Here is a 72,089-nt window from a genome sequence, read left to right on the forward strand (position 1 = left end):
CTGAATGGTTACGCCCGCAATTCGTCGTTTGTGATGTATACTGAAGCATCGCTTTTACGTATGACGCATTGCTTCCTAGTTACTGTTCATGTAGAACCGTTGTTATCGCCATGTAAAAAAAAAACCAATCTTATGAACAATCTCCAAGTTTTCTTGCTTATTCTTTGGTCCTTTTTCCTTTATCTAGCGGTTTCAGAATTGCAATCTGTTGAACATGCGTGCAACCGCCAAAGTCATGGAGCTTTCTTGTTATGCAGTGTTCGCCAAAAAAGTGATTTCCTGCTGACGATGCTTATAGATATGATCCCCCCTTAGCTTTGTGCCTGATTATCGCGAGTGTCATGCCCTTGCTGTTCTTGTGTTCCTTATATATGTACGTACGTTTCTTGAATAAACACAGTTGGAAGTTAGCGCCAGTCCCGTCCTCTCTGTCTGTCCGTGTGTTGCTTTGCGCTACAATTTTTTCCTACAGAAGTCATGAACCAACTAGCCCAACAAAACGTATTGCTAAGTGAGTATGCGTCGCCGCTCATACTGGTAGAGGCTCAAGGGAAAAACCCAAGACCTTGCATTGACTATCGCCGTCTAAACGCCATTACGCGCGATCAGAATTACCCAATCCCTAATCTAGAGGAACGAGTGGAAACAATTAGCAGTGCGGAATATGTTTCTACACTGGACTTGACTAGGGGCTACTGGCAGGTGCCGTTGACCGAGCGAGCTAGTCGATATGCCGCGTTTACCTCACCCCTGGGTACGTTTCGACCTCTTGTCCTTACATTCGGCTTGAAAAACGCACCGTTCTGTTTCTCCCGACTTATGGACCGAGTCTTGGAAGGCACGCAGGCTTACGCTCTTCCCTATTTAGACGACATAGCTGTATTTTCTCACAGCTGGGAGGAACACCTGAGTCACCTCAGGGACGTTCTCGGACGATTGCGAGCTGCCGGTTTAACTCTCAAGGGCGAAAAATGCCAGCTAGGTAAAGCTGAGGTCAGTTACTTGGGACATGTTGTTGGCCGCGGATACAGGCGTCCCCCTGAGATAAAAGTAGCAGAGATTTCAGAATATCCAAGGCCCCTAACTAAGACTGACGTTCGTTCGTTCTTAGGGTTAACTGGCTATTACCAGCACTACATCCGCAACTTTTCCGAGATCGCTAGCCCTCTCACCGACAGTCTGCGAAAGAATGAACCGGTGAGGGTAGCGTGGAATGAGGAAAAAGAAAAGTCGTTCGTCACGCTCAAACAAGCGCTGATCGACAAACCGCTCTTAAGAGCTCCAGTCTACGAACGCCCGTTCATTCTGCAGTGTGACGCAAGTGACCGGGGGATGGGTGCAGTGCTCAGCCAGAAGAGCGATAATGATGAAGAGAATCCGGTATTATTCGTGAGCCGAAAGCTAACGGAGCGTGAGCGGGCGTACAGCACATCGGAGAAGGAATGCGCCTGTTTAGTATGGGCTGTGCAAAAACTGCAGTGCTATTTGGCAGGGTCGCGGTTCCTCATAGAAACTGACCATTGCCCATTGACCTGGCTGCGTAACGTCTGCAAAGAACGGCAGGTTGCTTCGCTGGAGCCTTGCACTGCAGGAACACGCCTTTGATGTAAGGTACAAAAAAGGGCGCGATAATGGCAACGCTGATGGGCTCAGCCGTGGCTCTCCAGTGTAATGCCAAATCAGTTTTACGCCCCTTGCACCCTGTGTCCTTCTTTTATATATCTTGCATCTATTACTCTTTTCATAAATCCCTCCTTTTCATTTTCGTGTCGTCCGTAGCAGCTGAGTGCTTTAAAGGCTGTGACTTTCTCTGAGAAATTATACCAAACGTTAGGCAGTTGATTTTCTTCGCACATAGTAGGTCTGTGTTTCTTGGCTTTATCATCTGATTCATGATTTTCACGAAAAAAGGTACGATGGTAAATTTTGAGGGAATTTTTATCGGAGAATATAACCTGGCATTTCTCGAGGTCAGTTGAGTGCTCTCCGTTTGTTGTTCCTCGGGTTATGCTTGGCTCATTTCCGGCGCTTGCAATCTTTGTCCAGGTCCAAAGATGGGGTTCCGCCTACGTCAACGAATTCAAAGGAGGAAGCCTACGGTCTCTGCGGAGTGCTTTGGTGCTGCATTCCCTTCGAGACCTCCTGTGGCGGTGGACGGGCTGTTGTGATTGACCTCCCTGACATGGCGCCGCTTAGACGTGAGACGGTTGCTGGACAGCGCTCCCAGAGGTGAATCAAAAGCGACAACAAAGCAAGCCGTACTTGGAATTTCGCGGCGCAGCCGCCTCTCCTCGTGGAACCCTTGGAACTTGCCCGACCGACTGGCGACCTATGAAAGGCTGTTTACAGTCAAAACGGCTTAAAAAGGGTGGTTATCTCGGTACGTCTCTGTTCGTCGGAGTGCCGCGGACAATGAGCCAAGCGACTGAGAACAGTCTGGGGATGCATTTCCCACGTTCTCCGTGGTGCCTAATACCGCTGTTTCCACAAGTCGTGGTCTGCCTGGCGCCGTTGACTCCTCATTGCAACGGATTACGGAATTGATTTCTACGTAGAACCCAACATCTTCGCGCTGCGCTGTGTCATGCGCCTGGTGCAGTGTTTGTGCAGTGTTTTCGCCCTCGCCATGGTACGAACTGGGCGTGCCTCTTCCGCTTTCCCTGGGTTGGGAAGAAGGCGGTGTTTCACCCTTCCATATCGAGGGCGGAGGTGAAGAGCACATTTGGTTGGACAATCCTGGTTTCCATTGTTTCCCCAGCAAGGGATCCTGGGAAGACGTGGACTTTAAAACACGAGCGCAGAGATGCTCGAGGATGCTACCAGAAACATTGAAGTAGCACGCTACCTTGAACCTGTATATAATGTAAATAAACACTCCTGTCAACCGCACCGGCTCCTCTCCTCGACATCTCCCCGGGACTTTGGCTGGCTCCGGTCTTATGGGCAGACCCCCGACTACATCACCACCATCAATGAGGCTGTCAACGACGTCGTGGCAGGCGTGTGTGACTTTATGTCATATTCCCAGATAAAAGAGAGCTGATGACTTGCGGCGAACAGTTCTCCGACTTTGATGGTCTTGCGAGGTTATAAAATGCAAGGGAATTTACAGTAATCCAAAACTGAGCAGCAGTGGGATGATCATTTGTGCCAGAAGACTGCCGAACAATTCCAAATATGTTTTCCAGCTTGTCCTGGCTTAAATTTGAGGTCATCAAATATCTAAAACGAGCAGACCTGAGGAATTCGAGCAGCTGCACTGTGCTCTCAATTGTGACACGGAGCCCTTCTGCTGTGCTCGCTGAAAGGAAACCACCAATTGTGTTGGTGGCATGTGTCTCCCATTCTTTTAAATAACCCAGACGTACTTTCAGAAACGCACAGTTAGGCAAATTTGGGTAGAGGGCTTTTTTTTTTGGCGTTCGGGAGGTCATTATTCCAATTAACCTGTTCATATTTTTAATAAAGCTTTGAGTTGGCTCCACGGGGCCCCACGCTTTCTCGACCTTGTCGGAATACAAAAACAACCCCCTAATGACCCCCTAATAACCCCCCAGTGACATTGTACAGCGACGAATCCTCGTCGCTTGTTGGAAGGACACTTTAGGCTCTTTTTCGGCGGTCTAAAGCGTATAAAAAATAGTATTTCTATTTTTATACTTTCATGAGGACATGTGTGCTCGCTACCCGCTTGCGAAAGGGAGACCTATACCAAAGAACAACCTAAACGGCAGGGCTGGGCAGAGATACTCAGAAAAGTATTCGGAATACAGATATCGAAATACATGAAATGGAAGCCTAAAATACAGATACTGAGATACATTTGCTTTTAACGTAACGGGATATTTCGGAGATACTTTTGCAACAAGACGAAAAAAGTATTCCGGAATACAGTTACAGCGATACAGATACTGGAATACATTTTTTTATTTGAAGGATGCTCATACTACGCAAAGACACTTATTAGTGCAGCATAATGTTGTAATTAAAGTTACAGTGCATCGAAACGTTCAGTTCATTTATTTATTTATTACAGTACCCTCAGCGCCATTAAGACATTGCAGGGGAGGGGGTGGACAAAGTACATAATTAGCAATAATGACATAATTACAAGTATCAATTGCAATAAAAATACACTATTTCACAGCAACAGTAACGAGGATTGGACACCGAAATCGACATACTTGGCGAACAAACTAAGCTATGCTAGAAATAGCACACTTTAAGCGAATCACTCGAATCACTAATGAACACCAGCGAATTGAGAAAAAGCATGCATTTACTTCGCACATAAGATCTGTCGTGTTCCAGGGCTTCCGGGTATGAAGACGCCGACAGTACTCAAACATGCTTTATTCGCATGCCAGCAACATAGCGATAACCAAGAGTGCCGAAGGAAAAGTGCCCCCGCCCCACCGCGCGCCAAGCGCTTTTATTCACATCGTGGGCGAGGGTGTTGTGATATGGGCCGCGTGACAGAGTATCGCACAAGCACACGTGTACAGATATGCGACATCCCCCCACACTTATTTGGATCCCCAAGCATTGTCCAAAAAGTTCACGGCACAAAGCGATCAGGTGGGCGACGCTGTCTCTGCGGGTAGCGACGTTCGCTAGGAGCGTTTGAAGTGTCCGTCGGTTCACTTTGTGCGGTGGGCGAGCTGTCGACGTCATGTGATGAGTCGCAGGCCGGGACCTGTGCGGGAACTTCTTGTTGCCTTTCACTGAAGGGTAGTTCGAACTCCGTGGCGATGCCGGTGTTATCGTTGCGGATGTGATTCTGGTGACGCACCCACTGGAACACACCACGCGGAGTCACTACACTTAACCGATATGACACTGGTCCCGTACGGGCAAGAACTGTTGCACACGGCCACTTTGGTCCCGATCGGAAATTGCGCACACGAACGGCATCACCAACAGCAATGACGTTGTCACGACACGGGTGACGCCTTGTCTGGTCGAACTGGCGCTGGCGCACTCTGTTCTCGACCGCTGGTCGTATGAGGTCTAGTCTGGTCCGCAGGCGTCTCCCCAGGAGCAAAGTGGAAGGGGCCTCCCCTGTCGTAGCATGAGGCGTATTACGATACGTCAGAAGGAAGTCGGCTAACTCCTCACTGGCGCTCCTCGGACTGGTCTTGCGGAGCGCTGACTTCAAAGTCTGAACAAAACGTTCAGCCAGTCCGTTGCTACTTGGGTGATACGGTGCGGTTCTTACGTGCCGAATGCCCCTGTGCTTGAGGTAGGCTTGGAACTCTGCAGAAATGAACTGGCTTCCGTTGTCGGACACGAGTGTTTCTGGAAATCCAAATCTGCAGAAAAGTTCATGAATGCAAGCAATGGTTGCCTCTGATGTAGTGGTTGTCATGGGACATACTTCTGGCCACTTGGAATGGGCGTCGACTACTACTAAGTAGGATATACCTTTTACTGGACCTGCAAAGTCCATGTGTATAGGCGTTGCCAAGGACGCGTCGGCCAGGACCATGGATGGAGCGGCGCTTTCACTGGCAAACTGCGTGTCTCTGCGCATGCGTGACAAGAGCCGACACATCTCTCTATGTCCTGATCGATATTTGGCCACCACACATAGCTTCTTGCAAGCTCTTTGGTGCGCACCACTCCCGGATGCCCCTCATGTAATTCATCTAAGACAAATTTACGGAATTTTTCTGGTACCACCACACGCATTCCCAGCATGACACAACCTTGATATAAAGAAAGCTCTAGTTTCCTGCAGAAAAAAGGTTTCAGGTTCGCAGATACGTTAGCAGGCCAGCCTGACAAGATGTACTGCACTACTTGACGGAACACTGGATCCCGTGCAGTTTCCTCTGCGATCTGTTTACTGCAGACGGGCATGCTGTCTAAACGCAAAACCAGAAAATTTTCTGTTGCCCCGTCTGTTCCCGGTTGCTGGATTGGAAGGCGCGATAAGCAATCAGCGTCCACGTTCTGCGCTGAAGGGCGATACTGCAAAGAAAAAGAATATGCAGAAAGCGTGACTGCCCAGCGTTGCAGTCTGGCAGCTGCGATGGCAGGAATGCCTGTTTTGGGGCCAAAGATCGTCTCAAGTGGCTTGTGATCCGTGAGCAACACAAACTTCCGTCCGTAAACGTAGTAATGGAACTTCTTGACTCCAAAAACAAGCGCTAATGCTTCTTTCTCCAATTGACTGTAACCTTGTTCAGCTTTTGTTAACGTTCGTGAAGCATAGGCTATTGGATGAACTTGGCCTTGAAAAACGTGTGACAAAACTGCGCCTATTCCGTAGGAAGAAGCATCGCATGACAACTGCAATGGCAAACTGGGATCATAGTGAATCAGAATAGGCTTTGACGACAGCAGTTTTTCTACTTGCGCAAACGCACTTTGACAAGCGGCGTTCCATTGCCAAGGTTCGTCCTTACTCAAGAGCTTGTTCAAAGGAAAGAGTATGGATGAGAGATTCGGAACAAACTTTCCATAGTAATTTATGAGTCCTAACACTGACTGCAGCTGCTGTTTGTCTGTTGGAGCTGGTGCATTTGCAATTGCGACCAACTTTTCATCCGTCGGGCGAACACCGTCTTTTGTGATGACGTGACCCAAGTACTGCAGTTCATTGCGAAAAAAATCGCATTTCGAAGGTTTGACGCGAAATCCGCGTTCTGATAGCCGCTTCAGCACAGCTTCCAGGTTGAGCAAGTGTTCTGCTTCTGTGTGGCCCGTGATCAGTATGTCATCGAGATAACAAGTTACGCCGTTTAGTCCTTTCAGCGCATTATCCATAATACGCTGAAATATTGCGGGAGCCGATGAAATGCCAAACGGTAGGCGGTTGACCAGAAACATACCCTTGTGCGTATTCAGCGTAAGGTATTCTTTGGATTCGTCGTCCATTTCGACCTGCTGATACGCTCTACTTAGGTCAATCTGAAAAATGTTGTCCGCCTGCCAGCGCGGCAAATAGCTCGTCCGCTTTCGGTAGCGGATACCTTTCGATGTCCAGTATCGGGTTTAGCGTGACTTTGTAATCACCGCACAGTCTGACTGAACCATCGCGTTTAACAACTGGCACGACCGGCGTTGCGTACGGGCTTGTGGTCACGGGTGTAATAATCCCTAGCTCTTGCAGCTTCGACAATTCCTGCTCGACAGCAGTTTTTAGAGCGAAAGGCACGCTTCTTGCTTTGAAAAATCTTGGCTTCGCGTCACCCCTTAAGAAAAGAGTAGCCTTTTCTCCCTTTACTGTGCCGAGTTCGTCCTTGAACAGGTCCTGATAGCGGTTTAGCAAGGACTCTAGTTTAGGCGATCTCTCAGAGCCATTTGTGTTTCCCACCTGCATGTGGTGAAGACCTTGTATTTGCGTCCAGTCCAGCTTGAGGTGTTGTAGCCAACTGCGCCCCAGCAGCGGCTGGCCGTCCTGGCGGAGCACGTACAAAGGCAACTGTTGGCGCTGCGCGTTGTACTGGACTGCAACAAATGCTACTCCGCAGGGCTTCACCGGTTCATTTGTATAGGTTCTCAAGGTGAGACTTGTCCTGCGCAAATGAGCTCTGGGAAAAAGAGAACGGAACTGTGAGACAGACATAACGGATACAGCAGCCCCTGTATCGAGTTCCATATTCACTGGTACGCCGTCAATAGCGACCTCGACCATGATTGGTTTTTGTCTTGCGTCTGCAGCAGGTTTTACACTCTTCAAATTGGTGCGTGGCAGTGAATATGGAACTCGATACAGGGGCTGCTGTATCCGTTTTGCTGAGAAGGTTACTGCGTGAGCATCTCAAATAGGCTGTCTTCTAACAGCGTCGGTTCAGCCTCAGCGCAAGACTCACGAAAGAAAAAAAAAAGTTTGTCTACCGCTGAAGGCGAGCAGAAATTCGTGTTATAGTGAATAAGTATCGCCTTCATAGCCGGATTGCCCTGCAGCGTGGCGATATCTCTTCTCGGCTCATCTAGATACCGAAACGCTTCCGCCCTCACTTGGGTTGTTCTGACTGTTCATAATCCGGTCTGTCCCCATCTTCGGAGTCCTAAAGGCGCGTTTACACTAGAACGACACGACACCGATTTCGGTCTGCCGACTGTCGCCGGGAGTGTCTTTGTCGTGCCGTCGTCCTATTTACACTGAAACGACGCCAACAATCGGCCGATCGTCTATGAAAGACGCCGTCCGCGTCTTATCGTGCTCCCAGCCTCTCGTCGGCCGATTCTCTTGTCACAGAGAAGGCGCGCACAGCGACACCGACTAAACTTGCGCGCTAAAGTTGAAAACGGGGGAACACCTGCAGCTCATTTCGGCCGTCCTCCCTCTTCTACCATTGTCCCTCTCGGGGTAGCGGAGCGGCCCCCGCCACCCCTTCCGGCGTCGGGGACGGGGGTGCGGACAGACAAAGGGAAGCAAAGAAAAGACATCGGAGGGGTGCGCGAGAGGCCCATTGTCAAATGCCCGAGTATGTCGAGGGGGATCTCCCCCAAGATCTACCCCTTCGACGTTCGAAGCAACGACATGGGAAAAGTTTCGCTCGGCCACCGATCTCGCGAAGACCTCCCGACGACACGTCGGCCGATACGTTCTGCTGGTGTTTTTGGTCTGCCATCATGTTACACTACTACGATATGCTGTCTTTGGAGGCGTCGGCGTCGTTGTCGGCCTAGTGTGACCAGACGGTCCGGCGTCATCGTCGGCGGGCGACTCGTCGGACGACCCTCTGCGTCTGCCTCGTGTCTGCGTCGATGTCGTGTCGCTCTAGTGTAAACGCGCCTTTAGCCGTCTGACCCTGTCGGCTTCAATGAAGCTGTCACCACCACCGACGCTACCAGCACCCATTTCGGAAAGCCGCAACAGGCGAAGTCGGCTCCGGCGGTGGGGGAGCCTGCTACCACAAAAGACCGTTTCACCCATGTAATCCATTAGGAACGCACCCTGACATTGGAGAGGTGGCTGAAAGCGCGTCAAAGATAGCCATCTTCTAGACCCTTCCGCCGCGACTACGGGAACTGCTTTTGGAAGTGCCGCCGCTTTGAGAACTGAATGCACGCGAAGCATTGCAAAGCCTGTTCCAAGGCGGTATCCGCGCGGGGGGTCGCGAAGTAATAGCTTGCCACCTGAAAAAAATTAGGCGTGCTCCACTGACCTTGAGATACAGCGACTTTCGTTGGCAGAGGCCGACAACACTGCCCCCGCGATTCTACCGCCTGCGGCGTCGCGCGCTCTACCGCATGGACCATTCTGTGCTTGAGCGGAAACCATCGCCGCCCTATCTGTCGGCGACTGGCGGCGCGCCTTTGCTTGTCTTGGCACAAAAAAGAAAAAAAAAACGCCATTCCCCCATTGGAAACACGCCTCAACTCATTTCCGACACAAAAAAAAACAATGTAACGAGATACCCGTGTCCAGCATAGTATCGCGATACAGGCGATACATCGCAAATGTATTTCACTACTGACATACAAATACATTTTTCAAATGTATCTCGATACAGAAATACTGATACTCAAAAGTATACTGCCCAGCCCTGCTAAACGGGAATAGCCGAAAGGCGAAGAGCAGCGCGAGTCTGTCATGTGTGTTCTCTGTTTTGGAAATGTAACCGATTTCGAATACCTTGTACTGCGATGCGAGAGAACGGTCAGCTATCCCTATACATAAAAAAAAAAAGAAAGCAAACGAAAGAAATAAGCAGCGCGAAACATGTGCGATGGGCGAGCAGTCGACAAACTAATATTGATTGACACATCTGGTTGAGTATTTCTTGTGCCACGAATGTGTTATTCCGGCATGCAACAGTGTCATTAAAGAACGAACCTATATATTTTCATTGGAGGAGCCAAAAACCAAATACAACGCACATTATGAAAGCCAACACCCCCCTCATTTTATAATTTCGAACCTTGTGGCAAGATACTCGTGGAAAAGATCCCATATGTCTGTTCTTCGGCTGATACACATGGTTCTGATGTGCCTTAAGCTGCTGCTGTAAATGTTTCAGCCCGTTGGAGGCGCAACTTATTTGTGGCGTCATAGCTATATAGTCTCCCGGCTGCCGCCTCCCTGGACCGCAGCAAGAACAACAATAAAGCTTTGTCTATATATATATATATATATATATATATATATATATATATATATATATATTGTAGGACAGTAAATATCGAATAATACTTTGAGCGAAATCGTATGAACCTAGCTTATTTTTGAAAAATAAAATCTTCTCCAACATTACAATGTCTGTCATTAATATACTCACCCATTCTGAGAACTGCATTGCGTTTATTGTCACCGTAACACATCGAGAAACAACCTTTATGATTACGAGACTTTTAGCACACTAAATATCTGAAGTAACGTTTTTACTCTCAGAATTGCTTGCTTATTAAAAACTGATCTTAGAAATGTTTGGTACCTTCGTAAGGACAATTTAACAGCATATATATTATGATGGCAGTCTTGTGATAACAGTAATTCCTTAAGAAAAAAAATAAAGTCAATTTTTTTGCCCTTTGGTTTTGCTTCGAGTAACTGCGCGCTCTTAAATGAGTGTCTGGGTCCACCACTGATCTTAGTGTGATCACGGCAGTGTCCAGACAAGAGACGACGTTGAATGCAATGTTTGGTCAGTTCAAGACGTTCCAGTTTCTGCCCACACGAACAGAACGAAAACGTGGAGTTCATGCGGGAGCGCAAAATAAAAGGCAAGGCGCGATACTCCACCGATTCCGCCTGCGCGACATTCACCGTGCAGGCGCTCCGATGGATCGCAGCGCCCCCTGCGCAAGCATCCGCGGCGCGGACGCGGCCTAGCAATGGGACGGCGCGGAGACGGCAGACTAGCCAGTATATTCTAGGGACCGTATTACTAGACTACCTACTGTTGTCAAACTCTCCGCGGGCGCCATGCATCGCAGGCGCCCCCGTGCCTTGGCTCGTGGAACGAACGAAGCGGCCGCGCCGCATCTCGGGGGATGATCCGACGGGCGATCGTAGCGGCGGCGCTGTAGTAACTTTGTACTGAAGTTGTGGAGAGCGTCTGCATATGGCGCGCGCGCGTCGCGGCCTACGAAAGCGTGTAATTGCGCGTTTTGAGCGTGTTTATTGCATTACTCAGCTTTAATCGGTGTCTCAACGCTTGCAACGCGCCATGGTCCACGAGTGAATATGCAGACGTGCCAAAATTGGGCCGAGATATTCCCTGTTTTTGGAGTCTGCCGACCCCCAAAGAAGGCTACAATCAGATTTTGCGCACATGCACCTAGCTGCTCACAGACTGCTGTGCGGTTTGGAAGCAACACTTCGAGCCGCGCTACACCATAAGTGACTACGAACACCGACTACGAAGAAATAACCAACCAGCGACGAAAGCCTACAATTCTTCTGCCGGCAATCTCTACGATATCCAGAGCATTGATCCTTATATCAGCTCCAATGCGCTCGACTGTTGCATGAGTAACCAGAGTACAAATAACTCTACCACCGCATTTATATTAGTGACGGCTGAGTTCTGCGAGTTTTGCGCTGTTTCTTTAATGCCGAAAGGCTATCTTGTTTCAACAACGTGCTTTCGCGGTTACTGTGCATCGGTTATGCGTCCTCTCAGGTCTTAAAATACCAGGAAGCCGCCGAGCCAGGGAGCCAAGCCGAGCCGAAGGCGCACGTGCACCTCCGAGGCACAAACTTCATGCATCAGGGCTTATTTCAAGAATACTAAAATGGGCCGATGTAAATATAGCCCGTCGGTTATTCTACTTAAATTCACTACAACCAGTTCTCCTTTTCAATGGACAGCTTATATTGCACTTTTCCTGATCTTCTATCGATGCCTAGGCAAAAACTTCTTTTTGACAATGTCTTGTATTATAATTTCATTGCTTTATCTGTCAAGTGTCAAAAGTGAAGCCATGAGGGGCGGCGGTGCTCTACGCTTTGCGATATTATGTTTTTATATATGTGCGCATATATATTTACACGCAAAAATACGGACAGTAAAGTCTCACCTCCCCACCCGGCGCCAATAATAATATCCGTGCAACGCCCCTGAGGACGACCGTTATTTGTACCGGTCGAGTTACCTTTGACTTCCAATACCACACATACACAGCTTCCCCAAAACGCGGTAAATGTTCGGCGTGCTTTCGGCAGGATATCAGCACAGAGCACAGGTAAATTCCAATAGAGCAGCTCAGTTATGCTGAATAAACTAGACGCCGAATCACCACCAGAAGAAAGGCAGAAGAAATCTCAATAAGGCTCGCCCTTTCTGTTTCCTCTGTCTCTTCCGGCGGTCGTTCGGCGTCTAGTTAATTGACAGTAATGTACTAACTAGCCCAACAATGAGTTCCGCTCAATTACACCGAGATCGTGGATCTTGACGGTCGGTATCAGCCCGTTTTCATTTTTATATTTTGCGTACCTTCCAGCAGTCACTTCGGCTACAAGAACAAATTTGGAGTGTCTCTCAAAGGCATATATGAAGCAAGCATCCATTAAGAGCTTTCAAGTTTCGTCCATCAAGGCTTGCGACGACAATTCCTACGCTTAATAATGATAGACACGCAACGAAAGCCGCCTCAATAATATTGCCGATTATCCGGGTGCCGCCGACGCGATCAGCAGTTCTTGCGTGCGGCGCAGCGCGCCTTCAGTACCGCTAGAGTCACTAGAAAAATTTCAGAGTATCGCATCTGTTTTCCGCGCGCCGCCACCGACGCCATTGGCTTACTCGCATCACGTGACCTCTCGCCGCCATATTCCTTCCAAGCGCTTTGGGTGCAGGCGCGTTCAATGCAGAGCGTGGCCGTACATTTAGCAGAACCCCGGTCGCCAGTAGTACTTCTTCGCTTTTTTAAACGCGTCATGCAGACAGGGGCGTAAGCAGACATTTTTTTCGAGGGGGGGAGGGGCACCTCGTTGATCTGAAGTGGGGGCCTGGCAGGCAGATGTGGTCGAGTGTCATTTCGTGCTAAAAATTTCGGGGGGTGGGGGAGGGCACGGGCCCGGTGTGCTACCCCCTGGCTACGCCACTGCATGCAGATGCCCGAAGTAAGTAGCTCACCAGCAATCGAACGTTACTGGTGAGCTACTCTGGGAATCTCATTTATTTTTGCATGCCGTGGGGGAAAAATTTAAGACCGCCGTGCTACGTGGCTGCATAGTTGGCCGGAATGAATTCGCCCCCTCGAATAACACTATTTCCTGCAGTGAACTACACTAACTTTGCTGGAAAAGATCTTATGCGACAGGATACTTCATCTCTTCGGTTCGCTGTGGTCAGCGATATCGAAAACTGCATACCTAGCTATTTGCTCGGCTGTTTATATCTTGATCTGTTGAACAGATTACGCATGCTATCCGAATTATAAGCGTGTCACGCACGAGAGCGAAATCAAAGATTTAATAAAATAATAGCTGTTTATTGGTATACCTTGAACGCAGTTGTGGCATGATCATTTGCCATTGCGCAAAACAGAAGCGTGGAACTCTCTTGAAAAACTTGGTATATATATAGGCAATGTTATCAAGCGTATTTTTAAATTTGTTGAAAAAAAATGCTGTTAATGCTGCATTGCGCCGAGCGTAACCTTAAAATACTGTTTAGTGGGTGAGAAATAAAAAAAGGCAGATCCCACGCATTGAGGGAGACGATTTCATGCGAGCCCTATAGGTATATACATACTGTGTTGCAGTAGCATGCGTTTTAAAAATTCCGGGATGTGCTATTTCTGATCAAAAGAACATAAAGCACTGTGCCGAGGAAGTTTTAATACGAGTGCATTATGAAAAAAAAAAAAAAACGTGCAGCAGTGCAGAAACCGAACCCCAGCTGTTTACGCGCTGGCAACGCCAAAAAAAAAAAAAAACTTTGTCGGAACACAGCAAAATATTTGCAAATTCATTGCAACGTTGGGAATATTAAGGAGACAAGAAATAGTAAATGAAACAATTATGTAGTGATGTCAATCATTTTTGATGGCCTAGTTCTACGTATCGCAAGATAAGATGCACCTTACGTACCGCACGCCGATTCGCCCGTGCGTTCGGCTGCTGGCGCTCCGAATTAAGGTATAAATACGTCGCGCACAACTTCCAATTACCGTACACACACAACTTGTATTGCACATATCAACTAGTTGAACAGCAAACACGGTGCGCAAGCAAGCTATGCGTCAGCGATCAGTCGAAGGACGCAATGTTGAATTGCCGTACACACACAACTTGTATTACACATATCAACCAGTTGAACAGCAAGAATGGTGCGCAAGCAAGCTATGCGTCAGCGATCAGTCGAAGGACGCAATGTTGAATATTCTCGATGTTCGATAACGTTCTCGAGCGCAGTGGACCTGAACACCGACTGCAAAGTTAGCGCAAACAGTCAAGGTTCACCAAATGTCAAAGTAAATGGCATCTCGCACGATGTCACTGCGCTAATGCAACTATGTTTACAGCTCCGGACCTAGCGAACACACCCGGGCGTGACACGAACAGAGACCGATGAAGCCATGAAGAGAGTTCGCGAGCACATGGAAACATTCGCCGTACGTTTCATTAGTTACACCGCTAACCACGCAGTCGATCCATACCACTCGATGACTCGAAATCACTTCTAATATCTTCTTGAAGAAACACACACACACATAATGCCACACACATAACACATGGAACCGAGACTAAAAGATCGGTCACTTCTCAACACACGCTAGCAACGCGCCTGACGGTCTGGAAGGGAAATGGCCGCCGCCGCCCAATGTTGCCCGCGTGCAGCCCACCTTTGCGGTACTCTGATTTTCTAGTGACTCTAAGTACCACGCGACTGCAGCGCCGCCGCTACGGTCGACGAAGAAGCATCAGAGGCGCGTTCACGCCACTCGACAGTTCTAGCATAGAGTTAATATACTATATTAACTCTATGAGTTCTAGTACACTCTAACGCGAGGCTACACTGTACGGAAGGCTAACGCGAGTTAGGAGGTGTAGGCACTTAGTAAGTGTGCGCCAAGACGTCGGCGCGCCGCCGCCGACTGTTTTCGCTGCGCCGCCGCAGCCGACGCCAACTGATCGGCGCGCCGCCGCCGACATGTTTTTGTTGGCGCGATCGGCGCGCTATATTTAAGATGAAATATCATACTCTTCAGAAATGACGGCGACAGATAACAAGAAAGAGAGAGATCTTTAGTGCCGCGTCCCCGAAGTGGCTTACGTACGTTAGACTATAGTTAGACTTTGCGTTCCCTTGTATTCGCGATCCTTGGGTGCGGCTGGAAGTACAAAGGAATGCGAGAGCGTGCGTACGCAAGCGGCTTGGGGTCACTGGCATTAAAACCCACTAATCAGCGTGATTGAAGGTTTAAAAAGAGAAAACGTAAAAGTAATTCGCCTGACATACAGGCAAAAGCAACGTTATCTTTACCCCCCCCCCCCCTTTCCCCCATAATCCCAAGGCGCTGTGCCGCGCTCCTATCGTGGAAAGCAGAAAATAGCGGCTCTTTCCTTCTTTTCCGAACCACTGTAGACCTTTTCACGTTAAAGAAGAAACACCTCCATTTTGGCCTGGGGCACGGGAGTGCAAAGGCGGACGTCACAGCCTCCGCAATGCATTTATGTGGGCTCATGCATATTTAATTCTGTGACAATGTAAACCGTCTCCCGCTCAGGCTCCTCTGCAGAAAGAAGTTGCGCCGCGAACAGACGGCACCGCACTAAGTTCTTCTGGTGCTTCGTATCCTCTGGATTACCTCCTCTTCATCAGATGAAAAAAAGGTGCTTCTCGTTAAATCAGCTGTAGCAGGAGAGAAAGCATTCCAAAAAACCACGTGCGCTGTTTGTTGGGGTTTTGAAGGCGCCCACTGTGCAGACTATAATGCATCACACTATTGACTAAGCAAGTGACATTGCCGGAATGCAAGATGGTGGCGGTACGGCGACGTGGTGCGGGCGTACGAAGGGTGAAGTCATTGCATCGGCAGTGCAATCAGGGGAGGGCGGGAGGGTCACGCATATTTACAACAGCCCCAGAAGGGGTTATGGCGGCACACAGGGAGCCATCGTTGAAAGTCTTAAAGCTTCGTTAATCTGCTTTTCCAGCAAAGGAACTTTCAGGAGAGGGACGTCCTGCTTTGTCGTGTATCACTGCGCATGAACGCCTTTCCGAAAGATGTCGAAAAGGACAGACTGGTGGGCTAGTTGGCAGTGCATAATTCTGAGCAGTAGCACAAAGAAGCACTCGGACGGCGACAGATCAAGACGGGACGCAGTGCTAACTAACAACTGAGTGTTTATTGCACGTGATCGCATATATATACACACGACACCGCGGGAAGGAGAGGGAGAAAGGGGTATACAAGGCAATCGACGGAAGATGTCCCCTTGCCTGATGAACTTCAGAGTGCCCATGCATATGCAGACAATCCAAGTAACAATATCAAGTAGCACACTCGCCGAATATTTGTGCATGTGCGCTATGCAGGAATTCATAACTCGTACGCTCTCTAATGCCTGTGTGAAAAGTCAGGCATAGCAATTCAGGCTGTGCAAGGGCTGCAGTGCCAAGTAGGCTTGAATAAAGCTATTAGTCAGTTTTGAACTTGTCCCCACTGGTTCAAAACCAGTGGGGGCATGTCCCCCACACTGAAGGTAACACCCTCCCCCTCCCTCACTTTCTTTTCCCCTGGTGCCACCCGTGAGGCTAGAAACTCCTTTGACTGGTTAAAGGGTGCTCCCTTCCTAAACGAAACAAAATCTTCTGGAAGCCTGTGACTTCTGACACTATTTGTCAGTGCGTTGTCTGCGTAAACAGCACTGTCTGTTTTCGTCTGTTTCAACGTATCTTCCGTCCTGAAGTGGTTATCGAGGAGCTAAAGGCTGGCGCTCTATTATGCAGCCCTTGCAAGAGAACGTCTCAGCGCCACGACTTTAGGATGCATATCGTTTTCTCCGTCTTTCTTTGCTCCTATCCAAGCCTATGAAAAGCAATAGTATAAAAGTTAGGTGTAAGCCTATTCCCACTTAAGCACGATTTTAACCATGAACTTACCCAGGAGCGTAGCCATAAACATTTTCTGGGGGGTGTGAGTTCCCTTTATCTATGTTGTTGCGTGTGTGTGCTTGTATGGGTGCGCGTGCATACACACATACAAAATGTAATAGTTTCGGGGTGGTGAGGGGTTGAACACATGGAGAAAGGAAAACTCAGGAGAGGCCCTATCGTATCCCAATGCATTGCGAAAAGTGTGGCGGAAGTGACGTCAGATTTATGGGGCAAACAAACCGGTATGGGGCAAACAAAACAGCAGACGCCCCGCGGCGTGGTCTCCGCGGTGGTTCGCTTCTGCTCAGACTTGTAGTCCCGGCGTAAACTTAGCGCGTATTGTGCGGTTCGCACGTAGTAAAACGTTGCAAGCAGACGTTTACCAGGCTGTTCGTGCGTGGCAGGCCCGAGCACTGCGTGCTGAAATTCTTTGTGGAGCGTTTTTGTGCAACAGTACAGAAAGTACCGGTACGTGCCGTAATCAAAAACATTCAGCTCCTCCATCACCGTATGCGAACTCACCTAGCAGTGACTTACGCATTCTGCTGGGCGTTAGATCTTTCTTTTCGTTTCTCGTAGCCCGATTTCCCGATCTATTGCTCGATTAGCGGTTCTTTGCTCGTGTATATGGATTGAGCGCAGTAGCTATTCGGCGCAACGCCAACCTATAGTTGACGTAACTTCACGTCGAAAAGAAGACACCGCTGTATTGTATACGCGATCGTGCACGTAAAGTTTGTAATTCCAGTGCGCACACAACACAAGCACGCAGCGAGCGCACACCGAACAATACATACATCACGTAATCCGATAATACGAACAAAAGTTTATTGCCCTTTCGTTGAACGACACAGCCTCTAAAACGTACGATGCCTTCAGCGCATGTTATGTACGGCGCGTCAGACGCCAAAAACAAAAGTTCACATGAGTTATGAGTTGACAGAATGAGTAACAAGCAAGAGAGCGCACATCCGAGAGCTTCGCACGCGAATACCATGCATTAGTGATCAGCAATGAAGTCAACGTATACGTACACATGAAAAGTGACACCCGGTACTGTCCGCAGTGCACGCGATTTGCGCTGTCTTAAAGAACACACAGAAAGAGCAGCATGCGTGAATCGACTACACCGCTTGCACGGCGAAAAACAAACAAAAAAGAGCTGCAAAGTTTCGCAATGCGCGCATGCGCTTGCAAACGTCGCGACGGAAATCGTGAAATGTTTCGGTGCTTCTTCGCTAGGAGGCGATGCGGGTGTTTGCGATGTGGAGGCTTCACGAATGTGACGTCAGGGCCTCTCCTTAGTATTCCTTCCTCCATGGTTGAACATGTCAAACATCCTACTAGCTCCGCCTCTGGACTCATCACCTGGAATGCTCGTTTTCTTCCGGTTCGGCCCATAAAACATTGGTTCTTCCCCACACAATCACTGTAGGGAAGATCGGAAAGGGAAATCGTGGCCCACGGTTTTGTTGCTGAAAGGTTTCGATCAAGAAGTTCTGCCAACTCATCGGGCATATCAGCCTCCAAGCATACGGCGAGCTTTCATGGGCAGACGTCGGGGCGAATCCTGACGATATGAAAAAAAAGAAAATAAATAAAATAAAAATGTAAGCATATAACATATAGGCTTGCCTTATTTCTTATAGTTAATTAATTATTAATTAATTAAACATGCTGCGGACCAACATTCTCGTCCAAGCAGGAGTGGCAAAAGAAAACATCAAATGAATTGTTACAACAAAAAATAAGAATACATGACTTTGTTGCAAAGAAAAGAACAGAAAAAAAAAACAATCACCAGTACGCTAAAAGAGGCATCACGTCTTTGAAACAACAAGATTAGAACGTATTGGAACGCTAGACACCAATACATGCCTTGCACCTACGTCACGGCCAGGAATTCTGGGATACCACTGCGCCATCTTGGGGGACAGTCCGTGGCAGTGAACGCACGGAAGCGTTTCTGCGATCGCTCGTCATGGGGCTGTGCGCTGTATTTGGGTGCTCTAACCGCAGCAAAACGAAGAAGAGACGGAAGTTTGCGAACGCGACTCTCTTCCGCCTACCAAAGGTCGTCCACAATCAGTGCGACCGCACGAGAACGCTGAGCGCGAAGCGGCGCAATTTGTGACTGGCACGTATCAGGCGCGCGGATCTGAACAGCGACCGTGCCGAAATCCGAGTTTGCGGTGCCCACTTCGCATCAGGTGAGCTCGAAAACCTTTTTTAATAAATCGAAATGCTGGGACACCACGAAAAAATCACAGCATATCCACGGAGTGAATGATGATGAGTGGGCGAAGCTGCGGAGGTTCATCGGTAAACCGTGAATCTTCCGTGAATTCTGCCCAGTACATCATCACCGACGTGAGATCGGGCGCGTTTATGCTAAAGGTTCGATGAGTTATGACGACTTGCAGCTCACTTTAATTTTACATGTACGCTGTAAATTTTCATTGTTTAGAAAACCATTGCTTTAGAAAACATCTGGCGTCTTTCGTTAAGCAGCTGGCGTCTTTTCGTTTTGCTTTAGAAACATCTGGCGTTCTTTCGTTTTGCTTTTACAAAACATCTGGCGTCTTTCGTTGGTTTATTTCATCAATCAAGGGCGTTTTGAACAAAATTTCTATTGTTTAATCACGCACAGGAGAAATGTCACCATGCACTACCTTGGAGGTAAAGAATGGCTGCTAGTGGGAATGAGAGACAGAAGAAGTCGGCTTTTAGCAAACGCTGCGAATTTTTTATTGTTCAACAACGCACAGGAAAAATCTCCCACCGGCACCACCTTGGAGGTCAAAGCGTAAGACTGGTTACGCACTGCGACTACTACGACTACGACTACGACTACCACTACGAGGGACGAACGGGTGCCGCCTTAAGGAGCTTCGCCCCTAAAACGGAACAAATTGCATTTGCAGGCAGACCATCTCAGCTGTGGGACGAGACGAATCCCGATTGGGCACCGACGCTTCTGCTCGGATACAGCGCGCGTCACGAAGACCGTGCGCGCTACGACCGCGTGAAAAGACGGCGCCTACAAAAAGATCGGGCTGATGCGGCGGCGGCAATCGTGGAGTCGATCGGCAACGGGATCGGCGACACAGGCCTGCCCTCGCGAGATGACGAAAGCGACGAAAGCCGCACAGACGAAAACGAGCCTGGCCAGCCCCCGCGAGAAGACGAAAGCCGCATGGACAAAAATGAGCCTGGTTTGTAGCCTTCTGAAAATTTCGTGAGCTTGAGAGCTTCATTAACTTTTTTGAGTAACGCGCTCCGCTTGTCAAAGAGGAGCAATGCGTTTACGAGGTATCCTTTCATAAAAAGTGCTGTGACCTTTGCTTTGTTTTTGCTCAGGAGTTGCTGCACAGACGGACCTAACTTTTGTGGACCTCCAAGCTTTGGAATCGCAGTGCCTTACACTCAACGATGGCCTGTACACTGCTCGCTGCGAAAACGAACAGTTGCAGCTGTCAAGAGCAGCATTTCAAAGATGTGAGGCAAAGGTTGTTTTTTACACAGGAATGCACAACTTTACACAGTTAAACAGCTTGTTTGAAGTCCTTGGGGCCTATGTGTCACACAATGTAAATAATTCATTGTCGAAGTTTCAGGAGTTAATTTTGTTTTTAATGAAGCTGAAGCTGAATCTGCACAATGTTGACTTGGGCTTCAGATTTGGGGTCTCAGAAGCTACTGTGTCTAGAATTTTTCATAAGTGGCTGCACTGTGCTTACTATCGACTGAAGGCACAAATTGTATGGCCTGAGCGAACACCACTGCATCGTACAATGCCACAGGCATTTTACAATGCATTTGGTACTGATGTGGTAGTCATTATTGATTGTTTTGAACTAAGGATAGAGCGGCCGTCGTCATTTCTGCCAAGAAGCGAAACGTGGTCCCAATACAAGGGTAGCAACACAGCCAAATTCTTAATTGGCATTGCCCCAACAGGTGCTGTTACCTTTATATCTGAAGGGTGGGGAGGAAGGGTCAGTGACAGGCACATCACCGAGCACTGCGGTCTCTTGGACAACTTACTGCCTGGTGATGTGGTGCTCGCTGATCGAGGGTTTAACATATCGGAAAGCGTTGGATTTTACTGTGCAAGGCTCCACATTCCAGCTTTTACCAGAGGTAAAAAACAGCTTTCAGCTGAAGAGGTGGAAAGCACAAGAAAACTAGCCAATGTGCGGATCCATGTCGAGAGGGTCATCGGCCTAATTAGAAACAAATTTGTCATTCTGAAGTCTATACTGCCCATTGATTATGTTACCTGCAAACCTGGACACAAATTAGCACCAATAGATAAAATTGTCACTGTGTGCTGTGCTCTTTCAAACCTTTGTCCATCCATTGTTGCAGAACTAGAGGAAGCCAATGACAGCCCTTAAAAGATTTTCAGACCACTGTGCATGCTATTAGAGCAAAAGTGTTTCAAAACTGGCATGGCTGTCACTTGGAAACAAGCATCGACGGCCCAACCAACATGGGAATCATATGTAGTACTTCGATTTGCCTAAACTTTGTGCTTCTGGCTGCAAACGTAACTGCAGCTTGTTAAATTGGTTTTTAAAAAAGCAAATATTTCCCCATACGCGTGACAATACGTAAGAATATGCCAACAAGAAATCAAAGCCCTGTAGTAATTGGAAAGCAAGAGGCTCAGTAGTGCGACTTGTGTCTCTGTAATAAAATATACAGAAGTCGAAAAGGCTTTTTTACTATTCACGATTCCCATAGTAGATCAGCGACAATTCATTTCACAGGTCACTTTTGTGGTATCTGTGTTCAGTTTTTTAGAAAGTCAGAGCTTGATTGCATTAATAATTTGGCACATCTCCATGAGCTCACTTTATGTGAAAGCTTTTTCATTCCTTTTTGTGCATTCTATCACAGCCCCATATGGCTTGTGTAACATCATATGCAAAGAAACCCTTTTTTGGTTTTATAAGAAGTTGTTATAAAACAAGTATCACAAATGTTATTGTTTAACCACATTGCTTCCTGTGTGACAAGCTAGCCAGCTCTAGCTTTCATATAATGTTAATATTGCTGCTTGTAACTCACTCGTGAATAGTGGCACACCAGGAGAGGGTGTAACATTGTCTGAACATACATACATGCATGCATATTCTTTATACTGGTGCTGAAGGTTTTGAACAATGTGACCGAGTAAAATTTGTGAACAAATACTGTTCGAATAGCAACATTGCCATTTGTCAACTCTCCATCTGTTGTTTCATCCCATCCTTCCTTGTTCTTTAGTGCGACACGTTTTATTGCTCTGCAGCAATCATTTATTTATATTTTGTAATGCACCAAAACTCTCACTTCATCCAGATTATATCAGCAACGTTATGTCAAGCTCTGTTTAGCCCCATTCTGACCTATTCTGTTGTCATGTGTTTTGTACAGCTGCAAGAAAGAATGATGTAGCACAAGTGACTGATGACCGCAGTGGTGAAATTGCAATATGCAGCATTCATGCTTATGACACGACATAGCTTTTGAAATGTGGACCTTAAGATGGACCACTTAGTGCTGGCCACCTCTGCTGTGAAACATGGAAAATGCCTGGCACTGTACAGTCGCGCTCAATATGACTTGCAACACGGCAGCGCGTGGCCTCATGAGTTCCAAGATTGCGCATGGCTTCAACTTGTTTTCATTTGAACAACTAAATGATATTTCCTCATTTGTGATCATCCCCAAGTAAGAAAACCGCGTTTACTTGTGGAAATAAGAGCTAGTGGAAGCTATGCGCGGGTTTTGAACTCTTAAGGCCAGGCGCTCTCGTGTTGCAAGTCATATTGAGCGCAACTGTACACTGTTAGTATGCTGGGGAATAGCACAGCATGTCGTGATTTTGCAGCTCCGCTCATCAGTGACTTTTGCGAATCTTGTTTGCTTCATCACATTATGTACTCTCTTTTTATCAGATTGATATGTTGAAAAATAAACTGTGCAGTGTTTGAAGCAGCAAGATACATGGTATCCATAGTGCATAAAGAAGCTGGCCCAAGCATAAGTCCTTAGCAAGGAAGATAACACAAATCACACAAGTGTTTGCTGTTGTACACTAGCTTACTAGTGTGTTTTATTTCTACATTCTGCTGCTTAATCACAAAACAGATTGCCAGTAAAGCTTTACAGGCTTAAAAAATGCCCACCATCCAAGATTGCAGCATACAAGAAAAGAAAAGCAACACTACAGCAGTGGATAAGAAGCACATGTAGATCCACAAGAAATAGATAACTACACATTCCAAAGAACAAATGTACAGCTACGCATAGAAGTCGGTATTTAATAAAAAAGCAGATGTACAGTTTGCTGTGATAGCGCTTAGTCAGACAAATACGTTCTAATTTGCAGGTGCATATCAATTCACACACGAATGCAAGCATCATGCTTACGACTAATATTTAAAATTACTTTCCTTCGTTCTTGCACATCGGGCAATACCATTTCTTGGTCTTGGGCGCACGAGTTAGTTGAACGCAAGAAAAATGGAACCATTTGTGTACACACTGCGCGTTGTCACACGCAATCATTTTCCCAGTTTCTGGCCCGTTGCAGAAGCAGAATGTATCTTGTGTGTTGTTCTGCTGTCGTGTAAAGTATTTGCTAAATAGTTCTGGAAGCACTGCCTTGACAAAAAACTTTCTCGCACAGGAAAACATCTCGTTGCAAAACTGTGTGTCCCGCCTTATTCGCTCTACGTGCAGCAGATGTGGTGCCCAAACAACGAAGTCACAGTAATCGACATCACATAGCCATTTGTGTCTGCACTTGGTAATAGTATGCATGAGATTTTTGCAGTTCCATTACACCATTCACTTCAGTTAAACAGGTGTTAGCAGAATTAAAATCTTTAGCATTGCAAAGCAGGTACGGGCATTTGAATTCTGCCACTCCCTTACCACAACAAGTGCACGAAACAAGCGCATCTGGCGTGGCTCCAACAAACGGATGCTCAGTGCTCAGGTGTAGCCCAGACCTCTGGCACGTGAAATGCTTGTGCTTAGAGCTCACCTTAGCTTGATAAGCCCTGAGGGCATCTTGTTCATGGTTAATGCCCCACATCACAGCTGGCGTTCTGAGGCTTTGTTTTTCAGGGTAGCACACAATTTTCAGCAAAGACACGCTGGGTTTGTCTACATTCGTGTGACATACCCTTCTCATGCCTGAGGCAGTCACTCTGCCGGCCCTGTGCAGAAACCACTGCTGAGAACGGCTCTGCTGTTTTGTGGAAGCTTCCACACGTTTTACGGTGTCGTCGCTCAACACATATGCCGAAAGAAAGCTCTCTGCCTTCTGTGTAAGTGTCTCATAAGTGCAGGCTGCATAGTTCTCGCTAAATAAACTTCTCAAGTCTGCCTTCTGTGTTGCTTCTGGTTGTTTGAATGCCTCACAATACTCAGGTAATCTAGAGAATATTACAGGCACTATTCCCGATTTCTTGATAGAAGAGTAGAAGTTGCGCAGCTCTTCTGGCGAGGGTGATGGGATGTCAATTATTTCCTTACTCTTCTGGGCATCAGCTCGGCTGCCATCTAGAAGCCTTTTTTTCCCTTTAGAAGATGTAAAATCGATGTCTTTAAGGCGTTTGAACTGCACCTTTTCAACATGTGCGGGCAGCCATGCATTCTCTTTTCCAGTACATGTAACATCATTCTTCATTTTCACACCAGTGTCCACGGCAAAGAGACATGCTCCAATGTGTGAGCATGCTTCGCCTACCCCTGCCATGCAGGTGCAGTGGGCGGTGAGAATAATGCCATCGGCCTTGCATAGCACCCACACCTTCAGTGGATGCTCTCCTAATCTCTGAGAATGGTTTACCTGCAATGATAGTAAGAAGATTATCAGTTTCTACGTACACACAGAGCACACTTTGTATCAAGAAGTTAGTACACATTATTTGGGATAATGACCACTTTTAGGTCTGCTACATGGCACCTGAGGTACTACTAGTATGAGAGCAAGGAGGTTAATCTACTAGCCTCATTCACATTGTCATGCCATAGCGCCCTCGCACAGAAACAGTTAGTAAATGGTACGTTGTCTTTCGCATGAAGACATAACTCAGCAGCAGTGTGCGAAAGCACAGGTCATTCACCAATTCGCGAACAAAAAACACTTAACGCGACTGCCACAAAGGGTCAAGAAGACAGTAACACAAGGTGTGATGACCGCAAGAAGGAGCACTAACAGTGGATGCTACAGAATTTTCGACAGGTTGTGCCCACTGCAGCACTCGGGCGGGTGAAACTTTCTTTGATTTCTATGATTGATTGCGTTTAACAGCTCAAAGCAGCATTCAGGAGGTAGTGAAAAACGCTGAAGAAGACACGCAAGTTGGGCGAGTTGGTGAGGTTCCATGGTAAAAATGTAAAACAGCGCTTACTTAAACACAAGACGAACAATGACAATGAGCATGCGCGCTCGCCTTGAAAAGTACGTGTTGTTTTTCATTAAACCAGTTGCAAGTTCAGCGCCGTGTGTGTCTCATCTTCCTTCGTCTTGTGTTTAAGTAAGCGCTGTTTTACATTTTTACCATGGAAAAACGCTGACGGGTGGGGCTCCTGATCAGGTTTGACGACACTGATTTCTTTAACGCGTACGCAAAACTCGAACATTCCAGCATTTTTGCGTTTCCGCCCCATCAAAATGCGGTCGTCGCAACTACAGGTCGAAATCCGTATCTCGCGTTTGCAGCAGCAGAACACCAGAACCATCGAGCAATCGCGGCCGGTCATGCAACCTCTTGTAGCTTAGCATTTAGGATTGTTTACCCGTAATGTGTAGGCGTTGCACTTACCTCCCCAAGCAGGACCACTTTTCCTTCCTGAAGCCGCTTCGTCGACAAGCTCTTCACCCAGCCGCTTGAAGGCTTTCATTTCCTGAAGAGTCGCGAAGCTCGAGGAGTACACTAGATAGTTCACGATATCTCCGTGCGTTACTTCAGGCAGCGTGTTGACGTCCGTCGTCGTGTCGGCGTGCGGTCGCAGCGTGTACGGATCGATGCCGTCGCACATTTGCACCTTTTCTTCGTATCGAATGCGCGCTGATCCAATTAAGTCACTGTAGTACGACGACATAAGAGGCCCTCCGCTTGCAGCGGATGACATTGCGCCAAGAAAGTCACTAGGACTCCCCCAAAACTTCGATTTGACGAACGTGTTGACAGCACCGTGCAAAACGCGGCGACAGAGGGTCCCCCAAGATGGTCGCCGCTTCAACAGAGGGACGGAAGTGACGTCACATGCAAGGCATGTATAGGATAGTTTTCCAGTGATGTACTTTTTTTTTCCAGACCAGTAACTCGTTCATAGACTGCCTTTTTCTATCAAAGTGCGTTCCCCCTCCCAGGCCCGTAGCCAGAAATTTTTTTCAGTGGGAGGCTCACTTGCTGAAGGTCTCGACTATTTCAGGAAAACACCTATTTTCATTATTTATTTTCGGTATAAAACACCCCTCCATCAAAATTTCGGAGGGGGGTTAGCCCTCCCCCCCTCCCTTTTTGGCTACAGGCCTGCCCCTCCTCATTATCCCCTGTGGATCGATATACTAACGCCCCCTTCATGTTTCTCGTAGAGATCATAAACGCAGTCCGGTCGGGATTTGTCGAGAGCTATGATATCCTGTCGAGTGTCCGGTCGGGATTTGTCGAGAGCCGTGATATCCCCCTCATTCGTTTTTATTTTGCTTCTGCCGGTGAGCCCGGTGGTATATAATAACAGCAGCCAGGTGTAGTTTTACCACAGGGATGTTGCGAGCAAGCTTCGCAGCGATTAGGCGTCGGGTATCACGCGTGTGCCGCCGCTGTCCCGCAGAGAACTATGGGGCTTCGATGGTATTGATGACATGGTACGTTTATCCTCACTGGCTCCCTCCTCCCCCCATCTCTTCCGATGCGTGCCGCATTCCACGGGCATGGCCCTGCTCTGCCGCGACTCTCTTCACTGCATGGCGCCTCTGCTCGAGTTCTCCGAAAAGGAATCGCCGTAAATAAAAACACAATAAAAAAGAGTCCCAAGACCGTGGCATGTAAATCATGCTGTTCATGACATGCATATCATGATTTTCATGTTATGACCTGTAATTTATGTTCGTAATACGGTCATGTTGTGTCATACCAAGTTTGGTATACATCCCGTTAACGAAACGGCCAGGAGAGCACAAAGTCGTAGATAGATAGATAGATAGATAGATAGATAGATAGATAGATAGATAGATAGATAGATAGATAGATAGATAGATAGATAGATAGATAGATAGATAGATAGATAGACAGACAGACAGATAGATAGATAGATAGATAGATAGATAGATAGATAGATAGATAGATAGATAGATAGATAGATAGATAGATAGATAGATAGATAGATAGATAGATAGATAGATAGATAGATAGATAGATAGATAGATAGATACGCTCAAAGTCACAGAAGTTCGCTAAGAAATGCTTCGCATTTAATACGCGTGTACATAAACAGTATTTGGCAATTGGACGCCTCGCATATGCCGTCGACGAAAACGAGTTTTCGCTTTCCGTCGGTCGGAGCCGCACGCAGAAAGAGCTCCCGCTGCCGCGAGAGCACGGGGGATCATTGCAGACTCACTGAAATGCAATCTTGCTTCCACAGCGAGATCTTCCCTGCGATGTTCAAGGTCTGCAACCACATCCATAGCGGCAATCACGAAAGCCGTTAGCCATGCAGCGGCCGTTTGTACACGTGGTGACGTATCATGGCGCCTTCTTATTCGCTGAGAGCAATGAGATTCGTGACGACATCGCTTCAGCGCCGAGTCTGAGGCGAAACAAGTTCTGAGTAAGAGATTTTCGGCCTTCGCTTACACATATCACCACTAATAATTCAGTCATCTTTTCACACCCAACTGAAACTGTACGCATACTTCAGTGCCCCTGTTCATTCCAGCTGAACTTCATATTTCTCGTTAGTGCTCGTTTTTCCCTAACAAGTGTGCGTATCAGACGCCCAAGCAGGGAGAGAGGGATCAAAAACACCGACCTCACTGTCGGCTTCAATAAGGCGGGAAGCTACAACCAGACTTCCTTTTCGGCTGATACAGCTCTAGAGTTCGCGTTTGATGTTTCACGTAAACGTGTTATCTGTGGCTACATGAGATGGCATCAGCGTCACCTGGTCGATATAGTCTCTGGGTGAGGCAAAAAACACAAAAAATAGGCTGTGAGCGCCGTAGATAGGCAGTGTCTATTCTCCAAGCAGCCGAGAAATCTTCGGAAAATTTTAAATGCGAAGCATTTCTTCGCGAACCCTAGGCATGCAACCACGACAGAGAATGAGAGAAAAAAAACAGCTCTGCATGCCCATTTGTGGGAAAAAAATATGCACACGTTCAACATAACCGCCGTGGTGGAACGGTGCTCGGATGATGACCCGAAGACGCGGCTTTGATTTTGACGGACGCTAAATGTGAGAGGCCCGTGTTTTCGATGCTAGTACACGCCAGAGAAACTCAGGTGGTCGACACTGCCGAAGCCGTCCACAGCGGCGCGCCTCATATGTTCATATCGTGGTATTATTTTTACACTGCACGCGACTTGAGAAATGTGTTCCCCCCCTCCCTCTTTTTTTTAAACACGTAGGCTGAAAAACAAATTATTTAGAAACATTTCTAGTTGACTTACTTTCAACACCTCTGTGTATGCTGTTCTCTCAGCCCTAATCGTTTAGAGCCCTGTATTTCAGCTACTTTAGCGAAGAGGATGCCATGGAATAGCTTTCTGAACGTGTGCTTGAACGCCTATGATATACCCAGCGTGCGCCGACGTCGCCGCCGCCGCCGCCGACTCGGAACGACCACCACGCCGCCGCCGGTCGAAACCGACGACGCGGCGCACACCTCTGTTAGCGACATTTGTTTTCGTGGCCGCTACAGGGAGCGACCGCAGCGCCGCCATTCGGTAGAGCCTGAAACGCCTGTTTTAGGCACTTTTTCTCCCTGAAGACGGCCACTGGCCTAGGTACTGAGGAGAAGAACGCCCCTAGCTCCACTTGTCCCTAGCTTGATCGGCAGCCATAGGCCATGCGCGCTTCACGCCGGTGTCAACCCACGCCAAAGTAAGTTTTTGCATTCGCTGTCCTGCGGTGTTTTCTACCGCGCGACGGAGCAAATGAGTTAAACTGGCCAGGCCTTCTGCCTGGTGTGTTGTGTTTGTGTGCCGTTCGCCTTCGAACTCTACCTTTGTGAATTTGCACCCTGTGTGAGCATGGGCCAGTCAGAGTATATGATTACACCACAGTACAAGTGCTTAGCTCGAGCTCGGTTGTAGTCGAGGTGGAACTAAATTCAACAATTCATTATTTACGTGACGCTACGGCTTCAGTCCCGAAACTTGATTTGGTGCAATTATGTTACTGTTACTGCAGCTTCTGATCGGTGCAGCTATTTTGCTGGAGGGAGGCTTCAATGTAATAGAGTTACTGTTTTGTACTACATGTCCGCGTCGTTCCACTTGATATGTCATGATACACTTCACGTGTAGATGGTCGACGCTACCATCTGTCCAATACATTACATGGTTCTCAGTGCAACTGTCTAGCGCTAATTGTACCATTTTTATTACGTACCTCACTTCGCTGCAAGTGTGCTTCTTCACAGCCCTGTGCTTCTTCGCAGCACGGGGCACAGGCATAACAATTGCAGCACGTTTGATGTAATGCAGTCCTACCATCAATTTGTATAGGCAAGACAACACATAGGACAGTGCACATTGGACCTTTGTGCAAAGTTTAGGTATTCCCTGTGACCTTGGGCGCTGCTGACAAATGTGCCATTTGTCTGGTTTGTGTAGAATGCTAAAATAATTTGCTGCATCAGCCAAGGCAAAGCAGAAAATTAAGCTGGAAATGGCCACTTCTCTGCATTACAAGCTCTGTGTAGTGGTGCTGTAAATTCTGCATTGCCAGATATTGTTGCGTTAGAATCTGACTACCTGCAAAATTTTGACTGGCACAAGCACCCAGTTGCTGTATTTCCGGTAGACCAGCTGCACTATTATTACAGCTGTCGTTTCCCTTGGTTTTGTCCTAGCAAAGACGCCACCTGGTTCAAACAGCCCATGTACAACTGTGATTAAAACTGTGAATAGCATGCACACATACACACTTTAATCGCTATGGTTTACCTTTAGATGCAACAGATTTCAAAGAACACTGACTGCAACGGTTGATATCACTTCCTTTAGAAACTTGCTCAAAGCACATATCATTCTGGTGTAAAGCAGCTTGCACAGTTGTAAGAAAGCGGGCAGTTACCATTACAATTTGCAGTGTTCCACTACTTCATTCTTTAAGGGGCTCCTCAACCACTTTTCCAAGTAATCATCGAATGACCTCAGTATCGGGCCTCACGAATCGATTGCCGCAAAAATTTCTTGAATTCGTCAAGAACGAATAGAGTTACAGGGATTTGTCACACGCTTTCAGTGCTTCCCCTCTTCTCTCAGCTTGCTTGAAGGTACACGGAGGGATGGCATAGAGGAAAGAATTCACGTCATGAGCTTGAGCATGCGTGATGAAACACGATTGCTCTCTGCTGTCATTCCTGTGCATGAGTGTGGCTACTATAGAGCACAGGGCCAGCGTGTGGCAGCACCTTGGTGGCAAGAAACGCATCTTATCCAAATGCCGCTCTTTATTTATGTGGGATATTGGCCTGCTATGTGTTGTTCAATGTCAAACAGCAGGTGCCGACAGCTGCGAAGAGAGTGAGCACAGCCCCCTGTATGAAAAGAGGGTGCCTGTGAAAATGGCAACTTCACGCTCCACTTCTAATCTCTCCTTGTTGCACATGACTGCAAGGCTTGGCTGAGCTTTTCATAGTGGTGTCTGCTTTCCACAGGATGTGGTTTCTGAGCAAAGAAACAACTGCTTGCAGCGCGAACTCAACACAAGGACAAAAGAAGACGCGGTGCTTGTTCGTGCCTTTTGTTTTTGTGTCAAGTTCACACTGCAACCAGTTGTTTCTAATGATCTACCAACTTTCCAACTCTCGTTGACTATGTTTTCTCACCAAGACTACATTTTTTCACCAAGCCTGACGGGTGGTTCATGACCTCTTATAACAACTTTTTCATGAGCAGAGTATCCTTTAAAGCTTCATGCAACATTAAAAAAAAAATCATAGAATCAGCCCACATTAGTAAACACAAAACAGTGAAAAATTACATTTATTGAAATTCTACATCTGTCTTTCCACTATTTTCTTTTTCTATGTGCGATTTTCAACTTTAGAAGGCATCTGATTATTTATTTATTCATTTGAGAATACCTCACAGGCCCCGTAAGAGGCATAGGGTGAGGGGGGCATACAGTAAAATTCAATACATTGTATGGTTGTATACACACTCTACATTTCAGAATTCTAAATGTGCATGGTGTGGCTGCACTATAACATGCATAAAATATACAGCTGTATCCTTGCCAGGAAATGGCTGTATTTTCACATTAAGCTGAGGCATCGGCATATTTAAATAAGTGTTGCAATACTTTACTGGATGGCTGTGCATTTGGGCACATGTGGCTGGCAGTTATCACAATCTTTGTATACAGGGCAGTCTTGAGCGGTCATGCTTTATATCCTATAGATCTTCGACTAAGATTTTCTTGCTTGTCACTTTTATCAGTATCGAAACTTTGCAGTATTCATGCACCTTACAGTAGCTTTTTTTTTTTTTTTTGGGCGAAACCGACCTGTTACTAGAAAATGTACTAATATGATAAAGGTCTTCAAACTTAGGTTACCTCTTGGTGATTGTTGCCAGAAGAGATAATTTACTCCAGTAATCAGAGTGGAGTGTCTGGCAGTCCTATGCAATCTTTACTGCTTGGGTGGTACTTAGTAAGTGTACACAATGATCTGCAGTGATGTTTTCAGGCTTGCTAACATGAAAGCAGTAAAACAAGCTGGCCACTTTTACAGCAGTAGACAACTTATCCTGAAACAAGGAAATCACAGTGGTACCACTACCTGCAGCAGTGACACTTAGGTTGTATCACAGCCTGTGCCCTATACTGGTACATCATTGAAAGACTCATCTAGCCTGCACAGATGTCATTATTGTCATTGCACCTCGAGGTGGCTAACTTCTTTTTAGTACCGTGTCATCTGTAACTCCGCTCATTCCCATTCTTTACTGGTTTGAAAAAATTTTGCGGCAATAGATTCATGAGGTAATAAACTGATAAGCTATTATATGATTACTTGGAAAAGTGTTTCAGGAACACTTTAACATACACTGTGTGTTCTAGCATGCTACTGTTACCAAGGTTGATGCACAACATGGTTTTGACACAAGAAAGAAGTCAAGACACCACAAACGCCAACTATCAACTGCAAAGGCACACAATGTCGGGAAAAAAAGAAGACATGAAAACTTATCTGCGCATGCTGATGCAATAGATGAACTTATCAATCCGGCACGTGTGGAGGTATACGTGAAAGATAAGGCAGTTGATTTATTCTTTATGCAAGTTAATAGACGGTTAGCTCATGCATGCGCATGAGCTAATAGTGCGCGTGCATGCGCACTATTATCGATATGCCATGCCTCGATTATTAGATCAGTTTGTTCATTCATATGCCTGTAAAAAACTGCGTATTTATCGAATTTTGGCGTGGACTGACACTCTCGACAATGTAAAGATAGATTAGAAGGTGAGCCTCCGCTTAACAGTATTTTATGTTCCAATAATCTCTGGTTAACACAGTGGCTCGTCTGTCCAATGTAGAAGCAGCTGTAGCTAAAGGGAACCTTATAAACCACACCTGTACAGCAATCAGTGAATTTGTTGGCATGTTTTATGAAACAAATGTTATTCCGCATCGTGTCTACTATTACTCGCTCATTCTTTCTCTGCACAGTGCACAAATCTTACCTAGATAATTGGCAGCCGTAAAGACAGCATTAATGCTGTATCTACTTCCCACTTTCTTTAGCCTGTGAGACATGCAATGAATGTAAGGAATACCTACATGTTTTTTTCTCATTGCTTTCTGCAACCATGCTCGGACTTAGCATAACGGATTTCTTTAAACATTCCGCGATAGTGGCTGCCCTGTCTTTGCACGCCCTGTCCTTTAGTATGAATACTTACCAACTAGCTCAGCTCTCTGTTATTCTAAACATGGTTTTATTCCACAGCCCTGGGGAATGTCTTGGAATGCTTGTTCTGGTTACAGACTGAAATGTTGCTAATCTTGTGGGTCCTTATTTCTTCTTGGGCACCTTGTGCACTTGTTTCAGTACATGTACTAGGTCAATACAAATTTAAGTGAGTCAGGATATGCACTTTAAATGATGTCTTCAAGTAAACAACAAAAGTGAGCTTTCCACATTGTAACTGTTATTGGCATTTCAGAAGCAACACAGCAAGATGACCAAAGGATGTACCACTTCAAGATGGAAATGGCTATGTTCAAAGATATTTTAGAGATGTACAACAAGGAAGATATTGGGATTCTCGTTGCATCGATATATGCGATCTGCAATAGCAATGTCCAAAGCTTAACGGGCACTTTCACGTAGAGAGCCTTCCTTATTACAGCACTTATTCGCAAAATTCTTGCAGCAACATGTTCACATCATACAAGTGCGCATCTCTCCATCAGAAATTTTGGACCGCAAGGTTGTTTACTGCCACTTGAAGAAACACCAAAGCCTCCAACCCAATAGACAGTAAACAAGAGTAAGGTAGCCAACATAAGAAGGTGCAATATGGAGAGAATTGAACATGCTTTTCTAAAGAACAGAAGAAGCCTAAAAGCAGTGAAGAGCAAATTGGGCACAGGCAAAAACCAGGTGTATGCACTAAGAGAAAGGCAAGGCAGTTTCACTACCAATATGTATAAGGTAGTCAAAGCAGCAATGATTTTCTACAGAGATCAGCCAGGACAACAATGGTAGTAATAATAGTAGTAGTAGTAGTATTCCAGACGAATCTCACCAGCAATGGCAGGTGAAGGAACGAAAACTTCTTGTCAGAAGAATTGGTATCTGTTCATCTTAAAACCGCTTCATGCACAAAAAAAAAAACACACCCCTAGAGAAGATTCTGCCAGGAGCAAAGACACAAAAGCAAGACAATTATTGGAAGCTTTTTACATAAGAAAGCAAGAAAGTTTGTGTGTTAGTGATACATAAGTAGTTTTATATAAGACTGAGAAACAGTTTATTGAGCGTGTGTTATTGTATTACCCCTGATGTTCAAATGGATGTTTGTTGCGCAGGCGCGAATTGATGGTACATATGTGTGTGTGCTTTCTGGGAATTAAAGCAGCTGTGAGTGGTGCCATGTCCAGTCATCTTCTCTCGTGGTGTGCGTCTGCTTTTTTTTTGTGTCTAAAGCAGCTTTAACATGAAGGAAAGAAAGCCTTAGAGGGAATGCAGTGGGGCAAAGCAGTCGTTTATGATAAGGGGTGTTGCTGTACAGTGATGCTATTAGTTTTCTTGTGCCCTTTGCAGCCATCTGCCACTGGTCAAAAAAATGCAGCCCAGGAATTTTTCAGCTGTGCCAGACGGCTATGGCGAGGAAAAGCATTAAAAAAAGTAATAGCATTGCTCTGCGATAACACGCCAGGTAACAGCAGATCTGTTTAAAGACGGGGGCACACTGTCCTTGAAAAACTGGCCAGTTTCTATATGCAATGCCTCTTTACTGTGAGCGTGCTGAAATCTTTGAAGAATGTGAATATTGCCCTAATTAATTATGTATGACATTACTATACAGATTTATGTACTTATAAGCTTTGTTTATCAATGTCTTGTACAGTATTAATGTATTTTTTTGTTTTTGGTACAGTTAACTTATGTACCTATTTGTAATTTGTATCCAATAATCATGTGCAGGGGGTCATGGTATGGTCTCGTAACCAAGGGACCCTTTTCTGTATATCCCTTTTTGTTGTAATCATGCTTTGCAAAATAAATGTTCGAATGAAAAGGGGCGTCAAGAAATTGAAAAATTAGAAGCCGATCAGCTTACTCATAACTGCTAACAAGGTATTTGCAAAAGTAATAGCTAATAGAATTAGGACCACCTTAGAATCCAATCAACCAAATGAGTAAGCAGGATTTCATACAGGCTACTCAACAATAGACCTTTTTAGCACTGTTGATGTTATGGATAAATGCATGGAATATAACCAACCCCTATATATAACCTTCACAAATCATGAGAAAGCATTTTAGTCAGTTGAAACCTCACCAGTCGTGCAGGCATTGCAGAAATGGTGTGTACACAAATTGTATACAAAAATACTGGCTAAACTCTAGCTTGCTGAGCCGTAGGAGTACATATGTAAATTTTATTACATTGTTATAAAACGGACAGTCAACACTGCCACGCCAACTGTTGTTAGACAACCGTTGATTAAAACATTTATTCACGATCTACACGGTGTGGCTGCAGCATGGTGGTCATTGCAGCACATTTGCTACAGTAAAATCACCAACTATAAATGGTATGTCTTTCTCTTGTCCGACCCACACAAGATGTCTTATAAAACTTCCAGTGTCTATTTTCCATGTTCCTGAGATGATATAGACCAGGGGTGTCAAACACGCGGGCTGGACCTTTCGTAGCGGCATACCCACGAATGACTGTCTTTGTCCCGCACTTTTTTTTTCTTAATAGTCTTTTAGCAAGCTACGGAAATATGGTACACAAATACGGTAAGGCAGTAGGGTAGCGCTCCTCCTTTCCTGCTCGTTGTGCTTAAGCCGCTCCCAGATCAGGAAACTGTGCATCCTCAAACGACAGGTTCCTCGTTAACAATGTGTAGGCTGACAGGCAACAATGATGCGTGACAACCGCACAGTAACTTGAGAAAGCTTTTGTGGTGTTGGGTTGCCTTCACCGGCAAAAGCACAACGAGTGGGAAAGGAGGAGCGCTACCATACAGCCTTACCGTATTTGCGTACTATATTTCCGTAACTTGCTAAAAGACTCTAATAAGTATGTTTATGAGCTACAGAGACGCGACTGGTTTTAAGCATTTTTTTCATGTGGCACCCCCATGTGAGGTTGCAGTGCGGTGAAACATAACCATGGAACAAAAACTGTATATTTCAGAATCAAGGTCCAGATTTCAGTCATTATGGAGATCTCTCGAGTCCTGCTGTCAAATCCCTCGAGAAATGACCCACATATGACATTTTGTTCAAGCTAATGTTGAAACTAACTAAATGGCAGATACAAGAATGAAGCATCAAGTTGGCGATTGCAAGTACGCAGCATATTAACTGCATAAACAATAAACTGTCAGTGCGTGGATGTTGTCAAGGCTTTTCAAAGATAATTTAAACTTTAGGCAAATTGACATCTATGGTGACTTGTGTGTGCTGTCGGGAAGAGCCTTTTTTTTCTTATAATTATTATTAATCAAGTGGTGTCGTATGTACAGTTATCAGTCTCGTCAGTAAGCAATTTCCAGCTGCTTCTTTTTCATAATTCAAAACATTCTTCGGATGGCACTAAAACAAACAAGAGCCTTCTTTTTTAAAATGATTCCTATTGCTCCCTTTCTATTATATCTACAGGAGGCCTGCACTGAGCTCACTGCACTAAGCACACTGAGCCTGCACCGAGCGCATTGAGCTCGGCCTGCCAGGCGGCGCTAGCAAGTGCCTACATCTGGTCATTGTAGCCGTAGTCGTACAGCGACCAGGCGTACAAGTCTGATGTCACGAGAAAAAATATTGAAACAATACGCACGGCCAACAACCTTGGTTGTAGTCCTAGAATGAGGACCACGTGGACGACCACGGCTATGGCAGCTGCCGCCCTAGTGTTCCTTGCTCATGACATCATGTGATTACCTCCTATAGCATCAGCTTTCATATGCCAAAGCTTAAGACAGCAGACTACGCAACTGCTGTTAGAAGCAGAAGCAGTCTACGAGGCAAAACATGTGGTATTGTGCAACGTGGAGGTGGACAAATATCACATAGCAACGTGCACTGGACTAGTTCTCCAAACAACGCCGGCAGACAAAGAATGGGCTAGAAATCACTGAAACTGAGAAGTTACTGCAGCAACGAGCTTGCAGCTACAAAGCAGGGTAAAAACAAGGTGTAGAGACTGCAATAGAAATTTTTAATGTGCAAAAGTCTATGGCAAGTTTTCCAGCAATTTCGGTGCCAATATTGTGTCTATAACGCAAAAGGTGTGACACTTTTCCAACAAGAATACATATGGCTTTGTAGAAAACAAATGGATTTGGGACAGGTCAACTTAATTGAAATTAGCTTGAGTGCATCAACCTAATTTTGGGGGTGATATGGAGGTAAGAAACATATGGGCCACCTTGATGAAGAAAAGCATCATTAGCTGGGCAGCGTTCACAGGCGAGTCTCGGTGAGTGCTTCCTGCTACTCACCGAACATCGCAGCCCCACGTCAAAGCAGAAATCTTCCTTGCGGAAGTGCTAGCCAGTAGCTGTTTACAATTTCTAAGTTCTGCATTCGCAGATTCATGCACCTTCTTACCCTGTGGACACATGTGAAAGCTGGCAGCAGGCTCCATAGCGTACGCCCTGCATTGAGCACTGGCCTACCATACAAAATTCCTCCAAAGACAGTGGCTACATAATGTAGTGATTTCTTTCAAGTGTTGTCGAGCGCACAGCAACAGCAGGAAAACCTCCCCAGTCACTCAGAATTACAGCGCAGGTGGCATTCTAAAGTTTTGTTTTCAGCTCGCTCTGGTGCTCCCAAAGCAAGACTAAGCAGCCACTATGACCACATGAGCCTGCCTAGCACGTTGCACCAAAGGTGGCGTCTGCTCTTCCAGTGGTATGCCTTACGCCCAATACCAGTTACGGAAGTGGCCATGAGAGCACCCGGATAAGGGCAGCTAGAAGTTAGATGGAGTAGATAATAAGGAAATAATTTTAAATGCCTCAAGTTAAAGGCACGCTGAAAGCATAGACAGCTCTGTACAAATGCACAATGTTGGTAGGTCCTTATATGGTAAATGTTGTCTAAACCATGTCACTTAGTAGGCTTTAAATAGTGTAATATATGAAGACTGCACTTACACCTATGTCTTCGGTCACCTCCGCTTGGCGGGGAATGCCATTCATGCAAACAGTGCGATTGGTTCCCAATGTGGTGATGTTGTAAACAGATTGTAAACAGATGAGCCATGCCGCCCTATTTAACGCCTTGTTTGTTCTGCATGCACGAATCGTATTTTATGTGCGTGTAAAAATAAAACAGTTTCGATGTACGCAGCTTGCAGCATTCAATGTAAGCATCGTAGACAGTCTGCCACAGCTGTATCGGCGCACTCGCGCTAGGAGTGGAACGGATTTAAAGGCTGGGATAGTAGCCGCAGCAGCCCGTGGAGGGTCCCCTGTAGCGCCAAACACGTGACTGACTTCTTGCGATGCAGAAAATGACCTAGCCCTTTCAGACTTCAGGAAGCATGTCAATTTCTTTTTGACAGATTTTATGCCTTCACGGGCCCCTTCGATGGCGTGGTATTGACTATCTTCTTTTGCGAACAAGGCAAAGGCAACATTCTGCACGTTGCGTCAGTTGACGAACGAATGCGACCTCGTTTCAAAGTCCGGTGAAAAGGGCAGAATATAAAAACAAAGAACGACAGAAAGTTTCTAGAGGTAGGAATCAGTCTTTAATCGGACGAAAAGCTTCAAAAGCCGACACATGAGAAGACACGATGTCTGGTTCTCTAGTGTCCGTATTGGCGCGGCTCACTTTCTTCTACGATAAACATGGGAGGAGTCGATCCCGCCTACGTCGTGCCAAGATGCAAGGACAGCGGTCGCCGTAAAGACGATACATATTTGCTTCACTACGCAGACAGCAGGAACGTCGTGCAGCATGCAGTGGTGTTTTGCTTACCTTCTATAGTGGCAAAGCGCAAGTGTCGCACATCAGATTTCGATGCTTGATATCCCGGATGGTGCCTAATATAACCATAACGTACACAGACGCATATATATTCCACAATATCAAGTACAACAGTGCAAGGAAAGGTTGCAATCGCTTGGAGTTTCAAAAAGTTAAACAGGAAGTCTCCATGACACCGGTTGCAGGAAGCAGGTGGCGCTTCGCGCAGTCAAAAACCGAAACCGAAAGCTATCCTTGAGCGCCTCCCGTCATTTACCCGCCGACCCACTCACTTCGATGAAAAGAAATCGAGAGAACTTTGCTCCACGGGAGATATGGGGATTTTTGCTGTATTTTAAAACACTTATGCGCCATATGGCTAAAATGAAGGTGTCGAATAGTGGTTTCTGCATCGAATTCTTTCATTCAGCAGCAATTTTCACCCTTGAAGAAGACAAGACTGCTTGTTGAAACGCTGACTCCAGCGACACTCCGTGTCCAAGGATTTTTCACCTTTTCAAGCCTCCATCTTCCCCTGAACTTCTGCCATTTTTGGATTATCAATTTTGCTGGCTAGAGGAGCTCCAGAAATTAATCCGATGCCATATTATGCAGACATCCCTTTAGTTATCACTCTTGATAGAAGTTATATGGAGGCATAAAGAAAAACATAAATGCCTCAGCTTGCGCCACCGAGGTGTAACAGGCTAACAGTGAACAGCTAAAACTTTTGATTGTGAAATGCTGCCATGGTACAACGCTTTGACTAGGCTGTCACTGGAGCCAACATTTCAACAAGCCGACTTGTCTCCAAGTTGCAGCCACGAAGACAAGTAGTACGCTTGTCGAAACAGCTCCAGCAACACCCCGTGTACAAGAATTTTTTATATCAGCAAAATCGGTGTTCTTTTGTCCAAAGAATTAGTTAATGCTGTTTATTCTGACATGGCAGTCGCTTAATTCATTGCGCTCCAGACAACATAAGCATTTTAAGTCGACTCATTTTCATAAGTAATGCTGCATGGAATGTGTTATACTGCGCTTCCAAAAGTAAATGCAAAATTTCAACAAATGTTGTCGATCATAACCTTTATTGTAGCAATTCCAACCAATATGCTGGCCACTTGGCATAGGAAGAGCAATGGAATTGATGACTTGGTCCAAGAACCTGCACGCAAAAGGCACAATAAGTACAAGGTGTCTCCATCGAGCAGGCATATATCACCACAACAAAAATCGGAAGGCTGACTTGGCAAACGCACAAGCACAGCAGCAACACTTTGTCGAATTGTCGAACACCTGTAAATGCCAAAAGCAGGGGCGGTTGAACAGCTGATTTTGTCTCACTTAATGAAGTAAATCTAGATATGCTAAAGAATCTAGGGTAGGCAAAATTAACGAGCTCCTCCACAGCACTGTGTGTGACAATCATATTGTGGTTTTGGGAATATCTGGAATTCTAATTTCATCTTGCACACAAAAGGCATATTAAATGAAAAAAATGTTTCAGTCAAGCATGCACATACACCTGCATACCAAAAAAAAAAAAAACAAGAGGCTATAGTTTGGTCAAAAGACAACAGACGATGCAGCACAGGGTGACAGTGGTTTAGGGAAAAATTCAGCCTAGTTGGCAACATACTAAGAATTTTTTGCACATAAGCAACACGAGGAGATAATTGGAGAGACACAACACATGCACTAACTTTAAACAAAATCGTTTATTGCACACGAGGCAAACATTTATACAGTGTTGGTGCCCTCACACTGCACCAAGAAGCCATGCACAGAGATTTATTTGTCTTTTTCCAGTTCATTTTTACAAGACGTACGTAACACTAATCAACTAACGAACTATTGCACAATCAAGAAAGCAGATTCTTTATCTGACAAGGACAGGGACAGAGTGCTAACACGATTGGTACCCAATTTTTGCAATTCCTGCAGCTAATAGTATTATAAATCTCGTTAGTTCAGCTCTGTTAGTTGACAAAACCTTTGTGTTCTGCAAGAAAGGTTCACACATTACAATGCTATCTTAACCTATCATTCATGCAGCTGCTTGTTTGCCCAGCATACTGCTTACTGCAGAAAAGAGGTATCTGATAAGCAACAGCTTGTCTACATTCCACAAACCACATCCTATATCGTTTTCTTACAAGCAGTTTTCTTCCGTGCTTGACTGCGAATTCTGCAAATTGATTTCAGCTTTCATAGAGCTGGAAAACTATTTGCACATTTGTATGTGACACCAACCTTATTATGTAATGCTAAATTTTGTGCAAGTATGGCACATCAGCTATTCTTTTTTGAGCGACATCACTGTTGGAACAGCCAACTAGAGCAATGGAGCGGTACTTCCTAATTTAAAGGATCCCTGACACCGAATTTGGAAACAAGAGATGCTTGTGTTGTTTCATAGTCCTGCATGCGGGGGCACTTCTGACCGATTGTGAGTGACGAGCGTTGCCTTTAAGATATTTTAATTTGGTTTTAAAGTAAGCCTGAGTGCTCATCTGAACTTTGAACTCCTATCAACATAACCACTAGTATGACGTAGACGTAGGCCCCTTGTGACGTTGCAGAGGTAAAGCAAGTATTGTCGACGTCACAGACAGAAATACGCGTGGTGCACTGTGGTTATAGTGAACTAGAACCAACTTCCTTGTGGCGCGAACGGGAGGGTTCAGGCGTTCCTCTTGGCGAAGAAAAACCCAGATGGCGCCAGTGCAACTTTTTCTAGTCGCACCGCCCCTTCTGCTGTAGGCGCTTGCACGCGTTGTGTGCATTTCTCCACGTTCCGCGTTGCTGTAGCGGTGCCGTGTATTAATAGACAGTTTCAGTTGAGCGCCCACTACATACATGTGGACGCAGCCTGTCATTGGGAATGGCTGGCAGGCTGCGTCCGCAGAGCTGCTGCGGATGCCCAAATAAAACTGTAACGCGTTTAACAGAGAACGTGTATGCCGTTCGCTTCGACTAACTTCCAATGAATATCGTACTCGGCTGTTTCAGGAGGTTGAAACAACTTACACATGTTATAGGTGGATAGCAAAATGACGTCTTCCGGTTCGATGCCTAGCTTTCGCTGTTTCAAGGTGTGCGCCGTTCAGCGCTTTCGGGTGAGGACGCACATCTGCGGCATCTAAGCGGCATCTGTAGTGAACTGGAATCGTTATAATTTATTATCATACTCATGTTTTTCTTTATATTTCACTACAGCTGCTTCGACTAAGGTGCAGCTACCATATTTCAGACGCCAGTGAGCCTCTTCGATTATTCGCTCGGGCTGCCCGACAGCCTGCCAGACGTTCGTTTTTCACGGGCAGCTCTCCGGCAGCGCCGAAGCTCCGCCCACCTGCAGGAACGCTGCTGTAACGCGTTCGTTTTTCCCTCTCCGGCAGCCAGCGGGCTGCCCGCGGACTCGCTCTCCTGCCGGAACGATTTTGCGCTGGCAGCACGCTGGCAGCGAGCAGACGACGCGCTCTTCTGCGTGTTTTTTTTTTTTTTCGTCGCGCCGTCTGCTCGCGAATTCTTTGAGCAGAAGTTCGCCACTCCGTTTAATGAGTCTTTTTCGGTTCGCTGCTTTCACGGTGGTGGAACGTGCATTTCACTTGTAGCCTGCGTCTGTCCTAACGCCACGAAATATTATTTTAAGCGAGGTGCAGACAGAAGTACGCCCTCTCTAGAAGAACGGATGCGTTGGGATGCATGATGGTAATCCCGTGTATAGATCGAAGGTAAGACATTTCAGTGTCATGCGAGTAGTTTTTGTGTTGTTTACGTTTAATTCGTGTCCTCGCGCAGCGCCGAAGCTTCTTTCGGTTTTAGTCGCTCTCGCCCGATTCTGATGGTCGCGATATGCGAATGTGATAGCCGTCAAGGGCCCCGATGACGTCTGGAAGGCCGGCTTCCGCCCCTTGGCTTTGATACAGCGCATGAAATGCACGCTTAATTTCTTAGCGCGATGTCGTTGCTGCCCGGCCACTTGATCTCTCTTGCACTGATAGCAATTAGGAAGTCAAGAACACGCCGAATTTTGCCGTGCACATTGGACCAACTCACGTCAAATTCGTCCGCAACTAGATACATTGTAGTTTGCGTGCCGATCGAGATAGCCCGATCAGCACGGTCTTCTCAGCTGACAGCTTCGTTCTTCCGACACTACCCTGCGGATAAAATGCGGACCTCTCAAATTATTTCACAAGAGCCGCAGCTGTGCTTCTGGACAGTCGAAACGTTTTTCCACATACGTTAGCACAACCCGCTCGATGTATAACGGAACACGGTACACATCCTACCTCATTAGACAGGCCAACAACAGGCTGATGGTGTGATGCTCCACATCATCAATTTCCTCTTCAATCGCATCGTAGGCGTGTAGCAGTTCTGCGATTGCTTGTAGCAGCCCAACGAACTCGTCTGCCGAAGCCGCCGTGTCTACAGACCCAAGATGTAGCAGACGACACAGAGCGAACGCGGCTGCGCTAGCGTGACGATGATGATGCTGCTGCTGCGGCGGCAGCCTCGGGCTGCCCGACGCTTGCCCGAGAATTTTGCCCCTCGTGACCGTGACGCATAATGACGCCATTTCCTGTCAGAAAAGAGTCCTCGGGCTGCCGTCTGGCTGCCCGAAGAGGGAAAATCGAAGAGGCCCAGCGATACACCAGCTCACGGCTTCTCACCGTTCTTCAACGGCGGCGCCAAGCAGTGCTGTCAGCACTAGACGCTTGTAAAAAAAAAATAACTGCCGGGTGGCGACAAAAAGAGCAATGCATAGCGAGTCCACTATAGGCGAACGCATCGGAGCACTAGAAAAAAGTGCAGCCGCGATCCTTGCGGCGAGGAGACGCGTTCGATTTCAGCCGCTGCATTGCCAGGCTCCTCCGTTCAAAACATTCGCAACCTCAGCGTCTGCCACTTGCGAACCGTCGTCGGGCTCGTTAGACGATGAGTAGGGCCACGAATCTGCGTCTGACAGCGATGACATCGTCTACCACGTGCTCGACGAGCAGACGAACTTATCCAACTGGCAGTTCAACAAGCGCGTGGCTGACGTCACCCAATACTGAGCGTACGTCATCATGCGGCGCTAGTTTCTTATCCTCTTTCGGCGCGCGTTTTGAACCTACGCTAAAAATGATCATAATTAAGGCTGCTAAGATTAATTAGACATCACGTAGGAGCATTTGCGGTGTCATTCCGTGATTACAAGACATAGACCTACTTATTGCAACATAAATGTCACAAACAAAAAATCGGCTGTCATGGGCCCTTTAAGCCTTTTACGACTTACACTTCTGTTTGTGCGACGCGTTGTGTGTGAACCTTTCCCATGTGCTGTGTGTCCTGTTGAGTTGTTACGCTATCCAACTACAGTTATGGAAAGGATGGCATCACGTGCTAATGTACAAGTAGTTTTTCAGCTCCATGCAAGCTGAAATCGATTTGCAGAATTAGTAGTCAAGCACCAAAGTAGACAATTGCTTGCACAAAACGACATAGGACATGCTGAGAAGCTGTCGTTTATCAGATACCTCTTTCATGTGGTAAGTGGTATGTCAGGAAATGAGCCACTGCATGAATGATAGGTTAAGAGAGCACTGTAATCTTGTGAACAAATGCAACGATGGATGGCTGGCGTCACAGTGTAGGGCATGAGAGTATGAACCTTTCTTTCAGGACACAAAGGTTTCATCAGCTAATAGAGTTGAACTAACGAGATTGATAATAGAAGCTGCAAAAAATGTAAAAGTGGTACCAATTGTGTTAGCACTCCGCAACTATCCTTCTCGAATAAAGAATTGACTGTATTGAATGTGTAGTAGTTCGCGAAGTGATTATAGTGTGCCATATATTTTGTCAAAATAAAACAGAAAAAGACATATCTCTCTGCATGGCATCTTGGTGAAGTGCTAGGGCACCACCACTGTGTCTATTAGTGCCTTGTGTGCAATAAACCATTTCGTTGAAAGTTAGCGCAAACGTTGTCCCTCCTTTTTCGTCCTTGTGTCGCTTATGTGCTAAAGATTCTTACCAAGTGAGTTGAGGTTACTTATGAGTACAGACAGGAAAAAAGGTATGTTAAAGGAGTACTGACATGAATTTAAAAAATTTTCGGATTGATGCTTTAAATAAAAATACTGGTGTCGAGAAACCTAAAACGAGTATTGTGGTGCCTGGGAATGCATCGTATATATTTTATTTATCGCTACCTTAAAAAGACACTTTTGGTTTCGATATCGAGGGGGCGGCTTCTCGGTGACGTTTCATAGCAGTGTGATGTCACGGGGATACAGAAACTCGCGACGTACTAGCGGCAAATTCATCATCTGCCCGTGGTGCACATAAACAACGATAAGTTAATTGCCGTCCAGTGACCCTGACAGTGATTTCTACGATATAGGCTGCATGCAGGATGCAGAACTTGCAAACTCGGGGGAACTGTCTTGACTCGTCGGGATAATGTCCATTGCACTGTGGCTGGCTTGCAGATGCTCAGCGACGAAAACTTCAAAGTCAAATTAAAATATTTGATACGTGTTCTCAGACTCCGGTGTGTGGACATCGCTGACACTGCATACCAAGGAAACCAAAAATGTCCCTTTTGCGATGTCTCAAAATCGTGTCAGTACTCCTTTAAAATTAAAGCAATTTCAACCACAAAATACACATAAGCGCAGCAGCGAAACATTGGTAAACAGCACTAAACTTGTAACAGCCAAAAGCAGGTGCAACTGAACAGTTGATATTGTCCCACACAGTGCAATTAAATTTAGGTGTTTTATGGAATCCCGGGTAGGCAAAATCAACGAGTTCCTCCACAACAGTATGTCTCACAATTGTGACCTGGTTATGGAATTACCAGAATGCTAATTTCGTCCTGCATGCAAAACGCACAGTGAAGTCAGTCAAACATATGCATGCAGCAGCTTATCCTATGTTTCAGAAATTACGACAAATCGGAACATTTTCCAAGCATGTTTTTGACACTTTCTGCGATGCCGCAATGGTTATTTATACCACCTGCACAAATCCGTATAAGTGAAACACACGGTGTCTTTAGAAATGTTCACGCATCCGAGGGCAAGCTTGTGAAGCATTTGCGCGTTTTCAAAACCTTTAGTACCGATGAAAGTGCCATCTGCATTATACGTTTCGTAGCAAGCCCACTTCTGTAGCTGCCGAGCCATTTGTTCTAGAAAGTCTACATCGTTATCAGTGCCACGGTGCAGTTAATAGGTCCCCAACTGCTGCAAGTTCATAGGTAGAAGGCTATGGCACACCAGCAGGCGTTTCTTGTGTGAGGCGGTACTGGACATAATACACCTATGCTATTTAAAACTCGGCATGCCTTAGTTGGTTACTTGTTTTGTACTGAGCGCACTATGACAGTATGTACTTACAAATGCACATTATCATTTTCATAACCACTGCTATGTTTGTTAGAGCAAGCTTACTCTCTCTTTGCACTTTGAAAGCTCGACACCTTGGCAGACATCGCTTGGTGTTTAGTCAATGAACTTTTTTCCAGACATGCAGCACTGCACTTTCCCCTGATGTTGGACTTTGGGCAAGAGGATGCGCCAGCCAGCAAATGTCCACTGGAACGTGATTGCACCGTGCAGAATTTGCACATTTTCTCCAAGCTTGTTGACTATCTTCTGTCCTGATCGGTTGGGACATGTCAGTGTGCACACCGTTGAACCTTCGGCAAACATTTCACAAGGATTTAATTGGCTTCAGCCCGTGGCAGGAGCACCAGAAAGATGGTAGACAAGTCTGCTATCTGAAAGGCTATGCCTTACCACCCTGCAACTGCCAAATTAAGCATAGCACACAAACTCAGTGCACCGATTCCAGACAAGGTAATTGAGCAGCCTTTCCCTATACAAATAAACTAGTTAACAACATGAAAAGTAATACCGAAGGATTCCAACAAAAATATGCAGATGTTATGCGAATTTGTCATTTTTTTTCGAACGTCTATGAAATTGCATGGAGGTAAAGCATCACCTTCGAGATTGGAGTCCAGGAACTCACTTTCCAGTTTTTTTCTTCCTTCAGAAACTAGGCAACTAACAACGCCAAATGCTACTTTGAAAGATGGTGACAATAATACTGAAACTTTCTGCAGTATTTGAGCACATATGGCTCTGCGGTATGTGCAAAATCTATCTCATACAGAAACGTACCCATCCCTACAACATGCTTTCAATAACAAACAACGGAAGAAACTGTTGATGTACTTGATGTCTTGAGCCTCTAATTCATGATAGAACATAGCATGGAATGGAAGAATTTAGGAAGCTTGTACATTAACTGCTGACCTAAAACAGCCAGAAAATATTCCGGGATGTCGGTGTTTGTCATAAGAGCCATGCTAATACATGGCAGTAGCAGATGGTAATGAAACTGGCATGCTTTCAACCGGGCTCTTTGGCTCGCTCTTGCTAGTAATCTTAGCACTGTTAACGATTACAAGAATCTAAAAAGGAAATTTCCTTTTCCTGGAGGGCTATTGAAGACTGAACGACACAGTTATGCCCTGCCTTCTGTATTTTGCGGGCCTCGAAGATTTCGCGTGTCAACTGGTCCCCCGTGGTGGCGGAAAAGAATCCTCATTCTAGAAAATTCTGCGGTGTACCCGCAATCTTGGCAGTGCATTGCCAAGTGCGTCGAGCGAACATTACTTCTCGGGGAATTTTGATGCTCCCTCAGTTGAGAGTTTACGCGTCGCCCCGATTGCCCAATGTAAACACTTCCACACGTGCACAATGCCAATGGCACAAAAACATTCGTGTGCTTAATGGAATATGAATCCTTCACCACTGGGCCTTTTTCCGCACTGCTGTGCAGATATCACCAACTTTATTCTTGGTTGCGAACACCACTTCAATGCCATGACGTCGTCATGAGTTTCTTGCCTTGTAAGAGCATGCGCAGTAAGAGTACATCATGATGTTTCTTCAATAAACTTTTCAGTTGAAAGTCAGCACTCGTGTCTTGTCTACTCGTCCTTGGTCTCTGTTATTTCGCACTGTTTTGCCTCTACCAGCTATTAATTGTTACCAACTCGCCCAATTTTCAATCATACTAGCCTGTAAACCTTCGGCCTAGATTTCTTTTACCTTGAGCGGTAGTCCTGCCCACGGTTTTTGAACCACGAGAGCCCTATTGTATGTGTTAGCCTCCTGTAAAGCTTTGAACAACGGCTTGAAAATAGAATTTTGAATCACAGCACAAGTTGCCCTCATTAAAGCCAGACCGATGCAAAAGCTGTGTCCCCTTGAACTTCATGTCTGGCTTCTTGGCAGAGCAGTGGCCTGTGCCCATTAAGCTAATGAAAAAAAGCCCATGAGCAGTGAAGTGGGGACACTACGGCTCATTAGTTTTATTAAATGCTTTTTGTTTAACGTTGGCAGATCAATTTTTGTGCACTGATTAGTACACCACTTCTGACATATTTCGCAATGGTCAAACGAAGAATATGCACGCACAAAGTGTACTTACATACAGCTCCAACTTTCTCCATGGGCTCGGATCCAACGCCAAAGTGTTACGACTGCACTCGCAGCATGGGCACCTGCGCAAATAAAAGCTTTTTTGCACACTAATGTACAAGCGAAGACCTAGCTTATTGCATTCGTTCTCATAAGTGTGTGTCACAAACATTTTACTAGTTCAACTCTAGGGCAAGAAAGTAACTATAAGCGGTATTCAACCGTTTCCATACAATAGCGTGAGACGGAAGCTGCATAAGTTTCTGTCGCACAAATTGAACGGTGTTCCCAGGCTACAAAAAAATACAAAAGCTGTCACGCTGAAAATAGTTCTAAGTAGAGACGCATTTCATCGTCGCGCGTAGAAAACATCGCAGAACAAGGAATGCAAGAACTTACCTTGAGTCCTTGACGTGAGTTGACACCGGCGCGAAGCGCGTTTAGGGACAAGTGGAGCTAGGGGCGTTTTCCTCCTCAGTACCTAGGCCAGCGGCTGTCTTCAGGGAGAAAAAGTGCCCAGAAGCGCGTTTCAGGCGCTATCGGATGGCGGCGCGGCGGTCGCTCCCTGTAGTGGCCACGAAAACAAATGTCGCCCTCTGTTATAGTACAGTGTTCTAGAAGTTTGTAGTGCGCTCACTGAGCGGCGGAGCGTGACGCACTTCATGTCGCCGCCGACAGGCGGCGCGGCTCCCAGCGTCACCTGAAACTTTCCGGCGGATTGCTGGGTGCGGCTAGCGCGCGTTGCTGTTTTGCGCGCAAGAAAAGTCAAAGTTACGGTGCGCAACACACGGAGCTTCTTTTGATGCAACCTTTCTGCGAGTTGTGAAATAAATTACTGTCGCTGTGACTGATTTACGAACGGTGGGCAATGTTTTAAGCGGCTATTGCATAGATGAATGCTCCTCCACGTAGCCGCTGCAGTAACAGATAGGGCATGTAATTGGGGGGTTGAAGTTTTTTTTTTTTTTTTTGTCCTGCTGATCGATACGATTTTCAATGCCCTTTCGCCGCTGTAACGATCATAGCGACTTCACTCTCGCCTTTCGAGCCCCACAACAACGCCTCACTTTTTTCTCTTTTTTTTATTCGCATATATGAGCTGGTCTCTGTAATAGGAGAATCTGTTACTGGGCCTGTTGGTATACATACTTGAAGAAACGAAAAAACCAGCTTACGGACGCTTACACAAGAAGAGAAGACACTCGCTGGAACAATTAAGCAACAGGTTTAATGAAACCACATAACGTTCCCTGATAAGCCAAGCGCGCATGCGTCGTACATAAAACACGCGTGATTCACAATAAGAGAGAATGACATCAGTATACCACATTTTTTTTTTAAATAAGCAATCTCTTTCTTTGATAGTGACAGATACAGTAATGCATTTGTTCGAACCACATGTTTCCAGATTTGCGCTTCAATCACTTCCCGTTCGTATTAATGGCGTGGTTCCCTTACCAATAATTTGCGTGCCTTTCAGATCAGGAGAACAGCCGCACACCCAGCAATGAGCAGGCAGATTTGCTCCTCCTCCTGGCCTGATTGACGTCTGCTCTGATTTTATTTACACAAACCCCTGCCTATGTATGCGCAAATGCTTGCCATGATTAACAATGCAGAAATGGTCACGACCAATAAACAGCCGACGACGACGTTGCCCAATCCCTACGGGTCTCCCGCTTCCTAATGACAGCTACTTCAGTCTCCCCTCTACCTCTCCTTTTTCTGCACGCGAGTATGGTTTCGCTGTCACCACCCTCCTGATTTTTTTTTTGCTTTTATTGTTACCGCACTTGACTACGCGGTCACTCCTAGCTTCGTTGGGTCCAACTGTTTTTGTTGTCAAACGCTGCCCCAGCAATTTCTTTGCACGCACGCTGCATGCCCTATGTGCACGACCGCCGGAGGCTGTAGCGCGTCCCTCCCGTCCAGATGCAGCGGCGGACCGTCTTTGAAACAGTTGCAGTTTGCGGACAGACACAAATGCCGCTCCTTCAGAAAAACAAGCATACGTAAGTGCAGCAAAGCGGCACGCGTGGTGCCGATCGACAAAGGTCCTTCAAACGAATGAATGGCGTGAACATGCGTTGCAGGGGAATCAGCTTAAAAGAAGAATAAAATGCTCGACCCCCTCCTCCCTCCATTTTTTTTTTGTGGTCTTTTTTATGTCATTGTGGTGGCCCTCTTACCGCCTTCAACTCCGCGTTTGTTGATCCCCCCGGAACTACATCGTAACCAGCGTAACCCCGACCAGGGGACGCGCTTCGCACCCCGCAAGAGAAGTTTTCAGGATGGATGGATGGATGCTATGAGCGTCCCCTTTAAAACGGGGCGGTGACATGTCTGCCACCAGGCTCGAAGGAAAAAAAAAAAAAAGAAAAAAAAAAACGCTTCCTTGTTTTATGTTGGCCTAATACCTTATCTACATTGATTAAATCTATGTTATTATACCAAAAAATATAAATTCACGGTCCATCTCTCTGCCTCTTAAGGCAGAATGACCTTATTTTTCCCCCATTATTTATTTTTGTTCTTTATCTCTACTTTTCTGCCACCAATACTCTAACCGTCTCTTACTTATTTCTATCGCGGACGTGTTCAGCTTTCCATTGTTGTCCCTAAAACCCAAGGCTTCATGTAGACTCGTGCCCACACGTATACCTGGGTGAATATCGCCACATTCAATCAGTACATGTTCCATCGTTTCCTTAGTTCCCCCGCAGCATGTACATTGTTCTTCTTCGTTACTAAATCTCGCTTTATAACTACGCGTTCTAAGGCAGCCCGACCTTGCTTCAAACAGTAAAGCGCTTCCCCTTGAATTATCATAAAACCTTTCCCTCCTTATTTCGTTTTTTCCTTTTCGGTAGTTACTCAGAGTCGGCTTCTTTTCCATCGCTGTCATCCAATAAGTCCTCTCCGCCTCTCTGACCTTCCGCTTAATGCTCCTTGTTGCCATATCGCCCGCACTGCCAGCCGTATATTTACTGGTGAGCCTCCTAGTTCTTTTTCTCCACTGCGTGTCAACGCTTTTTCTATACAAATACCTGAAAACCTTCTCTGCCCATCTACTCTCCTTCATTTTCCTCAGCCTCTCTTCGAATCTCATTTTGCTCTGCGCTTCCCTCACTTCAAAGCCTGTCCATCCCATATCACCCTTTACCGCCTCATTTGTCGTCTTCCCGTGAGCGCCCAACGCGAGGCGGCCCACCGTCCTTTGATTTACATCCATTCCTGATTGCACCTCTGACTTCATGCACACCACTGAGTTCCCAAATGTAAGCCCCGGAACCATCACACCCTTCCACAGCCCTCGAAGCACCTCGTACCTATTGTATCCCCATAAAGCTCTGTGCTTCATAATTGCAGCATTCCTCTTTCCCTTTGCTACCGATGCTTTCTCTTGTACCTCCATATATCTATCCCCCTCATTTACCCATACTCCGAGGTACTTGTACTCGCTTACCCTCGGTATTTTTTGTCCCTGTATTAATACCGTATGGTCTCCGTGATCATTGAATACCATCAATCCACATTTTGTTGCACTAAATCCTAGTCCTAGAGCCTCACACTCCCTTCCGCATATATCTGCCAGTCGCTGTATATCATCTTGACTGTCCGCAAATAAGACAATATCATCAGCATAAAATAGACCTGGAAGCTGGCGGCAGCGCCCCTGGCGGGCGCCCAGGCTGTCGACGCGGAGAGGGCCATGGCGGCGCGGCGCAGGGATACGGCCATAGAGTTTCCTAAAATTAACTAGAGGGGACTCTGGCTAAAGTGAGCTAGAATAGGGTAGTGGGCTCACTCGCCGGCCGGCGCTATGCATTGCGGTGACGCCGCCAATGTCACAAAAACGTGCTTCGGCGCGTCTCCGCGGCGCGGCGCCACCGTCGCATCAAATGTAGTGAGCGTTGGCGCTGGGGCAGTTGCTGGCTGTTTGGAGTGGCGGTCGGTGTGTGCGAGTTTTGTTTTTTTGAGAACTCTTCGCGCTTTGCATCCTCAATCTGGTAGGTTCTTCTGCAAACAGCGATGTGGCCTGACAAGCAGTGACCGTCTCACGAGGTTAAAATGCTTCCGCGGCGGCAAAACCACTGTTTTGCGCCAGGCTGTCGGACAGGTTACGTCCACGGGAAGGGCAGCACGAAGCCGTCTTTGTTAGGCGTTCCGAAGGATACAGCCCTGAGGAAGCAATGAGGAAGCCCTGGGAAAGGAATTTGCATCGAGCGGACAAAGCACTGGACGACAAATCTGCCGTGTGTCAACTTCATTTTGAGCCGAAGTATGTGCTACGGTACTACGTACATATATAATCGAAGGGAACGAAGTACGCACACCACGTGGGAAACCTTGCCTACGAGAGGACGCTGTGCGTACAATCCTGCCTAACTTGGCGTCGTATTTGACAAAGAAGACACCACGAGAAAGACCGACCCGAAAGAGAAAGCGATCGGGAAGCGTTCAAGGTGAGAAGAAGGTACGTTCTCGTACCGTTGGTGATACTGTTCAAGCAACTGTGCCCAATATATGATGAATAAATGTTCATGTACTTGTGCCCAGTACTTGAGGAGAGTGGCTTCCTGTTTTTCTTATCTGTGGATTTTTACAATCATTGCATAGGAGTATTCAGTGCATAAATAGCCAAAAAACAGAGCCAAGGTACTGGAGATCTGCAGAAAGAATGAGCAGCTCCAAGTTTTTAAATGCTGTGGAATGTATAAAATTAAGAGCTCGTGGTAAACTCCCGAGTGTGTGTCATCGACAGTAATTTCACACGCTCGTAAAAGGCGTGCTTGACGAAAGTAGTGCCCGAGAAATGCAAAGAATCCAGTTTACAATTGATAGCCGCAAAACGCGTAAGCTTTGAAAAGTTCGCCATCGCTGCTTATCACTCGTATGAGCGATTTATATGCATCTCAAATTTGCGCAGCATCCCTTGCATGCATCGAGTTCTGCATGCGCGTTCGCGCGAGTTACGGCGACAGAGTTTCAGAAAAGAATGTTTTCTGCAGCTTTACTCGCACGAGTACTGACGGTCTTCGGTGTGTTTCATTTAACATCAGATAAATAGCTAACACCAGAGGTGCATACACCATGCTACAGTGTTCTAGGTGGTTACCATGCCTTACGCGCGCATGTAGGCCAACGCACCTAGCTCGCGCTAGTTTTCTTTCTTTATTTTTTATTGTCTCAGCGACATCAGCATCACCGTTTACACTGCCGAAATTCGCGTACATTTCCGTCCAGTGCATATGATAACAGCGCACAAAAAAGCGTGACATCAGTTGCGCACAAACGCCTCCGGCAGGCAGTGCCCTACATTTAAGTCGCTGGTGGCGCCACCACACATGTGACATACCCGGCGTCAAGCAGGGGACCCCAGCAAGCCCACTACCCTCTTCTAGCTCACTTTACTCTGGCGCTGCGATCGTTCAGCTACCATGGGAATGATGGGTAGTACACAAATTTGCCTAGTCTTCGTGCTTGCGGCTTCAAACGTACTTGTGGCTTTGTTTATTGCTATGTTTTGGCTTTCTTTCGGATAAAAGAATGGATCGTTGTGAACTTCGTGACCAGATTTGAATTGCTGAGCCTAAAGAAGTTAAAGTGGCGAAGTGAAGCTGCTGACTTTTGCTGAACTTCGTTTTTCGACAAAGCGGACGCAGCCGACGCGGAGCCAAACGGAGCCGAAAGTACGAAGTTTAGACAAATTTGTGTACTACCCATCATTCCCATGCTGGCTGAAGCGTCATGCGTTGCAGCTCCCATAGACACTAGCGCCAGAGTTCCCTCTAGTAAGTATTGTAGGAAACTCTATGGATACGGCAGTGAGCCCACTGCCCCATTCGTTATAGTACAGTGTACTAGAATGTGGGTGGGCTCACTGCTGTATCCCTGCGCCGCGCCGCCATGGCCCTCTCCGCGTCGACAGCCTGGGCGCCCGCCAGGGGCGCTGCCGCCAGTTTCTCCTGAAAACTTCTCTTGCGGGGTGCGAAGCGCGTCCCCTGGTCGGGGTTACGCTGGTTACGATGTAGTTCCGGGGGGATCAACAAACGTGGAGTTGAAGGTGGTAAGAGGGCCACCACAATGACACTTAAAGGGGCCCTGCAACACCTTTCTTAGTTATATTGGAATAGTCTCATAATTGACGTATGACTCTTCACGAGTCATATGCCGCAAAAGTTTTTCGAATCCGTCAAGTCTAAGTGGTGTTACCAAATTATAGAGATCACGTTCCGCAGCTTTCTCCCTCAACTCAACGTAGCGAGCTCGCGGAAAGCTGCGCGGCGTGTATCCGAAACATATCCCCTAGGATGACTGGGGCCCATACTGCGCCGCTATTGGCTGGAGATGGTCACGTGACCTACGTGCGCTTCCGGTATTTTTTTTTTGTTTGTTTTCGATCAACATGTCGGCGCCCACGTTCGCGTTTTGTTTTGCGCTGAAGCCGTGCCCGCCGTAGAGATGACGCTGAAATGTTTGAGCCTTTTGCTGACAAGCGCCCATACGCCGATCGTTTTACGATGGATGAAGTGGTAATCAACATTAATCCGGGAGCGTGTACACGGCGTCGCCCCCTTTGGCGTGCTTTATAACGCGATCGTGTGCTATTTCTCGTGGGGTTGTCCCTCATGTGGCTACTGGACCTACTGGATACCTACGCATGTGGGTATTGATGACAGTGAAGACGCCGATCACCTAGCTTCAAGTTGTGCCCACAACGAATGTGACTGCCGAGAAATTTCATGCCTGTTTGACAACGCTCGTCTGTTCATCCGCTGACATCTTCTGAAGCAGCACCCTGACCAGCGTGTAGCAAGCGGATTGTTCCCTCCCCGTATTCGTGGTCGTGGATTGCCTCGTCGTGACAGAGCCCTCTTATATAAGTTGGCTCTGTATGAGTGCGTGGGATATTATTCCGTCAAGAACGTGTAGACAGTCCGTCATGTGGGTCATGTGAGACACTAAGCACAATTTTTAGTGTCCCGCATTCGTTATGCAGCGAGCACGTGCAAATTTGTGTTTACGTCTGTGTTATTTGTTTTTTTTTCTCCTCTTTCTTTCCCCCCTATCTTCATTTCCTCTGTTCCCCCTGCCCGTTCAAGGAGCAGGCAGGCATTGTGCCCCTTTAGGTGGCAGTTGTCAGCCTGTACCCTCTCTGTTTCCTCTGTGCCTTCGTGTTCTCTATGTATTAAAACCTAATAATAATAACAATAACAATTGACACGACGCAAGAAACCCTATAACTTAATTTTGCTGGCGTATGAGTGCATTCTTATTCAGCTATGGTGAAAAAAAAAAGAGAAAGAAAAGACAGGAGGCACTTTGTGGATATTTGTTCATTCTTCACAACACAGCTCGATGCCGTTAAAATTAAAATTTAGCGCACGCAAATATAAAGAAAAAAAAACATGCTTCGGGAATTGCGTTTTCTAAATGATAAACTTCCAAGCTTCTGGTAAGTGTAGTACCTCATTTTGAAAAAGGCAGGGAGCAAAGCATACTCTTTTATGTGAACTAACGTAATTTTAATGGGTGCTCTGCTGCATTGAACTACTACTTCAGCATGTAATGGGACATGTTATGTACATGTCAGCATGCAATGCATCCATCACAGTGAATCGGACATGCAGAACCAAGTAGTAATGTCAATTGATTGCCCATCAGGGCCCAAATATCGAAACCAAAAAAGGACATACATTGAAACGAAGGACGGTTAACAAACTTAACGACACGATCAGAAAAAAAAACAGCACGAACAGAAGAAAGCAGAAGTCGATTCAAGAAATGATGTACTTGGAGAATATACCCATATTTTGCAAACTCTCAACGTGGTACAAAATAGTAGGAACATGTTTACTGTAAGAAATATGCAAAGACAAAATATACAGCACCCCTAAAACTACCCGCCGCCCCCTGCCCTCCAGTAATTACTCCAGTAAATGGATGCACATACCACTTGGATATGCAGTACCGAAATAACGACATATGTAGTGAAATTGGAGCACAGACTCTTCTTTATTAATGTTATGTTCAAGGTTCATTAATGACATCAAAATAGCGCGCAAAATCCCATCCCATCCTTAAAGAGTGTTTATTTTCCCTTTGCACTTGTCTAACAGAACAGAGCACTGTTTATTCTGATGTATACATCATTACCTGCCCAACAGCACATATATTTCTTAACGAGAAACCAAATGCCAGCTGGAACCTCTTCAACTTGTAAACCATGCTGCTATTTTCCTGTGTATTATCATTTTACACTGACTGCAACTTTCCATTCAATTGTATATTGTGCCTAGTTTTTTATCAGGCTTGCTTATCACATCATTAAGTAGATTGCTAGTACAATACATTGTTTGCTAAGGCTGAATACTTCGTTAAAGATTTGCTGTTTTATTAGCAAAAGTATAATATATAGCAGGTTCTAGATGCAAGCAAAATTATATGTGAAAGTGCTTCAATGAACTATTACCGACTCTTCATTCTAAAAAGACAGGGCGTGCAAACACGGACACAAGAAAGAAGTCAGGACACCACAAACGCCGTTTGTGCTTTGTGGTGTCCTGACTTCTTTCTTGTGTCCGTGTTTGCACGCCCTGTCTTCTTAGAATGAATACGTACCAACTAGCTCAGCTCTCTGTTATTCTAAAATACCGACTCTTGTTACAAAATAGGTGTGTGTTTTCAAAGTAGGTTACAAGTTAGATGGACGCTATAGTACTTTTGCTGGGAAAAATCGTGACAAATTTTGAATGAAATGGACAAGGATGGTTAACAGGTCAAGTAAGCTCTTAATTGAATAAATTATGAGACAGTTGGCATTATTTGGCACTAGTGTATTTAACAGACATATATATAAAAGGGGATTTGAAACAGGGCCGTAACTAAGGAGAAGTTGAGGGGGTTCTGACACCCCCCAAAATTTTTTCGTGCTTTAACTTTTCTTGTGACACTAAAATAGTTCCATGCCTTCACAGCGACCACCAGTTGCCGCAGTTAGCCGTTCTACACACGAACACCCTTCGAAAAAAATTCCTGCGTACGGTCCTGGTTTGAAATATGCATTACTCATGTTACGCTTCCTAAAAGGCCCTTGTGTTTTTTATTATGGATAACAAGGCGCTTTATAATTGTCATGACATGACAGGCGTGAAATACAGATTAAGAATGCTTCCAGATTTGATGCTTTTATGTTACTTATAATTAATTGGATGACATTCATTCAGGAAGAGACAAATCGGCATGAGCACTACAATAAGAGAGAGCTGAGCTAGTTCGCATTCATGTTAAAAGACAGGGCGTGCAAACACGGGCACGAGAGAGATATCAAGACACCACAAACGCCGACTAACAACTGAAAGGACACATAGCGGCGGAAAAGAAAGTAAACATTGTGGGAATTCAGGCGTCTGCGCCAGTGGCTCGACGCCATCTTCCCTTGGAGAATTTTCGTGTCTCTCCCTCTCGACCGGACGGGTGGCAGCTGGCCATAAATCGCCGTCACTTTGCTGCCACCCCTCCCTCGAAAGTTAAACACGGTGTCCCATTGGCCCAGTTTTGGCGGGATTTGGACCTGGCTCGCGCTCGCCTAGAAGCGGCGGGCGCGCGACCGGGTTCGAGAGAGACCACTTGGGGACCTCGAAGGGTGCGTACGCGTTTTGGCCGCTCCGGCCGGCGGCGATCCTTTGTTCTTTGTTCTTCGCCGCCGGCCGGCGGTTACGTCGTTTTGTCGGGGCTCCGGCCTCAGCGGGCGCGCGCCACCCTCCGCGGTCTCGAAGTCCCGAGGCAGCGCCTCGCGATCGTGCACCGTATGTTCCTTTTAAGTGTTCCTTTGTCTGTTCTGTTTCCTTCTGCTCTGGGGTGCGAGATCGCGGGAGCGCTGGCCGAGGGGTAGGTCGGCTCTCCAAACCTGGTTCTTTCTTTCTTTGTTCGTTTTGTGGGTGTGACATTCGCGGCCACATTTGGTAACAATTGTATTAGCTAATTGGTGTCCTGTGTAACTATCTTACGTGCGATTGGTTGTAATGAATTATTGTTCTCTTGTATTAAAATCCCCCGTAATAAATCACTGATTTGGAGAGTGTCGCCTAGGGTCTCCCTCGCTGCGCGCGACGGCTCGCCGTCCCTTCGCGGTGATGGGCCGAGTTCTCGCGCGCAGCAGTTCGAACGGTACACGGGCGCGGGACGAACGAGGACGCGGCGGCCTGCATGGAGCTCCCAGAGCTCGAACCCGCGGTGGTGCTCGGCACGACGACACCACAAATCTGGCGCCCAACGTGGGGCCAGGGGCCTAATGAGCCTCTGGTCGCTGAAAATCCGAGCTGTTGCGCTTAGTGCGGTTGTCGCGTCAAGTTCAGTGCGTCCCGTGTACGTTCGTATCTCTTTCTTCATCTCTCTCTTTTCATCCATCCGCCGCTTTCTTGAGAGCTGCCTGACTTATGAATTGTTTGAGCGTAAATTACTCTAGGCCTGGTCTCTGTTGAGGTAACGTGGTACGGAAAGAGGCAAGTGCCACTTTCAAGAAGTATTGAGCACCCGCTTCAAAGTTTCTGCTGCGAAGCCCGGACGAGGAAAGGAGTGCTGCAAGTGGCCACCAAGATACATTTGTTCTTGGCGGCGGGAGTTCGTTGGATAAGCTGAGACCTTCGTCATGCCGTTCCGGAGAGACTGACCTCCCCTGCTCTGCCTTTGATTCAGCGATTCGGTGAGTCCAACGGATTTTCTCTGAGCCCCTACGCGTTTCTAGCCTAATTCTGTAATAGTTGACGCACTATTCGTGCCCCGTGTTGCTGCTGGTCACGATTTCGGCACATGCCAGCAAAAGGGCGAAAATGGCGGAACACCCGCCGAGTGGACAAAGACGGCTCATAAAGGCCAAACCCCATATACGCGAAAATGCACGCGACAGCGACGAGCGACGCGACGTAGATCGTCTTCGCGCAAGCGGTCGCTTGGATGGGCAAACCCCATTCACGCGACTGCTTCAGCGAGCGATCTCCACTGTTGCTGGCATGAGGGCGTTTACTCGTGCCAAAAGTGGCCCGTAGTCAGCGGTATGCAATGTAAAATACGATATGTTTTGTTGCTTAATGGTACATAAAATGTTTATCATTGTCTTGCGGCATTTTTTTCGATCCCATCACTGCTGCTACGTGCCGCCAAGCCGCGTCACAGACGGCGCGGGACTTGTAGTTCCCGTCCCTGAGGGCACGTTCGCGTTCAACAACGTCAACGTTGCGCTCGTCGCCGTTGGCCATGTTGATGAATTGTTTGTACGTTGTCGTTGATGCGCGTCGATAAGAAAGCGGCGACAATCAGCAGTACGTCACTGATGCATCTTGTTCCGGTGTTTTGCTATTGGCTGCTTGAGCACAGCACTTCCGGGCGACGAGCGACGGATTCCAAATCTGAAAAACCGAGCGATCGCGCGAAATCGACCACGCGACACGTCGCGCGAACGGCTTGTTTCGTCGCTCATAGCATCGCTCGTCGCTGTCGCGTGCATTTTCGCGCATATGGGGTTTGGGCTTAAAACGAGCCCGGTCCGCGAAGAGGCGAGCGCCTCAGGCACCCCCCGTCGCGTGCGCAGAAGGGGACGCATCCCTGCAACCCCGTGACGATGACGAGGAGGCTGTACTGACGGAAAGCCGGCCGGGGGGAGACAAGGCAGACCATCCCCATCTGGGCTCTGGAGTTGTCTCTTTTTGTTTTTTCTAGTGGCCCGAAGAGCTGCGAACGGACAGCGGAGTAACCCAGTTGTATATATTTGTAAATAGTTTCTTCGTATGTCGCTGGTGATGCGACGGCCTCCGGGAGGCGATGCGCCGGGACGTGCTGGTATTGCACGGGCGCGGGCGCAGACGCGACATTTGTTTTCGTGGCCACTACAGGGAGCGACCGCCGCGCCGCCAACCGATAGCGCCTGAAACGCGCTTCTGGGCACTTTTTCTCCCTGAAGACGGCCGCTGGCCTAGGTACTGAGGAGGAGAACGCCCCTAGCTCCACTTGTCCCTAAACGCGCTTCGCCGCCGGTGTCAACCAGTGTCAACTCACGTCAAGGTAAGTTCTTGCATTCCTTGTTCTGCGATGTTTTCTACGCCAGTCTACGCGCGACGATGAAATTTCTCCACGCAGTACGCATCTCACTTAGAACTATTTTCATCGTGACAGTTTTTGTATCTTCTTGTAGCCTGGGAACACCGTTCAATTTGTGCGACAGAAACTTATAGCTTCCGTCTCACGCTATTGTATGGAAACGGTTGAATACCGCTTGTAGTTACTTTCTTGCCCTAGAGTTGAACTAGTAAAAGGTTTGTGACACACATTTATGAGAACGAATGCAATAAGCTAGGTCTTCGCTTGTACATTAGTGTGCAAAAAAAGCTTTTATTTGCGCAGGTGCCCATGTTGCGAGTGCAGTCGTAACGCTTTGTCGTTGGATCCGAGCCCATGGAGAAAGTTGGAGCTGTAGAGCTGTATGTAAGTAAACTTTGTGCGTGCATATTATTCGTTTGACCATTGCGAAATATGTCAGAAGTCGTGTACTAATCAGTGCACAAAAATTGATCTGCCAACGTTAAACAAAAAGCATTTAATAAAACTAATGAGCCGTAGTGTCCCCACTTCACTGCTCATGGGCTTTTTTCCATTAGCTTAATGGGCACAGCCACTGCTCTGCCAGGGAGCCAGACATGAAGTTCAAGGGGACACAGCTTTTGCATCGGTCTGGCTTGAATGAGGGCAACTTGCGCTGTGATTCAAAATTTTATTTTCAAGCCGTTGTTCGAAGCTTTACAGGAGGCTAGCACATACAATAGGGCTCTCGTGGTTCAAAAACCGTGGGCAGGACTACCGCTCAAAGTAAAAGAAATCTAGGCCGAAGGTTTACAGGTTAGTATGATTGAAAATTGGGCGAGTTGGTAACAATTCATAGCTAGTAGAGGCAAAACAGTGCGAAATAACAGAGACCAAGGACGAGTAGACACGACACGAGTGCTGACTTTCAACTGAAAAGTTTATTGAAGAAACATCATAATATACTCTTACTGCGCATGCTCTTACAAGGCAAGAAACTCATGACGACGTCACGGCATTGAAGTGGTGTTCGCAGCCAAGAATAAAGTTGGTGATATCTGCACAGCAGTGCGGAAAAAGGCCCAGTGGTGAAGGATTCATATTCCATTAAGCACACGAATGTTTTTGTGCCATTGGCATTGTGTACAGCATACCCTTCACGTGTGGAAGTGTTTACATTGGGCAATCGGGGCGACTTGTAAACTCGCAACTGAGGGAGCATCAAAATTCCTTGAGAGGTAATGTTTGCTCGACGCACTTGGCAATGCACTGCCAACATTGCGGGTACACCACAGAATTTTCTAGAATGAGGATTATTTTCCGCCACCACGACCAGTTGACACGTGAAATCTTCGAGGCCCGCAAAATACAGAAGGCAGGGCATAACTGTGTCATTCAGTCTTCAATAGCCCTCCAGGAAAAGGAAATTTCCTTTTTAGATTCTTGTAATCGTTAACAGTGCTAAGATTACTAGCGAGAGCGAGCCAAAGAGCCCGGATGAAAGCATGCCAGTTTCATTACAATCTGTTATTGCCATGTATTAGCATGGCTCTTATGACAAACACCGACATACCGGAATATTTTCTGGCTGTTTTAGGTCAGCAGTTAATGTACAAGCTTCCTAAATTCTTCCATTGCATGCGATATTCTATCATGAATTAGAGGCTCAAGACATCAAGTACATCAACAGTTTCTTCCGTTGTTTGTTATTGAAAGCATGTTGTAGGGATGGGTACGTTTCTGTATGAGATAGATTTTGTACATACCGCAGATCCATATGTGCTCAAATACTGCAGAAAGTTTCAGTATTATCGTCACCATCTTTCAAAGTAGCATTTGGCGTTGTTAGTTGCCTAGTTTCTGAAGGAAGAAAAAAACTGGAAAGTGAGTTCCTGGACTCCAGTCTCGAAGGTGATGCTTTACCTCCATGCAAATTCATCGACGTTCGAAAAAAAAAAGACAAATTCGCATAAGATCTGCATATTTTTGTTGGAATCCTTCGGTATTACTTTTCATGTTGTTAACTAGTTTATTTGTATAGGGAAAGGCTGCTCAATTACCTTGTCTGGAATCGGTGCACTGAGTTTGTGTGCTATGCTTAATTTGGCAGTTGCAGGGTGGTAAGGCATAGCCTTTCAGATAGCAGACTTGTCTACCATCTTTCTGGTGCTCCTGCCACGGGCTGAAGCCAATTAAATCCTTGTGAAATGTTTGCCGAAGGTTCAACGGTGTGCACACTAACATGTCCCAACCGATCAGGACAGAAGATAGTCAACAAGTTTGGAGAAAATGTGCAAATTCTGCATGGTGCATTCACATTCCAGTGGACATTTGCTGGCTGGCGCATCCTCTTGCCAAAGTCCAACATCAGGGGAAAGTGCAGTGCCGCATGTCTGGAAAAAAGTTCATTGACTAAACACCAAGCGATGTCTGCCAAGGTGTCGAGCTTTCAAAGTGCAAAGAGAGAGTAAGCTTGCTCTAACAAACACAGCAGTGGTTATGAAAATGATAATGTGCATTTGTAAGTACAGCACGGTCCACTGTTAAAGGGAACACTCCAATGAGCACCTTTCATTTTGCTGGTGCTCTAACAGCAAGCGGACAGGGAAACATTGCTCATGCGCTGCACTAGTCTGTCAAGAAGAGGCAGAACTGTCAACCACCAGTAGTCTTATGCAAATATAAGCCATCATGTTTTTGCAAGAGAGCGAAATTCAAACACGCCCTGCACACAAGTGTTCCCTTTAACAGTGGACCTGTCTGTACATACTGTCATAGTGCGCTCAGTACAAAACAAGTAACCAACTAAGGCATGCCGAGTTTTAAATAGCATAGGTGTCAGCGGCGTAGCCAGAAATTTTTTTCGGGGGGGGGGGTGTTCAACCATACTTTATGCATGTTCGTGCATGCGTTTGTATGTGTGCGTGCCTGTATACGCAAGCAAAATTGAAAAATTTCGGGGGGGGGGTTGAACCCCCCCCCCCTTGGCTACGCCCCTGATAGGTGTATTATGTCCGGTACCGCCTCACACAAGAAACGCCTGCTGGTGTGCCGTACCCTTCTACCTATGAACTTGCAGCAGGTGGGGACCTATTAACTGCACCGTGGCACTGATAACGATGTAGACTTTCTTGAACAAATGGCTCGGCAGCTACAAAAGTGGGCTTGCTACGAAACGTATAATGCAGATGGCACTTTATCAGTACTAAAGGTTTTGAAAACGCGCAAATGCTTCACAAGCTTGCCCTTGGATGCGTGAACGTTTCTAAAGACACCTTGTGTTTCACTTATAAGGATTTGTGCAGGTGGTATAAATAACCATTGCGGCATCGCAGAAAGTGTCAAAAACATGCTTGGAAAATGTTCCGATTTGTCGTAATTTCTGAAACATAGGATAAGCTGCTGCATGCATATGTTTGACTGACTTCATTGTGCGTTTTGCATGCAGGACGAAATTAGCATTCTGGTAATTCCATAACCAGGTCACAATTGTGAGACATACTGTTGTGGAGGAACTCGTTGATTTTGCCTACCCTGGATTCCATAAAACACCTAAATTTAATTGCACTGTGTGGGACAACATCAACTGTTCAGTTGCACCTGCTTTTGGCTGTTACAAGTTTAGTGCTGTTTACCAATGTTTCGCTGCTGCGCTTACGTGTATTTTGGGGTTGAAATTGCTTTAATTTTAAAGGAGTACTGACACGATTTTGAGACATCGCAAAAGGGACATTTTTGGTTTCCTTGGTATGCAGTGTCAACGATTTCCACACACCAGAGTCAGAGAACACGTATCAAATATTTTAATTTGACTTTGAAGTTTTCGTCGCTGAGCATCTGCAAGCCAGCCACAGTGCAATGGACATTATCCTGACGAGTCAAGACAGTTCCCCCGAGTTTGCAAGTTCTGCATCCTGCATGCAGCCTATATCGTAGAAATCACTGTCAGGGTCACTGGACGACAATTAATGGCGAATTCCACTGGGAGATCCGGAGCGGCCGCCGAAATCCTGGAGCGAGCACTCTGATTGTACCAAGCCAAATCTGCCAGTGGAACACATGAATGCACTGCGTGAGGTCGCTCCGGAAGTTGTTCATGCATACGTCACGCAAATTGGCTCCGGGAACTATTTCTGCTTCCGCTCTGTGTGTTTCCATGGGTCACCGCTGCAAAGCGCGCATTTCGACCCCGCAGTGGCTTAAAGCAGGCGTGCCATTTTCTCGTGTTGCGCTGACAAATATGGGCGAGCGCATGGAAATCTCTTCTTCGATGTAGCCGATAATCTTCGGGCGTGCGCACAGTGGGTCAGGGAACATTTCTTTAAACATCATTTCGTAGAGCTTACGACGGTTCGTCGTAATCGATGCTGCTACTACTGTCAGGACTCGTGCTCTCGCTATCGCTCAGAGCAAGAAGCAAACCAGAAGCTCGCCCAGCAGAGTCACACAACACCATTTTAGGAATGTAAACAAGTGCACAGGGTGATCAGACCCCGCCTTAAACATGCTGAAGACAACCGAGTTGCCCGACTGTACCGGAAATGACGTCACCGCGTTACCGGAGTTCCGGCGAAATCCACCTCTGCAAGACGGAGCAACTCGGAACGCTCCGTCGCGGAGTGGGTTGCTCCGAATCTGCCAGTGGAAAACGCGAACTTGCTCCGATCGACCAGTGGAACGCAGATTATCGAACGCAGAGCAAGAAAACTTGCTCCGGCTCGACCAGTGGAATTTGCCATAACTTATCGTTGTTTTTGTGCACCACGGGCAGATGATGGATTTGCCGCTAGTATGTCGCGAGTTTGTGTATCCCCGTGACATCACACTGCTATGAAACATCACCGAGAAGCCGCCCCCTCGATATCAAAACCAAAAGTGTCTTTTTAAGGTAGCGATAAATAAAATATATACGATGCATTCCCAGGCACCACAATACTCGTTTTAGGTTTTTCGACACCAGTATTTTTATTTAGAGCATCAATCCGAAAATTTTTAAAATTCATGTCAGTACTCCTTTAACATATCTTTTTTCCTGTCTGTACTCATAAGTAACCTCAACTCACTTGGTAAGAATCTTTAGCACATAAGCAACACAAGGACGAAAAGGGAGGGACGTCTGCACTAACTTTCAACGAAATGGTTTATTGCACACAAGGCACTAATAGACACAGTGGTGGTGCCCTAGCACTTCACCAAGATGCCATGCAGAGAGGTATATCGTTTTCTGTTTTATTTTGACAAAATATATGGCACACTATAATCACTTTGCGAACTACTACACATTCAGTACAGTCAATTCTTTATTCGAGAAGGATAGTTGCGGAGTGCTAACACAATTGGTACCCACTTTTACAATTTTTGCAGCTTCTATCATCAGTCTCGTTAGTTCAACTCTATTAGCTGATGAAACCTTTGTGTCCTGAAAGAAAGCTTCATACTCTCATGCCCTACACTGTGACGCCAGCCATCCATCGTTGCATTTGTTCACAAGATTACAGTGCTCTCTTAACCTATCATTCATGCAGTGGCCCATTTCCTGACATACCACTTACCACATGAAAGAGGTATGTGATAAGCGGCAGCTTCTCAGCATGTCCTATGCCGTTTTGTGCAAGAAATTGTCTTCTTTGGTGCTTAACTACTAATTCTGCAAATCGATTTCAGCTTGCATGGAGCTGAAAAACTACTTGTACATTAGCACGTGATGCCATCCTTTCCATAACTGTAGTTGGATAGCGTAACAACTCAACAGGACACACAGCACATGGGAAAGGTTCACACACAACGCGTCGCACAAACAGAAGTGTAAGTCGTAAAAGGCTTAAATTAGGAAGTACCGCTCCATTGCTCTAGTTGGCTGTTCCAACAGTGATGTCGCTCAGAAAAGAATAGCTGATGTGCCATACTTGCACAAAATTTAGCATTACATAATAAGGTTTGTGTCACATACAAATGTGCAAATAGTTTTCCAGCTCTATGAAAGCTGAAATCAATTTGCAGAATTTGCAGTCAAGCACGGAAGAAAACTGTAAGAAAACAATATAGGATGTGGTTTGCGGAATGTAGACAAGCTGTTGCTTATCTGATACCTCTTTTCTGCAGTAAGCAGTATGCTGGGCAAACAAGCAGCTGGATGAATGATAGGTTAAGATAGCATTGTAATGTGTGAACCTTTCTTGCAGAACACAAAGGTTTTGTCAACCAACAGAGCTGAACTAACGAGATTTATAATACTATTAGCTGCAGGAATTGCAAAAATTGGGTACCAATCGTGTTAGCACTCTGTCCCTGTCCTTGTCGGATAAAGAATCTGCTTTCTTGATTGTGCAATAGTTCGTTAGTTGATTAGTGTTACGTACGTCTTGTAAAAATGAAGCGGAAAAATACAAATCTCTGTGCATTGCTTCTTGGTGCAGTGTGAGGGCACCAACACTGTATAAATGTTTGCCTCGTGTGCAATAAACGATTTTGTTTAAAGTTAGCGCATGTGTTGTGTCTCTCTATTTTTCTCCTCGTGTTGCTTATGTGCAAAAAATTCTTTGTATGTTGCCAACTAGGCTGAATTTTTCCCTAAACCTCTGTCACCCTGTGCTGCATCGTCTGTTGTCTTTTGACCAAACGACAAGGTATTGCTGCTGTGCTTGTGCGTTTGCCAAGTCAGCCTTCCGATTTTTGTTGTGGTGAATGGTGATACATGCCTGCTCGATGGAGACACCTTGTACTTATTGTGCCTTTTGCGTGCAGGTTTTTGGACAAAGTCATCAATTCCATTGCTCTTCCTATGCCAAGTGGCCAGGATAATGGTTGAAATTGCTACAATAAAGGTTATGATCAACAACATTTGTTGAAATTTTGCATTTACTTTTGGAAGCGCAGTATAACGCATTCCATGCAACATTACTAATGAAAATGAGTCGACTTAAAATGCTTATGTTGTCTGGAGCGCAATGGATTAAGCAAGTGCCATGTCGGAATAAACAGCATTAACTAATTCTTTGGACAAAAGAACACCGATTTTGCTGATATGAAAAATTATTGTACACGGGGTGATGCTGGAGCTGTTTTGACAAGCGTACTTGTCGTCTTCGTGGCTGCAACTTTGAGACAAGTCTTGTCGAAATGTTGGCTCCAGTGACACCCTAGTCAAAGCGTTGTACCATGCCAGCATTTCACAATCAAAAGTTTTAGCTGTTCAATGTTAGCCTGTTACACCCCGGTGGCACAATGTCTTTCTTTATGCCTCAACATAATTTCTATCAAAAGTGATAACTAAAGGGAAGTCTGCATAATATGGCATCGGATTAATTTCTGGAGCTTCTCTAGCCAGCAAATTGAGAACTCTTTCTGTTTACTCTGTCCTTTTTGCCTATGTTCGCGCGCTGCAAAACCCTGCCAGTATGATAATCCAAAAACGGCAGAAGTTCAGGGCAAGATGGAGGCTTGAAAAGGTGAAAAATTCTCGGACACGGGAGTGTCGCTGGTGTCAGCGTTTCGACAAGCAGTCTTCTTCAAGAGTAAATATTGCTGCTGATTGAAAGAATTCGATGCAGAAACCACTATTCGACACCTTTATTTTAGCCAAATGGCGCATAAGTGTTTTAAAATACAGCAAAAATCCCCATATCTCCCGTGGAGCAAAGTTCTCTCGATTTCTTTTCATTAAAGTGAGTGGGTCGGCGGCCGTAAATGACGGGAGGCGCTCAAGGATAGCTTTCGGTTTCGGCTTTTGACTGCGCGAAGCGCCACCTGCTTCCTGCAACTGGTGTCATGGAGACTTCCTGTTTAACTTTTTGAAACTCCAAGCGATTGAAACCTTTCCTTGCACTGTTGTACTCGATATTGTGGAATATATATGCGCCTGTGTACGTTATGGTTATATTAGGCACCATCCGGGATATCAAGCATCGAAATCTGATGTGCGACACTTGCGCTTTGCCACTAGAAGGTAAGCAAAACACCACTGCATGCTGCACGACGTTCCTGCTGTCTGCGTATTGAAGCAAATATGTATCGTCTTTAGGCGACCGCTGTCCTTGCATCTTGGCACGACGTAGGCGGGATCGACTCCTCCCATGTTTATCGTAGAAGAAAGTGAGCCGCGCCAATACGGACACTAGAGAACCAGACATCGTGTCTTCTCATGTGTCGGCTTTTGACGCTTTTCGTCCCATTAAAGACTGATTCCTACCTCTAGAAACTTTCTGTCGTTCTTTGTGTTTATATTCTGCCCTTTTCACCGGACTTTGAAACGAGGTCGCATTCGTTCGTCAACTGACGCAACGTGCAGAATGTTGCCTTTGCCTTGTTCGCAAAAGAAGAGTCAATACCACGCCATCGAAGGGGCCCGTGAAGGCATAAAATCCGTCAAAAAGAAATTGACATGCTTCCTGAAGTCTGAAAGGGCTAGGTTATTTTCTGCATCGCAAGAAGCCAGTCACGTGTTTGGCGCTACAGGGGACCCTCCACGGGCTGCTGCAGCTACTATCCCAGCCTTTAAATCCGTTCCACTCCTAGCGCGAGTGCGCCGATACAGGTGTGGCAGACTGTCTACGATGCTTACATTGAATGCTGCAAGCTGCGTACATTGAAATTGTTTTATTTTTACACGTACATAAAATACGATTCGTGCATGCAAACAAACAAGGCGTTAAATAGGGCGGCATGGCTCATCTATTTACATCATCACCACACTGGGAACCAATCGCACTGTTTGCATGAATGGCATTCCCCGCCAAGCGAAGGTGACCGAAGACATAGGTGTAAGTGCAGTCTTCATATATGAAACTATTTAAAGCCTACTAAGTGACATGGTTTAGACAACCTGTTACCATAAGGACCTACCAACATTGTGCATTTGTACAGAGCTGTCTATGCTTTCAGCGTGCCTTTAACTTGAGGCATTTAAAATTATTTCCTTATCTTATTATCTACTCCATCTATCTTCTAGCTGCTCTTATCTGGGTGCCCTCATGGCCACTTCCGTGAATGGTATTGGGCGTAAGGCATACCACTGGAAGAGCAGACGCCACCTTTGGTGCAACGTGCTAGACAGGCTCATGTGGTCATAGTGGCTGCTTAGTCTGCTTTGGGAGCACCGGAGCGAGCTGAAAACAAAACTTTAGAATGCCACCTGCGCTGTAATTCTGAGTGAGTGGGGAGGTTTCCCTGCTGTTGCTGTGCGCTCGACAACACTTGAAAGAAATCACTACATTATGTAGCCACTGTCTATGGAGGAGTTTTGTATGGTAGGCCAGTGCTCAATGCAGGGCGTACGCTATGGAGCCTGCTGCCAGCTTTCACATGTGTCCGCAGGGTAAGAAGGTGCATGAATCTGCAAATGCAGAACTTAGAAATTGTAAACAGCTATTGGCTAGCACTTCCGCAAGGAAGATTTCTGCTTTGACGTGGGGCTGCGATGTTCGGTAAGTAGCAGGAAGCACTCACCGAGACTCGCCTGTGAACGCTGCCAGCTAATGATGCTTCTCTTCCTCAAGGTGGCCCATATGTTTCTTACCTCCATATCGCCCCCAAAATTAGGTTGATGCACTCAAGCTAATTTCAATTAAGTTGACCTGTCCCAAATCCATTTGTTTTCTACAAAGCCATATGTATTCCTGTTGGAAAAGTGCCACACCTTTTGCGTTATAGACACAATATTGGCACCGAAATTGCTGGAAAACTTGCCATAGACTTTTGCACGTTAAAAATTTCTATTGCAGTCTCTACACCTTGTTTTTACCCTGCTTTGTAGCTGCAAGCTCGTTGCTGCAGTAACTTCTCAGTTTCTGCGATTCCTAGCCCATGCATGTCTTTGTCTGCCGGCGTTGTTTAAACTAGTCCAGCGAACGTTGCTATGTGATATTTGTTCACCTCCACGTTGCACAATACCACATGTTTTGCCTCGTAGACTGCTTCTGCTTCTAACAGCAGTTGCGTAGTCTGCCGTCTTAAGCTTTGGCTTATGAAAGCTCTGATGCTATAGGAGGTAATCACATGATGTCATGAGCAAAGAAACACTAGGGCGGCAACTGCCATAGCCGTGGTCGTCCACGTGGTCCTCATTCTAGGACTACAACCAAGGTTGTTGGTCGTGCGTATTGTTTCGATATTTTTTCGCGTGACATCAGACTTGTACGCCTGATCGCTGTACGACTACGGCTACAGTGACCAGATGTAGGCACTTGCTAGCGCCGCCTGGCAGGCCGAGCTCAATGCGCTCGGTGCAGGCTCGGTGTGCTTAGTGCAGTGAGCTCAGTGCAGGCCTCCTGTAGATATAATGGAAAGGGAGCAATAGGAATCATTTTAAAAAAGAAGGCTCTTGTTTGTTTTAGTGCCATCCAAAGAATGTTTTGAATTATGAAAAAGAAGCAGCTGGAAATTGCTCACTGACGAGACTGATAACTGTAGATACGACACCACTTGATTAATAATAATTATCAGAAAAAAAGGCTCTTCCCGACAGCACGCACAAGTCACCATAGATGTCAATTTGCCTAAAGTTTAAATTATCTTTGAAAAGCCTTGACAACATCCACGCACTGACAGTTTATTGTGTATGCAGTTAAACACTATGCTGCGTACTTGCAATCGGCAACTTGATGCTTCATTCTTGTATCTGCCATATAGTTAGTTTCAACATTAGCTTGAACAAAATGTCATGTGGGTCATTTCTCGAGGGATTTGACAGCAGGACTCGAGAGATCTCCATAATGACTGAAATCTGGACGTTGATTCTGAAATATACAGCTTTTGTTCCATGGTTATGTTTCACCGCACTGCAACCTCACATGGGGTTGCCACATGAAAAAAATGCTTAAAACCAGTCGCGTCTCTGTAGCTCATAAACATACTTATTAGAGTCTTTTAGCAAGTTACGGAAATATGGTACGCAAATACGGTAAGGCTGTATGGTAGCGCTCCTCCTTTCCTGCTCGTTGTGCGGTTGCCACGCATCATTGTTGCCTGTCAGCCTACACATTGTTAACGAGGAACCTGTCGTTTGAGGATGCACAGTGTCCTGAACTGTCACCTGAACTGGGAGCGGCTTAAGCACAACGACCAGGAAAGGAGGAGCACTACGGTACTGCCTTACTGTATTTCTGTACCATAGTTCCGTAGCTTGCTAAAAGACTATTAAGAAAAAAAAAGTGCGGGACAAAGACAGTCATTCGTGGGTATGCCGCTACGAAAGGTCCAGCCCGCGTGTTTAAGACCCCTGGTCTATATCATCCCAGGAACATGGAAAATAGACACTGGAAGTTTTATAAGACATCTTGTGTGGGTTAGACAAGAGAAAGACATACCATTTATAGTTGGTGATTTTACTGTAGCAAATGTGCTGCAATGACCACCATGCTGCAGCCACACCGTGTAGATCGTGAATAAATGTTTTAATCAACGGTTGTCTAACAGTTGGTGTGGCAGCGTTGACTGTCCGTTTTATAACAATGTAATAAAATTTACATATGTACTCCTACGGCTCAGCAAGCTAGAGTTGAGCCAGTATTTTTGTATACAATTTGTGTACACACCATTTCTGCAATGCCTGCATGACTGGTGAGGTTTCAACTGACTAAAATGCT

At 46.2% G+C, this 72,089-nt stretch overlaps 1 protein-coding gene and 2 long non-coding RNA genes across 3 annotated transcripts; 2 read left to right on the forward strand and 1 right to left on the reverse strand.

Annotated features, from left to right (window-relative positions):
• Positions 1-4,558: 4,558 nt before the first annotated feature.
• On the reverse strand, positions 4,559-26,150 carry LOC125757049 (uncharacterized). The gene is made up of 2 exons (XM_049412130.1): positions 25,841-26,150; positions 4,559-5,298 (listed from the first exon to the last, which is right to left on the reverse strand). Exons 1-2 carry the CDS (start codon positions 26,148-26,150, stop codon positions 4,559-4,561), a joined length of 1,050 nt encoding a protein of 349 aa, XP_049268087.1.
• Positions 26,151-28,953: 2,803 nt separating this feature from the next.
• On the forward strand, positions 28,954-33,779 carry LOC125757086 (uncharacterized). Its single transcript, XR_007415034.1, has 2 exons — positions 28,954-29,129; positions 33,432-33,779. It is a non-coding gene; the product is annotated as an uncharacterized LOC125757086 (long non-coding RNA).
• Positions 33,780-60,560: 26,781 nt separating this feature from the next.
• Positions 60,561-67,366, forward strand: LOC119381108 (uncharacterized). The gene is made up of 3 exons (XR_005181280.2): positions 60,561-60,743; positions 60,832-60,912; positions 67,252-67,366. It is a non-coding gene; the product is annotated as an uncharacterized LOC119381108 (long non-coding RNA).
• The last annotated feature ends 4,723 nt before the right edge of the window (positions 67,367-72,089 follow it).

Source organism: Rhipicephalus sanguineus, chromosome 2, assembly GCF_013339695.2.
Source record: "Rhipicephalus sanguineus isolate Rsan-2018 chromosome 2, BIME_Rsan_1.4, whole genome shotgun sequence".
Classification (NCBI taxonomy): domain Eukaryota; kingdom Metazoa; phylum Arthropoda; class Arachnida; order Ixodida; family Ixodidae; genus Rhipicephalus; species Rhipicephalus sanguineus.

Excerpts from the sequence above, each read along its gene's own strand:
- LOC125757049 (XM_049412130.1), bottom strand. The coding sequence starts at position 26,150 with ATGTCATCCGCTGCAAGCGGAGGGCCTCTTATGTCGTCGTACTACAGT. Across the intron at positions 5,299-25,840 it reads AAGTGGTCCTGCTTGGGGAG|AAACACTCGTGTCCGACAAC; the intron begins GTAAGTGCAACG and ends TTGGATTTCCAG.